At 41.4% G+C, this 72,089-nt stretch overlaps 1 protein-coding gene, 2 long non-coding RNA genes and 1 pseudogene across 4 annotated transcripts; 2 read left to right on the top strand and 2 right to left on the bottom strand.

The window, feature by feature from the left end:
• Positions 1-7,353: 7,353 nt before the first annotated feature.
• On the top strand, positions 7,354-10,618 carry LOC141800545 (uncharacterized). Its single transcript, XM_074683152.1, has 2 exons — positions 7,354-8,730; positions 8,820-10,618. Exons 1-2 carry the CDS (start codon positions 7,354-7,356, stop codon positions 10,524-10,526), a joined length of 3,084 nt encoding a protein of 1,027 aa, XP_074539253.1. The 3' UTR covers positions 10,527-10,618.
• An 11,616-nt stretch (positions 10,619-22,234) lies between these two features.
• LOC141800999 (uncharacterized) lies at positions 22,235-56,500 on the top strand. 2 transcript variants are annotated; one of them, XR_012599363.1, is made up of 5 exons: positions 22,235-22,324; positions 45,920-46,034; positions 50,229-50,330; positions 50,525-50,573; positions 54,801-56,500. It is a non-coding gene; the product is annotated as an uncharacterized LOC141800999 (long non-coding RNA). The 2 variants fall into 2 exon arrangements; XR_012599362.1 differs by having other exon boundaries at positions 50,229-50,573.
• Positions 22,547-23,932, bottom strand: LOC141801283 (uncharacterized). Its single transcript, XR_012599381.1, has 4 exons — positions 23,631-23,932; positions 23,433-23,547; positions 23,276-23,348; positions 22,547-22,807 (listed from the first exon to the last, which is right to left on the bottom strand). It is a non-coding gene; the product is annotated as an uncharacterized LOC141801283 (long non-coding RNA).
• On the bottom strand, positions 31,303-38,114 carry LOC141800218 (nucleolin-like; annotated as a pseudogene).
• Positions 56,501-72,089: the final 15,589 nt, after the last annotated feature.

Genomic DNA, 72,089 nt, shown 5'->3' on the forward strand with positions numbered 1-72,089 from the left:
ACTCACAACAAACACTTTATTACCCGATTTATGATCAGTTTCTGCACAATTCTCTGTACCTGTCCTCAGCTCGCCTTTTCTCTCTCATCAAACTCTGTTGTGTTTGTGAAGTTTCATGTGGAGAAGTCTGAGCAGCTGCAGCGTCCAATCAGAGAGTGATATTCCATATGGGGGCGTGTCAGTCAGTGAAAAGACCTCCACAAAGCCAGCTCTCGTGTTTCCTCGATCATAGCTCCTCCGATCAGTCTCCTCCATCCTCTCTCCTCTCTCCCCCAAGTACAATTACTGCTTTGGGACAGTTTTCAAAATGGTGACTAAGAAAGTATTTCCGGTGCTGCGGAGGAGATGGGATGGAGGGGGCACAAAAAATTAGCGCATTGAGACGCACCCCTTGACACCACGAGAATCAGGGGGAATCGTGATTGGTCTTCTTTCCCACTGACCACCTGGAAATATGACATATATTGTATGATTAAAGGAGCGGTTGTTTCCAACATTTTTATCCAATTGCTGTTGCATTACTTGCAGACTTGCAGAGTAGCCATCCACTTGTAAGCCCCTTTATCTTGTGATGTTTGGTAAAACATGCGCTTTTATTTTGAAATGCCTGACAGCGGTAACTGAAAGTGCAGTATGGATGTTTGAAACTTGGCACAAGTGGGTGTAGGTGAATCTGAGAGTGGCAATAATACAGTTGGCTGGTGGCTTCCAACTCCTGAATCACTGCGTGGGCCTGGATTCATTCATTAGACAAGCAGTCACAACACATCTTAGGATAGTCATCTTGCAGTAGCACACATAACTGACAAAAAGTTCCAGATTGGCCATATTTTCGATGGTGACGAGGAAATAGACGCTAACAGGGACAGACGGTACCAAATTCAGAGGCTATTTTCTCTGCCTACAAGAACTAAAATCAAAAAGTAATACCACAGTTTAAGAGTGCTCTACATAAAATATTTTTTAAGTGCATTAAGTCTTCGGAAATATAAACATTTATCTGGACCTAACTAACTGGTCATGTGTCCTTCCGCCCAGCGCTAGTGCGCTCCGTCCCCCCTCCTCCTTTCAGCTGCAGGGAATGTAAACAAGCTATGTTTCAGGCGCCGGTTTTAGCCTCGTGTAAGTTTGATCAAGTATCATAATTCTTTTGTTTGCACTCTAAGGATTGTGAGGCAGCTTAGGAAATTCAAAATGAGTGACTATGACAGCGACGATGAAGTTTCATTCACTTTGGAACCAAAAGGATATCTGTATGAACCAGAGTAGCTACACAGAAGACGAGCTGCTACAGATGGAGACTGAAAGGAATACAGAGGAGACATCCATGGACACTGGACATCGAGATGCTGAGTGTTACTGCTGCCACGACTGTTGTTGTTGTTGCTGTTACAGGACACTCTAGAATTTAGAAGAGCAGGGAAATCTGTGTGTTGAGTTATACAGACGGCTTGAGAGCCAGCAGTGTCCTCTAACTCAGACAAATCCTGAAGAGTGTCTGTAACCAAGTTCCACTCGTGACAGCAGTAACACACAGCATCCGTGGGCACTGAGTCACAGCTCAGACATTTACACCACTGAGTATTTCCAACTCTATCTTGATGTCCAGTGTCTGCGGATGTTTCCTCTGTATTCCTTTCAGTCAGCATCTGTAGCAGCTCTGTGTAGCTACTCTGGTTCATACAGGTATCCTTTTGGTTTCAAAGTGAATGAAACTTCATCGTCGCTGTCAAGGTCACTCATTTTGAATTTCCTATGCTGCCTCACAATCCTTAGAGTACAAACAAAAGAATTACGATACTTGATCAAACTTACAGGAGGCTAAAACCGGAGCCCGAAGCATAGCTTGTTTACATTCCCTGCAGCTGAAAAGAGGAGGGGGGACGGAGCGCACTAGCGCTGCGCGGAAGGACACATGACCAGTTAGTTAGGTCCAGATAAATGTTTATATTTCCGAAGACTTAATGCACTTAAAAAATATTTCATGTATCGTACTCTTAAACTGTGGTATTACTTTTTGATTTTAGTTCTTGTAGGCAGAGAAAATAGCCTTTGAATTTGGTACCGTCTGTCCCTGTTAGCGTCTATTTCCTCGTCACCATCGATTCAAGTTTTTGTCTTACTGAGGGAGAGGAGACGACTTTCTACTGTAACTAATGTCCTTAGTGGTCACATAGAGCTCATACAACCCCACTTCAAAAAAACGGAACTATCCCTTTAAGGCTTAAGATGCTTTGTGAATAACTTTTATCTTACGGAGGGAAAATTCTAAGAAAAATCTTAGAATCTGAGGAATTCTACGGTTTTTCTAAGAATGACGTCACTAGGAGCTACTTTTAGCCTTAGGATGCTTTGTGAATACGGGCCCTGATCATCTCCTGTCCTACAGAGGGTGATCCCTGTTCCTGCATTATTCTTTGCCCTTGCCATTCCTGAGTGAGGTTGTGTGTGAGTGCACTGACCAGGCTTTGTGCAGCTGCAGCCACTGTCCAGTTGTAGTCCACATTCTGGCTGAAAAAGAAATAAATGACCAGTGACAACTGAAGGCTGAAGCTACAACTGTACATTAAAGGGGCTACAATGTTAACAGCGGCTAATAGCATTTCAGACTTGGCTAGTTCATGGTAACCATACACCTTCTTAATGTTTTGCACATAAAAACGAAATTTGAAATAATTTTCACAGCACCTCTTCAAAGAATAGCACTTCTTACCTGTGTGTCTGAACCAACAGGTTGCCCCAGTAAAAGAGACGCCATTGTTCTCCGCGTAGTAGCTCTGTGCTGCGTTGCTCATTCAATACAAAAGCCCGTTTTCTTTTATGGTATGGGGAATTACTGAAAAAATCTGAAAAATTAGATGGAATTTATAGATAGCTAGTTGCCAAGGGCGGTCTTGAAAAGCTCTTAAAAGCTTACTTTGACCCCAAATCAGGTTAATACACAGTACAGAAAGGGACGAGTCAAATCTCTTTAAGCACCTACGTTTCCTGAAAACAACAGCACCAAGGAAGGCTCTGAGCCATCTTTCATGCTGTCACTCACAATCCCACACCCTTCTCAGTCAAGACCAAGCTCCCCACACCAAAACAGGGCCAAAAGTTTGAATCTGAAGAGAAAAACAATCCGAAAGTGAAAAAAATGATCATTTGAATGCAAAAAAAAAAAAAAAACAGACTGAGGGAGATTTTATAAAAAAGAAAAACACCTCAAATGTTAAAAAAAAAATCAAGAGCAAAAACTGAATTGATTTGTTTAAAAATATTAAAAGAGGCGAATCAAAACTATTTTTGGATTGAAAAATAATTGCTTTTGCTTATTTTCTTGTTTTGGTTTAGTGTGTTATTTATTTTTAAATTCAGGATTGTTTTATTTTTTATTTTGTAAATCAGGATCAAACTAAAAAAAAAAATTGTTTCAACTTTTTTTTAAATGTTTTTTTTTTTTTTTTTAATTCACAAAACTTCTGGCCTTGACTCAGCTCCATACATTTGGTTGTCATCTCTACTTCATGCAAAGCAAATCTGTTGTGCAGTCTGTGAAAACTACAGAAGTGGATTAGGGCCATTGGGTTTGGAGAAAATAATTTTGGGCAGGTCGAGATTATTGCTGCATTCCATTTGTGCTCGGAGCTGGAAGTCAGGAGTGGGGTGTCATCTCCGAGGTTCAGCGTTCCAGTTGCTAAGTCGGAAAAACTTGGCATAACAGCAGTATTTCTGTATGTAAACATCCAATTATACTACGTATACAAAGCTGCTTAATTGCAACAAACACTAGTCAGAAATTCTAAAATAAAAAGAATATAATAGAAGCTTATTAACTTTTTACAACTGAACTCAGAATTTCCTACTGGGAACTCGGGGTTGGTGTGGTGTGGTGCGAAATTCCGACCTCAGGCACTGTTCCTGTTGGGCGTTCCCACCTGGAACTCGAAAATTCTGACTTCCGAATACAAATGGAATGCAGCATTAAGTCGAAATGATGAGAATAAAATTGAAATTTAAGATCAAAGTGGAAATGACTAGAATAAAGCTGAAAAACAAATTCAAGATCAAAGTCAAAATGACGGGAATAAAGTTGAAATGACAAGAATACAGTCAATAAAATAATTTGAGATCAAAGTCGAAAGGACGAGAAAAAAAGTCAAAATAACCTGCTCTGATGTTTACCGGCAGTACGCCGGGTACAGTCAGGTCCTTAACAATCACAGACACGACTGACAGTAGTAACAGCAGCCATACAGGAGCCTAAACGACAATCTTCGGAATCTGTGTTTGTGTGACAGGGTTGGTCTTTTACATTTTTATTGCATGTGGTGTTATATGAAGTGTGTGGGTAGGTAATGACTTTTCTGACTGGCCCTGAAGTATCCCCCCCTAAAACCAGCTCATTGGAGACCGGCGGGCAGGACTTCAGGACAGACACCTAAAAAGAGCAGCAGATAGCAGAGAGGGACGACAGTAGGACCGCAAGCAAAGCACGAGAAGCAACCCTGAAAAGACCCGATTGCTCTAGGAAGAAGAAGCAGCAGCCAGTTGTGGGCCTTTACGGTTTCCTGTGAAGAGAAGGAGGCTGATGTTGGGGAGTCACCGTGGAGTTGCCAATGGGACCGTTGCTGTGAGGCACTGGCATTAGCTTTGAGGAGAAGCAACGTTGGATGCACCCCTCTCTGAGTTGAGTACCCTCACAGGACCTTTTTATATTGAACCTTGGACACGGTTATAATTGGGTAAAGGAACTTTTTAAACACAAAACACCAGTTTTATTCTTTTCTCTTTGTGGGTTTTAAGTGTTTTAAGGGGTTTAAGATCCTTTAGGGAGCTATTCTTTTATGCTAGTTCTTTTTTAAGAATTTAATCTGACACTTCTTTCTAAGCCTGCAACCTATCACAGAGCCATAATGTGTGTGTGTGTTTTTTTGTCAAAGATTTTCATTATATTTTCTGTTATGTGTACAGGAAAGAAAAAGACATTTTAGGTACACAAAGCAGAACAATTTCGGAACAAAAACATTATATTCAATCACACTTATTCACACTACAAGAACTAAGAGACAAGACAACACACTCAATCGACATGGGGTATCAACAAGTGGACAAGTGGTATCGCAGAAATGAAGGGGAAGGGAAAGACAAGAGAAAAAGAAAGAAAAAGAGGAAAGGAGAAACATGCATTTAAGTATGTAATAATATTCAAATAATGAAAATAAATAAATAAATGAGAAAATAAAGAAAGAAAGAAAGAAAATCAGCAAGTCAGTAGTTCATAGGTTTTCAGCCTCAATGACAGGGTATCTATATGAAGTAAAAAGGGTTGCCAGATTTCATGGGAGGTCTTAAGGGAACCTTTCAGGGAGAATCTGATTTTCTCAAGTCTCATGCAATGTAAAATTTCTTGAATACATCTGTTATGTGTAGGTGGGTATAAATGAGTCCATTTAAGAAGAATGAGCCTACTTGCTAGCAAGGTAGAAAAGTCAAAAATACAATGTGAACAGTTTGACCAGCCAGAGGATGGAAGCAGTCCAAAAAGAGCAATAAGAGGGTCGGCGTTCACAGTGCAGCCAAGGACTTTCCCTAACGTATCAAAAATGGTGCCCCAAAAATCAGTCAGTTTAGTGCATGACCAAAACATATGAAGCTTAGCGAAAGTTCAGTCAGGAAGACTGGGGGCACACTCACACACACTTCTGTTCACTCATTCTTTCCCGCTTTGTCTATCAGCTGACTGGGAGGCGCGTCAATTTTTTTCTCTGTCCAATCACATCGTTTCCGCTTCAATCGTTAGCCAATCATTTCATAGCTGTCAAAGTTTAAATGCCATCTCTTCTGCTTGTCAGCTGTCTTTCAGGCTCGCGTCTCGACCCTCCTCCTCCCCAGACACCCCCAGTCTCTATGGCTCAGTCCTCTTTCTTCAGCCCAGCAGTCGTCCGCCCTGCAGCTGCAGATTGCAGTTCGCAGCCTCGCAGTCGCAGCCCAGCAGTTCTCAGCCCAGCAGTCCGCAGCCCGAGTCCGAAGTCCGCAGCCCGCAGTTCTCAATGAATCACAGATCAAGCCTCTTAGGACTATCACCACCACCAGTGTCTAGACTCCATCGGGGGATATCATAATTCTCAATGTCATTGCACCCCCTTTCATTTATTAATTGCTCAATGATTGATGGGGTCTAACCGCCAAACTATCTTTGCATGCATTTGTTCATTAAATTGGTTCATAACTCTTTATGGTGTTTAAGTCTCTCCTGATTGAAATGCATGTGGTCAGCTGGAGACAGTTTACACCTGTTACAGGAGTCGTCTCTATCTGGATAGATTTTGGCTAGTCTCACATTAGTGAAGTGTCTCCTGCGTAAAATCTTACATTGTAGAAGTTGTTGTCTGGCGCATATAGAAGTATGAGCAAGGTTAAGTATGCGGTTCCATTGTTCGTCGGAGATTGTGATACTGAGGTCCTGGTCCCAAATAGCCCACAGGGATCAGTCCTATGTCCTATCCTTTTTTGTTTATATATAAATGATTTACCCACTATTTGTACAGACACTGAATGCCAAATGTACGCTGATGATACACTGTTTTATGTCTCAGCAAAGAACCCCCATCAAGCTTCAGAGATCTTAAGCAGGCAGATGGTTAGTGTTTCAGAATGGTTACAAAGGAACCACCTAACACTTAATTACAAAAAAAACAGTATCAATGTGCTTTTCAATAAGAAAGAAAGTTCTAGATAAATTTCACATCACTGTTGATGCGAAAGAAATAGATGTGGTAAATGACTTTAAATATTTAGTAGTAACTTTAGATTCTCAACTTAAGTTTGATTTACATATAAAGAAGTTATCTAAAACTGTGAAAACCAGTCTGAACTGCTTTAGACTTATTAGGTCATGTCTCTCCTTTAAGGCAGCTCATTTATATCTGCATGTCATGGTCCTTTCACATTTGTCCTATTGCATCACTGCCTGGGGCCAGGCCACAGATTCAACTACAAAACCTTTATTTTCACTTTATGAACAAGCTTTGAAAATCTTAGATCAGAAGCCATAAAAATGGCACCACTGCAAAGTTATTGAGAAATGAAGCTTAGCGGAAGTTCAATCAGAAAGACTATCTTCCTGGCATGCCCCTTATCTGTCTCTGTCTTTAACCGCTTCCTCATAACTCCACCTCTCATCTCCTTTTTCTCCCAATCACAGTCAGTCACCTATTCTCTCTCAGCCAATCCGTCGTAGCTGTCATATTTAAATATGCTCTCTCTCTCTGCAGCCGGTCAGCTGTCATTCAGCGAAAAGGTGACGTGTCAAATCGTATGGCTCTTACTTTCGTATTGTTTCTCTGTGTTTTTGCCGCTTGCTGCATCATGTCCGACACCGACTCCGATACCATGCTGGAGCACCTGAATCCATCTGGCGAACTCTTGCTCGAAGCAGCCCAGTCCTCTTCAGCGCAACGCCGGAGTGTTCGTATCGCTCAAGCCGAGTATGAGTTCTTATACTCCCAGCTAAAAGCTAGCGGCATCTCCCCAGCCCCCGGGCTTCAGCTGTCTCAGCTAAAGGAGCTGGCAAGTTTGGTGTCTATCAGCGGCTCTCCCAACGGTTCCTCAGCCTCAGGCGGAGAAGCTGCCGGACCCTCAGTGTCCTCCCGCGGGCGTAAGCGATCCAGGTCTGCGGCCACCATCCGTCCGAAAAAGAGGATTTCTTCTAGAGCAGCTTCTGCCGCTGCTTCAAACCCAGCCGAGTTTCCCGCCGCCCATTCGGCTCCTCCTGCTGCAGCTGCCGTGGGCACCGCTCCTCGTGCTGCGGCCGCTCCTCCTGCTGCCGATGGCGTCTACACCGCTCCTCCTGTGGGCACTGCTGCTGGCGCTGCTGCCGCCGCTGGCGCTCCTCCTGTGGCCGCTGCTGCTGGCACTGCAGCTGCCGCTGCTGCTGCAGCTGCCGCTCCTCATGCTGCGGCTGTCCAGGATATCATTCTATCTAACATTCAACAACTGGTGAGATCTGTCCAAAACATTGACTCTCGTCTCAGGAGCGTAGAATCTGCTTCAGCTCCCTCGCTCCAGTCTGTTGTTTCTCTGCCGGCCATTAACAACTCAATAGTCTCGCCACCTCAAAGTCTGGCATCCGCTGTTCCCGCTCCCATGATAGGTAGGCCTTACATTCCCACAGCAGCAAACATTTCTCCGAGTCTTAGACAAAAAATCCTGCAAGGTAAATACGTCAACCTGGTTAGCATCATCCTTCCATCTCCAGAGTGTGATCAAAAAATCTCTTCTAACGAGAATGTGTCAGTCATTCTTAAATCATCCGATCCCCGTATGTCCAGAGATCTCTCCATAGGGGAGTTTCTCGTAGCGTTCGGGATATACAGAGATGTCATCTGTGCTGTCTATCCCGAACGTAGAATAGAACTAGATGCTTATCTAGCACTGATCGGCGACCTGAATATCAGATACGGGAAAAATCTCTTCTATCAATACCACAAAGCTTTCGCTAACAAGGCTGCTTTGCACATTTCTCAATCCAATTTGCTACTTAACTGGTCAGTATTAGATTCTGAGATCCTCATCATGCTCATCGGGGGCTCCCAGGCCGTGTCCTGCCACCTATGCGGCAATTTAGGTCACCCTCAGTCCCTGTGCCCTCAGCTGCCTTTCACGCATCAAGCCTCTCGATCGGCAGATCCTTCCTCCTCCAGTGCTCCTTCGGCGCCATCTATGACTGACAAACGCGGTAGAAAGGTGGAGTTTTTCAACAACAAGCCAATATGCAATAACTTCAATGAGAATATTTGTACTTACCCAGACTGCTTTTTTCTCCACGTTTGCAGCGCGTGCAAGGATGCGCACCCCAAATCAGTGTGCCCCCGCCGTCTGATCCCAGCGCGTCTGGCACGCGCTCAGCAATCAAACCGGCGCAACTCAAAAAACTCCTGAAAATCCATCCATCTACTCCATTAAACGTTCAAGCCCTGGCAGCAGAACTGTTAAATCACCCTGACTCTTCTTTCACTAATCACCTGCTCACCGGACTGTCTCAAGGGTTTCGTGTGGGCGTCGTCGCCCTCCCGGACATTAATTTTGTTTCAAAAAATTTGCAGTCCGCCACGAATGAACCAGATATTGTGACTCAGCTGCTAGGGAAAGAGCTCAATAAAGGTTACTTGATCGGCCCCTTTGACTCCCCTCCTTTTCCAGTGTTTCGCACCAGTCCCATAGGTGTGGCCACCAGAAAATACTCTGGCAAGAAAAGGCTCATTTTCGATTTGTCAGCTCCGCGCTCAGGCCCCATTATGAGCGTCAATAGCCTCATTCCTCCCGTTCCTTTTTCTTTGCATTATTCTACCGTGGACAACGCCATCAAATTAATAAAAATAGCCGGTAGGGGAGCCTGGTTATCTAAAGCAGATATCACCGATGCCTTTAAAATCGTCCCCATCCATCCTTCTCAATGGCACCTCTTCGGCGTTAAGTGGGACCAAAAATTTTATTTTGCTGTTAGACTTACTTTCGGCTGTAGGAGTAGTCCTTTCATTTTTAATCTTGTCTCTGAGGCCCTCTGCTGGATTTTGCTAAATAACATCAGACTCCCAGCAGTGCTCCATCTTCTGGATGATTTTCTGCTCATTGATCCCCCTCATGACAACTCCTGTTCCTCCCTGACTAAATTAAAGCAGCTGTTTAACAAGCTCGGCGTGCCTCTCTCTGACGAGAAAACTTTAGGCCCCGCTACATCTTTAGAATTTTTAGGCATCACACTCGATACCTCAGCCATGAAAGCTTCTCTTCCAGAGCAGAAACTCGAACGCATTCGTAGCATCTGTCAGTCCCTCTCATCTTCAGGTTCCTTTTCAAAACAGCAGTTACTGTCTCTTCTGGGTCATCTTAACTTCGCAATGCGCATTATTCCTCAGGGTCGCTCCTTCATTTCTAGGCTGTTAGATTTGGCCTCCTCCGTCCCAAATCTACACGATCAATTAGAGCTAGACGAAGGCTGCCGCTCCGACTTGAAATTTTGGTCGGAGCTGCTAGATCAGTGGAACGGCATTTCGTTCTTCTACGACGACATCGTGCACTCTTCCGACGCCATTCAATTTTTCACGGATGCGGCCCCATCCGTAGGTTTTGGGGGGTTTTATCAAGGCCAGTGGTTCGCTGATCACTGGCCCCCTTCTTTTTCAGAGCTAGATTTTTCTTCTGCTCTCTACGAGATCTATCCCATCGCCGTAGCATGCCACGTCTGGGGTCATCTCTGGCATCGTAAACGGATTGCGGTGCTCTGCGATAATCAAGCCGTAGTGGAGATAATTAACAAAGGTCGTTCTTCCAGCTGCGCAATCATGCCCTTCATGAGGCGAATCACCTGGTTATCAGTTAATCTTAATTTCATTATCACCGCTCGCCACGTGCCTGGTCAATTTAATGCCATTGCTGACTCACTGTCCCGTTTCAAATTTCAGGTTTTCCGGAATCTCTGCCCGGATGCCAATACTCAACCTACACCTGTCCCCTCTCTGAACGAGCTGGCCCTGTATTAGTTAATCCCCTTCTTTCCCCGTTTCTGTTATCCGCAAGATATTACATGAGGAAAGGGCTAGCAGCTTCCACGTTAAAATTGTATGATTTTGCTTGGATCACCTTTGCAACTTTTTGTTTCAACATTAATGTTCCATTAAAACCTGTTCACATCATAAACATCTGCGCTTTTATCACTTACTGCTCCGATGTTCGCCATTTCAAGCCGCAGTACATCCGTGGCTTGCTCGCTGGTATTCAGTTCAATATTAGATGTCATGATCCCTCCTTTCCCAGCCTTTTTTCAAACCCCTCAATTAAGCTTTTGCTCAAGGGCATCTCGAAATGTTTTCCCTCTAAGCCAAACAATAGAAGACCCATTACCCTTTCCATTCTTCATCGAATTTTGTCTGTTCTTCATGAAGGTTTATTTTCCCCGTATGTCGATGCACTTTTAAGCAGCGTGTTTTTACTCGCATTTTACGGATTCTTGAGAATCAGTGAATTTACCACTCCTTCTCTTGCTTTCAACCCCTCAGTAGATATTTCCTTTTCCGATTTAACTTTTTCTCCTGGACACTATAATCTCTTCCTCAAACATTCAAAAGCAAAAGGTGCATGCTCCATAATCATCTCTCAAATCGACTCTCCTTTTTGCCCGTATAAGGCTATGGTTAAATATTTACGCCTCAGATCTGCTGCTGGTCCTTCTCCTCTTTTTCTCACCCCTGATAATAATCCCATGTCGAAAACTTGGTTTAATCTTCATCTCAGAAAAGTGCTCATCTCATGTAAACTCTCGCCCCTTCATTATTCTAGTCACTCATTTCGCATAGGTGCTGCCACTACAGCAGCAGCACAAGGCATCCCGTCTTCTTCACTCCAGCAGATGGGCCGTTGGTCTTCCTCTGCTTATACTTCGTACATTCGTCCTGACTCCACCTCCATTCTGGAGGCTCAAAGATCCCTGAAACCCTGATTCGTAAGTAATTCATTTCTCTGGTGGTGGTGCTGCTTTTAGCTGCAGTTTACTCTGTGGTCATTCTTTCACTCATTTTTAACAAGTTTGATGTTCTGTCGTAAATCTCCGCCATCTACTTTCATCTACTTTTTCTCTGTCGTCATTCCTTTAAAACAAATAAATAAATAATAATAATTATAATAATAATAATATATAAACCTACATTCTTCCATTTTATTCTCCAACTAATATCATCTTCGTTTTCAGCAGCTGTCTCACAGCCTCCTACTGATCATTGCCTCTTCATCAGTAGCGTATCACGGCACCCGGCTTGGTTCCTCTCCATCATCAGTCGTTTCTCAACTTCCTGTTCTGCCCCTGCCTATCATATCTCTATTCATTTATACTATCTAGCTAACTTCACACTGTTCGTTTTCTCTATCAGCAGTTGTCTCGCGCATTCGACTAATCCTCTCCTCTCTACCAGCAGCGTCTCACAGCATTCGGCTGGACTTCCTCTCTCTATCGACAGCTGACTCTCAGCATCCTGCTGTCATCTTCTCTCCATCAGCGCTGTCTCACAGCATTCGCCTGATCATCTCCTCTCTATCAGCAGCTGTCTCACAGCATTCGCCTGATCATCTCCTCTCTATCAGCAGCTGTCTCACAGCATTCGCCTGATCATCTCCTCTCTATCAGCAGCTGTCTCACAGCATTCGCCTGATCATCTCCTCTCTATCAGCAGCTGTCTCACAGCATCCGGCTGATCCTATCTCTATCAGCAGCTGTCTCCCAGCATCCGGCTGATCATCTCTCTATCAGCAGCTGTCTCACAGCATCCGGCTGATCCTATCTCTATCAGCAGCTGTCTCCCAGCATTCTGCTGTTTTCTCCTCTCTATCAGCCGCTGTCTCACAGCATCCGGCTGATCATCTCTCTATCAGCAGCTTCTCATAGCATTCGACTGGTTTCTCCTCTACAACAGCAGTTGTTTCAACACTTCCAGTTTATCCTTATCTCTCATATCTCTATTCGTCTATCTCATCCTGCTAATATATTAAATGTCCTTTTTATCAGCTGCTGTTCACAGCGTCCAACTGTATACCCACTACATTAGTAGCGGTCGCATAACATCCGGCAAACTGTCCTACGTTCATACCTGCATTCGCTCATCTTTCCGGCTAATACTATTCTGTTCTTCTTTGCCATTATCAACTATTTTACAGCATTTGGCTCATATGCCCTCTCCGTCAACTGCTAATCACAGCAACCCAGGCTGATTCGTTTTACCTTTCTACATTGATCGCCTTTCTTTTCTGGTTAATATTTATTTAATTTTGTCTCTACTATCTGCAACTGTTTCTCAGCCTCCAAGTGATATCTCCTCTTCAGCAGCGCTTTCAGCTTTTTGGCTGATTTCTCTTTTCTTCCCTGTTCTCTCGTTTTCTCCTTAGCTGCCTTATCTCAATTTGTTATCAATGTCATTTCTTTCTAAATCAATCCTTGACCAGTCCGTTTTCATTATGAATCACTTCACTTCTCTTCCGCAGTGTTATTCATATTTCATAAATTGTGATTCACTTTGCAAATTTCGATGTCCTTTAATTCCTGTCTCTTTTTCTGTTTAGCGTCAAGTTTCAGGTATGGTATACCTTATCTTGGGGGGAAGTTCACGGGAGCATCAATCATTCCTCATGCTCCTGAAACGATCACTTCCTGCGGGGTCTAAGCGCCAAAGACTTTTTCACTCATCAATTCTTTATCTGTTTCATTAAAATTGGTCACTCATACTATTTGTCTCCTCTTCCTTATTAGTCTTTCCTGATTGAAATGAAGCTTAGCGGAAGTTCAATCAGAAAGACTATCTTCCTGGCATGCCCCTTATCTGTCTCTGTCTTTAACCGCTTCCTCATAACTCCACCTCTCATCTCCTTTTTCTCCCAATCACAGTCAGTCACCTATTCTCTCTCAGCCAATCCGTCGTAGCTGTCATATTTAAATATGCTCTCTCTCTCTGCAGCCGGTCAGCTGTCATTCAGCGAAAAGGTCCTCAAACCCACCTCCATCCCTTCACCACCCCATCAGGTCTCGGTCATCCCTCAAGTCTCAACCAAGCATCTCACTCCTTCACCACCACCAGTGTCTAGGCTCCGGGGGGAAGTTCACGGGAGCATCAATCATTCCTCATGCTCCTGAAACGATCACTTCCTGCGGGGTCTAAGCGCCAAAGACTTTTTCACTCATCAATTCTTTATCTGTTTCATTAAAATTGGTCACTCATACTATTTGTCTCCTCTTCCTTATTAGTCTTTCCTGATTGAAATATAATTTGTTGACCTTTTCTAACTTTAGAAAATGTTCTTTTCTGACAGTTGTTTTCAAGTGCCTAAATGGTCTGGCTCCACAAGTGATGTCCCAGAACTTCACAAAGATAGACAGCTGTAGGACAATTACAAGGAACAGAACACAACAAAACTGTAAAATCCAAAGATGCAGGACAACATTTGGGCAGTCATCGCTCTCAGTGCAAGGCATACACATGTGGAATTCCTTACCGTCTGAAATTAAATCTCAAACAGAACTTAAAAAGTTCAGTGTAGAAGTTGAACAGTGGCTTAAACAGCAGCAGAAATGCGAACACTAATTTCTCACAAGCAACTAACAGTGAACTATTTTAATAATTTTTGATGTTAAATGTAACCTGTGTTTTAGCTCTAATTCACTTCAACTGTGTCTATTTATTTAAGGTATTTATTGACTGAATTCACTGTGTTACTAGATTTGTAAAATTGTATCTGTATAACTCATTGTTCTGTAAATCCTGACCAGGGACAAGGACTGCAAATTAGCTAGACGTCTTATATATGTTCACATTTTCCCATTGTGGCAATGTGGTATGTATCGTCCCTGTCAAATAAACAAATAAAATAAAATAAAAGTTTGATATCAAATCAAAGCTTGGATTTCACCCTGTCACGTGACCAAGTCACTAATTGTTATCCTGAAACATTAGCTAATAATCTAGCATTTCATACAACCCTCTGACTGGCCATCAGGTCAACAAACGCCCAAAAGTTAATGTCATGTTTTGACTGATTTGAAAGGACAACTTTGTCTTTGGGTTATTTGGTTATTTCACAGAATGGAGTCTTTGAATTTTCTTGTGTATGGTTGGAGGGGTTTCTGATTTTGAAAATATTTATAATATCCCAAATAATAGATTACAGATGCAACATGTGCACACATTCCAGAGGTTCTCTTTCCAGCAGGACAGAGACAATAATTTGCCTTCACAGGATCATCTGATGCATTCTTGTCAAATTGAATCCAAACATTGCATTTTATTTGAGATCTGTGACAAGAATGAATCTGCCCCCTTATGAGATCAGCGTCATGCTGGTAAACCCAAATCTCAAAACCCAAATATGAAATAACCAGTCAATCAATCATCTTATGGATTTCTCAGATCCCCTTTCCCTTACTATAGTTCCAGTCTACAAATTAAAATTGTCCAAGCCATTGCTATGCAAAAAGACATGCAGGCCATTAAACAGATTACATGTATATATATATATATATATATATATATATATATATATATATATATATATATATATATATATATATATGTATATATATATATATATATATATATATATATATATATATATAATTACTAGAAACAGAAATTGAAAGAAGTAATGTTTATGCATTGCTGTCATTGTAGATATATACAATCCAATTACAACAATCCAAAAATGCATCGGTTTTTATTTGTATGAATGGCTCATTATTATCTCATCACAAAGGCATATCATAATGTTCAATATTAAAATGTATAACATTTCATGTGAAATGTTTGTTTTGAATCTAGCATCCAAATTCTAAAAGAAATCATACTTAAAGGATGAATTTGGAACAAATCTTTAAAGGTTCCCTGATATACAAAGATATGTATCCTGATTCTACCACAGTAACCCAACCTGTTAATTGAACAACTTTACCGCTCTCAGAATTTGATGATTTTTTTTTCCCACTTTGAGAATTTATATGTGGCCGAATAATTTGTAAGTATTTTAGGTGTACACCAACTGTAAGTTGGTCAGACACATCTCTAAAGAATTGAATTTGTTGGAAGAAATCATGAAAAAGAAACTTTTTTTCCCAGTAAAAATTCAATAACTTCTTTCATTTGTAATACTTATCTTTACATTTGATTTCAAAAGATGCACCAGACTTCAGTGAAGGTGATTTGACCCAATTTGATGATTGATTATTTGTGTTTGAGTAAGTTTTGGGGTAAAGTGTGCACCCTGGCTCACACCTATGGCAATGATCATAAAATAGGTCATAGTACAGGCCCTGGATGACTTTTGGATTTTCTAAAGGTATATTCTTGGGAGTGTCTGGGTGTACTACAAATACCACACAATAAATAAAAAAATTGGGCTGTGGGCAAAATTACATGTATTGTGAAAGAGGTCCTTTAAGATTTTATGATGAAGAAATATGCAAATTTCTGTTTTTAAAACAGACCTAATGTGCAAAGAATTACAACATAAGTCTGTTGGTCCACCCTACAACTATATTTACTTTTTTGCTTATATGACCAAAATATGCAGCTCATCGATGCAGATTTTTCTCGACAACATATCAGTTGTTAATACTGACATAAGCATCCAATATTGATATCATCCAATATAATTGTGTATCCCTAATGCCATTTAACCAAACCTGAGCTTCTTTAGGCATAAAAATATGGCCAATCTGGAACTTTTTGTCAGTTATGTGTGCTACTGCAAGATGACTATCCTAAGATGTGTTGTGACTGCTTGTCTAATGAATGAATCCAGGCCCACGCAGTGATTCAGGAGTTGGAAGCCACCAGCCAACTGTATTATTGCCACTCTCAGATTCACCTACACCCACTTGTGCCAAGTTTCAAACATCCATACTGCACTTTCAGTTACCGCTGTCAGGCATTTCAAAATAAAAGCGCATGTTTTACCAAACATCACAAGATAAAGGGGCTTACAAGTGGATGGCTACTCTGCAAGTCTGCAAGTAATGCAACAGCAATTGGATAAAAATGTTGGAAACAACCGCTCCTTTAATCATACAATATATGTCATATTTCCAGGTGGTCAGTGGGAAAGAAGACCAATCACGATTCCCCCTGATTCTCGTGGTGTCAAGGTGTGCGTCCAGGGCTTGAAGACCTCCGGCAAAGTGCAGGAAATCCGGCGCAGACAAACCTGCCTGATTGTGAAATCCTGCAGGTCGGTCTGGCTGCCCTCCGTTGATTTCACTTGATTGAGTTCCGACTGAACCAGTCAGGAAAGAGAGGCGGGAGCTGCAGAGAGCAGCTCCCGCCTCTCTTTCTTGATTGGTCCGCAAGACGGACCAATCAGAATTTCACAAACAAGCAGCAGCGACCCAAATCCGCTACGTCATACCGTGGCTTGATGCGTATTGGTCTATGATGAGTGTGACTGGCAGAACCATCGTCCAATATGGAACTGTTCATCTTATTTGTCAGATTAATGTGCTTCGTGAAGAGAGTAATTAATGAGGGAGGTGGAGAACAGAGGCAGAGTAGCGACCACCTGTAATGAAGCTGTGATATTGAGAGATGTTTGTGGACAACGAAGAAGCTTTTGAAGGCTTCAGAGAGCAAGTTTACCTCTGAATCGGGATACCTGCTCGAAAACTGCGCCGCCAGCGAGTCTGTAATCACGCAATCGGGCGCGCATGGATGTATTTGTCATCCATGCGAATTTCAGTAAAACCTTCACTCCCACTAGCGACTTCGGTGGGTTGAATTATTTAATTGTACTTTTCTGAAACGGCATCTGAAATACTAAACCCATTGCAGTATGAGACTACGAAACCACAACTCCCACGAGCACTGCCTGCACACAGTGTTTGCTCATTGGTCCATTCGCAAAGTCTTCTACTGACAGACGCCCAGACTTTTTTTTACAGTCTATGCCCCAGACGTGCTGGTCTCCAGCCTTCGTCTTGGACACCAGCTCCTGGTGTTTAGCTCCTGATAACGTGATTTAAAACTTCACTCGCGTCTTATTTGCTCTCTATGGTAAACGGATTCCGGGATTTAAGTCACAATCTAGCGCCAAATATTCCGTAACTTGTTAAAAGTGAGGACATTTATCAGATGGAGCTCATTTAAGCTCACAGTGCACCGTTCTCACCAGTAACACTCACCTAGAGCAGGGAAGGTGAGGATAGGAGAGGAGAGGAGCATAGAGAAGAGAAACTGATCATAGATATGAGAAGCTGTAGGAACAGTATTCAAACCTCCTAATAAACAAACATTTTAAAAGTATTATTTATAGACCAAATCACGTGACAAGGGGAAATGGCTCACTGAGTCGTTTGGCGTCCGCATGTCAGATAATCTTATGACTAATTGCCCTTAAACTTCGATTTTCTTATAGACAAAAAAAGCAGGAATTGGCTTCTCAAACTAAATAGGCTTTTATGTCAAGCAAAGGGCGTACCAGAGAGACAAGACAGACGGTAAAACAACGAGAGTCTGCCTGGCGTCCAACTGAAGGAAGTATGGGAGAAAATGGAGACCCACCTGCTTGGGCAAAAGAACCACAATATCTTAATCTCAGATCATGCTCCTATTTCAGTCACATTCTCTCCTTGCTTTAATTTGTATAAAACAAAACAGTGGAAGTTCAATAACATTCTGCTGTGGGACAAGGAATTTGTTGCTACAATTAATGAAAGAATATCTGACTTTTTTGAAATAAATATAAACTCCGTTGCATCAATACAGACAGTTTGGGAGGCTTTTAAAGTTACGTGTAGAGGTTGGTGTATTGGTTACGCCACAGCAAAACAGAGAGAAAGAAGCCAAAGGAAAAATAAGCTAATGCTTGAATTGAAGAATTTGGAGATGCGACATATGACAGATCCCAATGATCAGAAATTAAAGACAATGGTGTTGATGACTAGGACAGAGTTACAGGCGATTATACATGAAGAAACCTCTAATGCATTATATAGACTTAGGAAAAAATATTTTGAATCTGGCGACAAAGCTGGCAAAATGCTTGCACTTAGATTAAAACAACTAGAGAATAACTCATCTATAACTGCCATACATGATAACAACGGATCCTTATTATATGACCAGAAATAAATAAATCTGGCATTTCAAAATTATTACTCAAAATTGTATGAATCTGAATGTAACTACAATCCTAATTTGATTGATGACTTTCTCAAAACGGCACCACTTCCGCACCTGAAAGAAGATGACCGGGCATATTTGGAGACAGATGTCCAGGAATTGGAGATCAAAGCAGCTATCAGAGCTCTCACTGCTGGTAAAGCACCAGGTCAGGATTTCTTTAAATGTTTCCAGGAAGTCTTATCTCCATTTTTGACATTGCTTTACCGGGACATCATTGACAATCAATCCATGCCTTTTACTATGAATGTAGCTGTAATCTCTCTGCTCCCTAAGGCAGGAAAAGACAATTCAGAAATGGGCAATTTCCGCCCCCTCAGTCTGCTCAATAGCGATTATAAAATCTTTGCTTAAATTCTTGCTATGCGTCTTGAGAAAGTCATCTCCTCATTGATTCATCTTGACCAAGTGGGTTTTATTGCTGGGCGTCATTCTGCTTACAATATGCGCAGACTTTTCCATGTCATGTCAGAGGCTGCATCTCTTCAGCATCCCGCGGTTGCAATCTCTCTTGATGCTGAAAAAGCATTTGACCGAGTAGTGGTCGTACCTGTTTCACATATTGGCTAAGTATGGTTTCGGACCAACATGTATAAAATGGATTGAGGCCCTCTATCATAATCCAGTTGCTTGTGTCAAAACCAATGGATTAATATCTCCAACTTTTCAGCTTTTTAGATCTACTAGACAAGGTTGCCCAGCCTCTCCAGCTATCTTTACTTTAGCACTTCAGCCGCTTGCCTGTGCTATTAGGAAAAATCAGAGTATAATGGGTATTACGCTGTTTGATCATGAATTTAAAACCAATTTTTACGCAGATGACATTTCATTGACATTGTCTAGACCGGCACACTCTGTACCTTATCTTCTGAAAACTATAAGTGACTTTGGCAGCCTATCTGGATACAAGATTAACTGGTCCAAGAGCAAAGTCATACCCTTAAATCATCTCACACGCTCTGAACATCTGAGCTTTACTCCCATTGTATGGAAGTCAGAAGGTATGCAATATCTTGGTATTAACATCGTATCTCCAATTGACAGAGTTTTTCAGTTGAATGGACCAAAACTATTAAAAACTGTGCGGGATGATTTGAATAGATGGACAAACTTACCATTATCATTATGGGGAGGGCGGAGATACTTAAAATGAATGTGCTCCCAAGATTAGCTTTTCTTTTTTCTGCTATCCCCTTAGAATTCCCTCAGACATTGGTTCAAAGAGATGAATAAATTGTTTTCTTTGTTCTTATGGAAAGATAAAAAAACAAGAATTAGCCTAAAAAGATTGTCTGTCCCTAGGAGGGAGGGTGGACTAGGGGTACCAGATGTGTACTCATATTATTTAGCATATAATGGTGTTTACCCGATATCCTGGGCATATAAGAAAGAAGAAGCAGAGGTTGGTAGCTGGAGATGGCTGGAACAGAATAGAATAGAATAGAATAGAATAGAATAGAATAGAATAGAATAGAATAGAAAAATACTTTATTTATCCCCGAGGGGAAATTCAGGAGTCACATCAGCAATCAATAAAACAAAAGTAAGAAAGTGTATTGAAAGTGCAAAAAGGTCCATAAGAAATTAGATGACGACAGCCCGTCCACCACTCTCCAGCCCAGCCAGTCTCCACCTCCACAGGGTCCAGGACTGAGCCTCCCCAGCAGTCTGTTCAGTCTCTGTCTCCTGGATCCTGTCTGCTCACAGCAGGCGAAGCTCCTCCAATGTGGGGCCGGGGTCCGATGTCAGCTCCGTCAGCCACATCCGTGAACAGCAAGATGCCACTGGGCTAGCACAGCTAGCTCGTCCATCCCACCAGAGATAGAGCCCATGTTCCCAGCAACAATGGATGGAAGGACAGGTCCATGTCGTCACCTCCCAGCTCACATCCGAGAACCAGCAGGTCGTCCTCACCTCCTCCTCCTCAGCTCGAGGGAAATCATCAACCCCCACACTAGTTAGCATTGACATGCTACAGGCTGCTAACAGCTAATTTTGCATATAAACAATGCAGCCTTGGTTACATGAAGGATCTCCAGACAAACACAGGAGAAAAGTGGTCAAAATATCACTGAAGCCACAAAAAGTTTGGTGTCCATGACCAACAATGAACCATACAAAGTGATGATCCACTCCAAATACACAGATTACGAAAAGAGACGAAAAAAATTACAAGAAAAGGACAAAAACGAGAGAGCTACTGCAACAGGCAGCTTGCAAAGAGCATGAGCAGCGCCTAGCAACGGAATAGGATTATATCTGAGGATTATATCTGAAAACTGTGATAAATTTTCTCTTGCTTCTTTTTGGTATCACCTTAAATCTGATAAGCGCATAAAAAAACCCATTATCTTATTTTCATGTAGAATTGCTAAAGCAATACATAAACAACTTAAAATCAACGGTTTATCCTTGCCCTCTTGTCCTATATGGAAGAATTCATTATTTATGGCTGGCGGGAAACCGATCAATAATGATATATGGCTGGACAAAAGTGTTTTTGACCTCGGCCACATACTTAGTAGCAATGGAGAGATGTATAATTTTCATGACCTTCAGGTGAAATTTGGATTAAACAATTCAGATATCTTTCAGTATTTGTAACTGAAGTCTATCATGCACAGTCATATAAGTAAAAATAATATGCTAGCTAATAATGAAGCCATTGATGTGAAGCTAAAAGATGTAGTCTCTGGCAGAGGTTTCGTTTCTAAGATCTATGGATTATTATGTTCTACCTTTTTTCAATGTAGTGTATTTATAAAAGCACAGTGGGGGAAGGATTTGGGCCTACATCTAACAGCAGACCAGTGGAAAGCTATCCTGAGTTCGAATTATCTCTCTAAATGTGTAAGGTATAAAATTATACAAATAAAAATTCTGAACAGATCCTACATTACTCCTCACAAACTTAGTAAAATGAACTGTAATATTTTAGATAAGTGTTGGCATGGGTGTGGGATGGCAGGTACTCTTATGCATTTACTGTGGCACTGCTCAGAGACACAGTCATTTTGGTTAAGTGTCAGAGAATTTTTATGCACATTATTTGATATCAATTTCCCACTATGTCCAGCAGTATGTCTACTTGGGAAAAGCATAGAAGGAGTAACCTCAAAAGGACTTCAGTATTTGTTAGATTTAGCCTTTCTTTCAGTTAAACGCATAATACTAATTAATTGGAAGGTGAGGAAACCACGCTGTTTTAATATGGACTGCTGGCTAAGAGATTATTTGGAGTTGATATCCATGGAAAAAGCAGCTTCTGTTCTGCAAGATCTGGGGAGTGATCATGGAAATTTATTGAGTTTGATTATGTCTCTGTGACGCCACTATTGTGTTGTCACAATGGTGATATTTCTGTAACATTTTCCATGCGATGCTAAAAGAGTTTTGATGTGTTGATTATACACAAATTGTTTTGAAGGTTTATCTTTCACATCTGTATTATCTGATCAGACAGTAGATTTCCATCATTCGCCAGTAGGAGGCAGTGTTACCCTGTGCAGTACCTGTGGGACTGTCTTTGCAGCAGTCGCTTTATGGCTTTTCACGTCGGCATACTTCATTCTGTCGAGCACGGCTGATATGAAGAGATGCTAAAGCGGTGCCTGTGACTATTTTCTCCTTAACAGGTATGTGAAGTATGAAAATAAGCCGTTTAATCTGGTGTCTTGTAGATGAATGTGTGAGTAATGAGCCAGAGAATTTTGGATGAATCTGTGAGATGTATGTAAGTGTGGCAAGTGGGAGATGAAAACACTAATTTTTACTGGGAACCAACAACGCCACCTGGGGAATTTCACCCCAGGAAATAATTTAGTTTAATCAGGACACACAGGCTCGAAATTACCACAGGGCAAGAGACAGGTTATAGAAAAATATAACAAATCTTTATTTCAATCATGAATAAAAACATCAGCTGCAGATCATGCTTTTCCTTTCACCTGAAGGTGGCACTAAAGGGCAACAGAGCTGGGGCTTACCGTGGCGGCCCAAACTCAAACTCATGGAGGGAGGAAGAAACCTAAAACACCCGTGACACCACACACACGCAGATCTGTGAGCAAAAAAAAACCCACCACCAGGATTGGGTCGCCACCTTGGGCCCACAGCACCTGTCCACAGAAGAAAAAAACACTTAAAACAGGCCACAATGCTTCGTACAGCTGTCTAAAAAAGGAAACACCCACACACGCACGCACACAACTAAATTATAAGGAAATAAACAGAATAAACAGTATTAACAGAACACAATTATAACGTATTGCACCAAAAGAATATTAAACAAAACAAAAAATACAAAAAAAGACGTTAATCAGAACTAATTAGACCTAAAGCTAAAGAAAATAATAACAATGGGTGGGCTCGAACCAGGAAACAATCAAGACGAAGCCCAATTTACAGAAGAAGGCAGAGCCAAAACAGCAGCGCAGTTCAGGAGCTGTTGCGTGGAGATAATGACTTGAGCCACCACCAGCGCAGCACCACAGAGCCAATGGACAAAGGCTGCAGCAGAAAGCACCACAGTCAGCCAGGAGCGCAAAATAAACAAGGAAGGAATAAGGCGGACATCGCTGACTTACCTATGGGAAACACGACCACTTTCAGAAAGGCCCCCAGCAGGGCAACCTGACCCCACGGAACCGACAGCCCTCACTGAATCGAGAGGGAGATCGTGTCACCATTATGTAATTTTTAGCACCTTAACGAGTAACGAGAGAGAGCCTCGCGGCATGTTACCTGTGCGCTGCAGGGAAGGGAGTTTATGCCTCAATGCCAGCCACGCCAGCAGACAGCCAGCCACACACAAAATTCCAGCCGATAAGCCTGATCCCACACCACCAACAGTCCCACGCTGGACAAGGAAAGAAGCCCACTATGTCATTGACAATACATTTTGCACACTAAAGGAACGGAAAAAAACGGTGCGCACTTTACCTATTGCCAAGACGCACACCTCGCTGGTAAAACACGCCGATGGCACTATCGCCCGACCACACAACCAGCTCATCCACCTCAACACACGCCACGCCACGCCACGCCACGCCACGCCACGCCACGCCACGCCACGCCACGCCACGCCACAAGGAGCCGCGGATCCAGAGGGAGAGAAAGAGGGAGGGCAGCCGAGATCCAGCCCCACTATATAGCCGCGCAGTGCCGCCCATCAATCAGTGCAGGTAAAAAACAGGTGCTGTGCCCACAGTGGGAGGGTGCTCACAGCCCTTCTGCCACATAAGTATAAAACGGATCTTTCAGATATCAGAAGTACCGCGATTATTGGAAAATGGCGCGGCAGTTTACTTTCTCCAAAGTCACTCTCTATAGTTCAGGTTTGGGCTCCAGTACGTTATAGTTAGCATTGTGATTATTGTATAATGTGTAAATACCATGATTTGTATTTTTCTGAGGTTGGAAAAACAAGTGATTGTTAAAAGTATGTTTGTATAAAATGTGAACAGCACTTAACGTTAAAAACAGTTCATGGTTTACAAAAGAGTTAAAAACACTATAAAAATGTCAAAAGAAAGAATATTAAAGCCAGAAGCTCATGTATTAAGAAAAGAAACGCTAAGATGCAGCTACTTTGAGAAGAAAGAGAACTCGAGAATATGATTTCATGATTTAAGTGGAATTTATATGTGAATCTGATTTTATAACAAATTTGATTTGCTTATTTCACTGTGAACATGATATTTTTCACTGACAAGCATGTGTTTTATTTGATCAAACAGAATAAATTCTGTTGAGCACGGCTGATATGAAGAGATGCTAAAGCGGTGTCTGTGACTACTTTCTCCTTAACAGAATCAAATGATCTGTTTACTTGGTGCCAGCCCGGTACCTGTAACATCTCCACTGAGTAAGAAACGATCAGAGGGGGAGATACTATGACACATATTTATAATGAACTGTTGTCAACTGTTGATTTCACTTGCATTCATATATATGTCTATTATCTCTCTTAGTTGAATTGTAAGTGTCAGAAGCCTGTCCCTGGGTCATAATGAGTTATTTAGTATTTGTAATGATCAAATTGTGAAATTATTAATATCACTACAAGTTATGTGCTGCTAGTTGAACTGGTGCTCCTATCAGATCTCGGTGTGTGTAGCTGTCTTCTCCAAACCAAAGATACTCGTTTTTCAGTTTTGTAACATTCACGTGTGAACATGTTGTATATATGTATTCTGCACTCTCTGTCTTTTGCTTGGTACTGATGGGTTGGGACTGGGCCCCTGGCCTGCTTGGCATAGAGCTGGACTGGGGCTTACTGCCTGTCTCATGGTACCGGCTTACCCTAGTTTATGTGGTGTGTATGTTTGTGTGTATAAGTGTGTATATATTTGTGAGACGTGTAATTTTCTGTTGTATTGTACAAGAAAAATAAAAAAATATATATGTATAAAAAAAAACAAAAAAAAAGGTTGGGATAAGGAGTTTGGGCTATCAAAAAGAATTTTGACATCTTCACTTTGACCATCTGAAACATCAGAATTGTTATAAGCCCTTACACGAGCAGCTGCTACTGCCACCTCACTATCCGCTTTAAGCTGCTGCAACTTTATTTTTTCTTCCTCAAGCTTTAATTTTACTTTAGCCTGCCTTTGCTGTATTTCTTTCAGCATCTGAGTTTCCTCCACTTTCCACTCGTTTTCTAGTTTGTCAAGCCTAGCCTGTTGAACGTTTAGCCTTAGTGTGGCATTTGCTTGCTCTAATTTAGCTGCAAGATCTGCTTCCGCATCAGCTCATTTGCTGGAAGCTTTAGAAGTAGCATGGGATAGTTTGCCAACAGAACCCAGTGACTTATTTAACTCTGAGGCTACAGTTTCTGTATTTGTTTTACCAAAAACAGATCCATACCCATCCTTGCTAAGTTGTATCCTTACCCTTTCCTTTTCAAGATATTCTTTGAAAGTATCTACATTTTTCTTTCGCTTTTTCAAAAGGTCACAAATTTCAGAGGACAATGAGCTGCAAGCATCTATTTTCTTTGCATTGAGATCTTGTCTCTTTAGTGCTTAGCTTCCAAGCTTCATAGGATTTATAAAAACCCATTTCATTTTTCATCATTTCCTGCTTGTGCATCTCTTGGCCCTTTTCAGTTTATGTTCTAGAGCGAGTGCTGGACCTTAGAACGCTTGAGGGATTCTGGCCCTCTTCCACAGGTCAGTGGCGTCATTAGGCCTATTTTAGGGGGTCTGAAGCCCCCCTAAAATATCATTTAGCCCCCCTAAATAATGTGAGCCATTTCTATTCAACATACGACTTGCACCCGCTGTGGTTTCCGCGGGAGATGTGAAACCGCAAGAGATGGGACTTTCTCGAACGAATTGAGTCTTTTGAACACCTTTTTCAAATTAACGGTGAGAACCCATTCACTCGGTTATGAGTGAGCTGTTCGTTCTGAAATGTGCAGGCAATGTGTATTCAGTAATGGCCTGCAAACAAAGGGCTGACACAGAACGGCGAATCTGTTCTTTTTGTTCACTGAAAAGCGCTGTTCAAAAGAGTCGACTCGTTAGAGAACATCCCATCTCTCGCGAAAACCATCGCGGTACAAGGACAACGAAAGTTACAAAACAAAGCCTCTTTTTTGTAGTGGAAGGAGATAACACTTTGATAGCTGAAGCCAGTAGCTAAACTAACGAGGTACAAGAAGTCTTTATTTAAGCCATAAATAAAGAATGGACATCAGGAAGTTTTTCCAAAAAGTAAGTATTTATCACTGATGATAGTTAACTATTAACTCCAGCCCCCCGCTAACAGTAGTTTATGATTATTATTATTATATTATTATGATGAATATAATGATAATAATACATTAACAATAGTCACTTCACCATCCCTACTGATCTGTAGGAGTCAGGGCAGAGGAGCACAGAGAATGAGAGGGTAGAAACCTCCACTGGAAAGGTGAGTCTAAAGATAGCGTAATTTGTGATCAATCAATCAAACTTTATTTGTAAAGCCCTTTTTATACACTGTTTGTAGAACAAAATAGCAATAAATTAAATAAAGAACTAGAAAATGGCATACAATAAGAAATAATTTACCTTTTTTCTGACAGAAAAAACAGTATTGGAGGATTGAGGAAACACTATCTTGATTAAAAATGAGGAAAACAAAGGAGCTTAGACTAAGATGATTATAAAGTCATGATAAGAATTAAATAAATAATACTGTGGGCCACAGAAAATAAATAAAATAAAATTTGAATAAGTAATATGGTAAAATGAGATAGCCTAACACTCGATTGGTAATAAAAACAGAGCAGAGCAGGTCATAAAATTAAAAGTGATAGATCTGGCCTGAAAAGGAGAAATAAAACACATTAAGATGGTTTAAATAAATAAATAAGATGATAACAATAAGTTATACTAAATACAATCAGCTAAAAGTCAGACTAAAAAGGTAGGTCTTGAGTTTACTTTTAAAAATATGAACAGTAGGAGCTACCCTCAGGTCTTAAAGGTAGGCTGTTCCACAGACAGGGGCCAAAATAATAAAAGCAGACTTCCCCATATGTTTTAGTTCTAACTTTAGGTACCATTAAAGTCGACTACCTGATGACCTGAGAGCCCTACTTGGCTCAAATGATAAAGGCAAATCTGATAAATATAAAGGAGCAAGGCCATTAAGAGATTTTTAGTCTAATAAGAACCTTAAATTCTATTCTAAATCTTTTCTAGTTACTTATGTGCCAAAATTATATCAGTCTGACTTCAAAATACAAAACTATTATTGTGTTGTCATGGCATTAGCCTCTATGTTGAGCAATTATTAATTCTATTTGTTGTGTTTTGTTTTATCTAATGGCCAGGCAGGGGAACATGCCGAGGGAGAAAGGGATCAACAGGCAAAGTCGAGTCAAGAAGGGGAAAGGGGGCCAGAGATGGATCAGGAGACAGAGGAAGATCATCAAGTTATTACAGAGACAGAAGGAGAGCTAACAGACCAAGAGAGGGAAAATGATAGAGCAGCTGCAGCAACTAAGCTCATTACAGGGTTTGATTTAGGTGACAAAGATACAGGGCCCCGACAGGTAAATCTAGGGAGCTACCCACAAGATAGTTTTGGTGCACAAAAGCGAGCATTTCACCATAGCTGGTTTGAAAAACACAACTGGTTAGAGTATTCTGTCGATCAAAATACGGCCTTCTGCTTCCCATGTAGAGTTTTTGGCAAAAACATCAAACATGATAGTTTGGTCAGTAGTGGTTGCAGGAACTGGAAGAAAGCTTTAATAATCTTTGGCAAGCATGAAATGGCACAAACGCATAAGGACAGTGTTGTTGCATGGAAAAGCTACCAGGCAACTACTAAACAGGGAAGCGTTGCACAGATGATGGCATCTGCAAATGTGAGTGAGATAGTTGAGAGAAGAGAGTATCTCAGGCGAGTTGTTGCAGTCGCTTCTATGTTAGGGAGCCAGAGACTCCCTTTCCGTGGCCATGATGAAGGTAGAGACAGCACTAGCAGAGGGAATTTTCTTGCGTGCATGGAGCTTTTGAAAGAATTTGATCCGTTTCTCCAAAAGCACAACCCCCCATCAAATGCTCATTATACCTCACCAGCATCCCAGAATGAGATAATTGACTGTTGTACCCAGGAAGTTACGAGTGTCATTGTTTCTGAAATGACAAAGTCCAAAATATATGCCATCATGGCAGATGAGGCAAGGGATGACAAGTTAGAGCAGTCAGCTGTTTGTGTCAGGTATGTGTCAGAGGAGGCAGTGAAAGAGCGTTTCCTAGCACTTGAGGAGATAAAATCATTTGATGCCCAGTCAATTGCAAATGAGCTGCAACAGCAGATTCAAAAGAATAGTCTTGGAGAGCTCAAGTGTGTAGCACAAACATATGATGGTGCAGCCGTCACGAGTGGGTCCACTGGAGGTGTACAAGCACATTTCAGACAGTTCCATCCTGAGGCTATCTATGTGCATTGTTATGCTCATGAACTTAACCTGGTCCTATGTCATACTTGCAGGGCCATCCCAGAGGCTGTGGAGCTTTTCAGCTTCTTAGAGTGTGTGTACACTTTCTTCAGCAGCTCTCTTGTGAATCATCACAAGTTCATGGACACTCAGACAAGGCTTGGTTTGACAACAATTGAGCTTGTACAACTTTCAAACATGCGCTGGGCATGCCAGTTGCGATCAATCAGTGCAGTTCTTGAGACAATGTCTGCCATTTTACAGTGCCTTTCTGTCATTGGATCTCCCATAGCTATTGGTCGAAGAGCAAAGCTCTCTAAGTTCTCAACAGTCTATGCACTGCTGATGTTCCAGTCACTTCTGTCTGTAACTGAAGGACTCCACAAGCTCCTTCAGAAAAAGAGTTTAGATCTGGCCGAAGCTTTGATCTACAAACAAGCAGTGTGTGACACACTTAGGGGGGAAAGTACAGATGCATATGCCACAGAGCTGTATGAAAAAACCAAAGCCCACTGCCACACCCACAGCACCCTGAACCAGGTGCCAAGACAAGAAATAAGCAGAGAAAAATGGAGGATTTTGTGCTGGAGGCAACTGCAGGTTCACGCACAGAATTGAACAGCTCAGACACATTAAAGACACAATTACTCTTCCCTTGTGTGGATAGGATGGTTGGTGAGCTTGAGCAAAGGTTTTGCAGTGTAGATGCAGGGCTACTAAAAGGCATCCAAGCATGCAGTCCTAAATCTGAGAACTTCTTCAGTGAATCAGATTTGAATGAACTGGCAAAACACTATAGCATCGAACTGAAAACAGAGGAGGTTGTGGTGGCCAGAAACTTTCTTGCTCGGAAAGCAGAGCCTGGATGTTCACCCAAAGATATGTTGTCTGTGCACAATCTCCTTGATTCAGACATGTTTCCCTCTCTGAAAGCAACCATCCGAGTTGCCCTAACAGTACCCGTAAGCAGCTGCTCATGTGAAAGGTCCTTTAGTGCACTGCGGCGGTTGCACTCCTGGCGACGCCAAACAATGGGTCAGAAAAGACTTCACAGTCTTGCAGTCATGTCCATTGAAAAAGAGGAGCTTCAGCACCTGAGTCACAACAGAGTGATAGACCGATTTGCAACCTATAAAAACAGACGGCATTCTTTGATGCCTCCCCCAGACAAGTGACTCTCAATTGTGGTCATGTGATTAAAAATGATGTACATAGTTTATTTGTGTTTATAAGCTATTAATGCTGTGAACATGCTCTTACTGTTAATCTATGTTGTTGTTTAAAAAAACAGACTGAAAAAGTAATAATAAATAATTTTTGAGTCTTTGTTAGCGATTTGTGAAATTTTGTGGTCATGCGCTACATTGGTTTATTTGCAGCTCCTGGGGCTGAAGCCCCCCCTGTCACCAAATCCTAGTGACGCCCCTGCCACAGGTTCTAACATTTTGTGATTTCATGCACCTTTCAACAAATTGTGCGGTTAGTGGTAGCCTAAGGCAAATTTAATAGTGGTTTTAAGTCAAATCAGGCAATTACCTCTCATACCAGACATCAACACCTTTTTAAAACACAATTTAATACCACAAATGTTTAATACGGCACAATCAATCTTCAAAATTTATAATTTAAAAAGGTTAAAATTATTTAATTTAAAATTTATTTAAATGAGGTAATTTCATCTGCTGCCCTGACCCATATTTAAATCATTTTATAGAGCTCATAATTCAGGAGTTTTCAAATCATGTTGAACTCAGACATGGCATGTAGCAATTCAAAATTAACAACAAAAAAAACCTTTAAAATATACAATTTCAACAACGAGGGGGTAGGTGGGTTTTTTCCATTTATTACAGTGGAGTCCTTCTGAGAAGACTTTATTGACCGCTTTAAGCGTCTCTTACTGTTTAAAGTCCGCTGAAGCTGCTGATGACGACCTCCGAGCTGCCGATGATTCTGATGCAGGCTCTGCTTTGTGCAAGACGACACCCGTTGAGGAGATACATCGGCGAGGAGTGACGCTGTATGTGGTCGGCAGCTGGGTTCACTTCACCAGGCTGCAGCAGCAGGTCCAATTCCGAGGTGGGACTTCAGCGTCGAGTTTCACTGTAGCAGCCCCTCGGCATCAAAAAACAGCGCCGGAGTTCAACTGGTGCTTAAAGTTCATCTTTATTTAGGACACCGTGAAACTACAAAATACAAAATATCAAAAATCAATATTGAGCACAATAAATACAACATCAGTGCAAACATCAACAATACAATTTAGTTCATTTAATAAGTTAAATACAAACATTGAAAGCGCTAGAAAAAAATAGACTTCAATAGAGGTATGTGTTTAGAAAAACATATTCTTTACCTCGAATCGCCTGCCAAAGGGTGCAGAAGAATGCAGACAACAAAAAAAACCCTGCTTGTCATCATTGCTGCTGATAAACACCATAATACAATTAAAAGCATGAACAACAAACCAAAAACAAACAAACAAAAGTTTACATAATAAATGCAGCTACATACCGTTCACATTTGTTTGCACGCGCACACACGAGGGCTCCGGGCAACAAACAAATCTGGCGTGTGATGACACCTCCCTGACCTTTATAGCATTTCCGGAGCACCGAGCATAGGTGCTCCCAAACAGCAGGGGGCAACTTACACTCTGGCCACTTACACTCAGGTTGATTCAGAGTGATTTTTGCAGCCATCAGTCTCACCATCCTCCATGGCTTCTTTTGCTGCCTTGCAGTCGTCCTCACTGTCAAAGTCCACAAAGCCAAAGCCTTTAGATGAACCAGTTTCTCTATCCGTTACTATTCTAGCTGCCGAGGCGCCCTCAAACGCTTCCTTAAGAGTATGATCTGTTGTGTCCTCGGAGAGACCTTTGACAAAGAGGGTTTTTGTTGGACCTGAGTTTCCTCTGCCTCCGTCTCTGCCACCACTGTTCTGGCAGTACTAGTGTCGGAGTGACCTTCCCTCAATCTCAGTGTTGTTGAGGTTCTCCAATGCCTCTTTAGCGTCATCTGTGCTCTCAAACTCTAAGAAAGCAAAACCTTTGGGCCTGCCATCTCTCTGTGGGATCCTGATAGAAACGGCCTTTTCAAATGTTGATTGTAAGACTTCTTCTGAGGCACTGAAGGCCAGGTTATTCACTGCCAGTGTTTTACACGCTGCTCCAACACTTGGAACTGCAGTCTTTGCTCCTTTCTGGCTCTTCTCTCCAACAAAGTCAACCATGATGGACCTCCCCTGCACGTCAGCTCCCTGAGCCTCCTCCAGCATCTTCTCTGCTTCAGCCTCAGATTTAAACTCAATGTAGGCCATTCCTCTGTTTGAACCGTTCTGGCCTTGAGGTAACCTGACATCAACGGCATCTTCAAAGATTTCTTTAAGGTCATCAGCGGTTGCAGAGAAGGGCAGGTTTTTTTTTTTTTTTCAAACGTATTTTTATTGAACTTTTATAGTGCAAAGCGAAAGTGAAAAAAATTAACTACATCTTGCAGTAGTATTTTTACAGTAAACTGATATAAGGACAGATACAGCAGATATACAGTTAAAATCAAAATAAAAACAAAACAAATCAATGCATAACAGACAGACAAAAAATAAATAAATCAAATATAAAATGAATCAAAAAATAATAATAATGATGATAATAACAACAATGATCTGGGAGTCTTTGATGTCTATATCAGATATTAGTTCACCAGTTAGGAAAAGAGAGAGGGCAACAAGACAGTATTGTAACAACACCTCTCCTCAGGCTGAGAATCTCAGTCACTTTCTCCAAGCCATGTCAATAAGTCCCACTCTCATCCTTTGAGATCTTGTGGATCCAAGATAGTCGAGGAAAGGGTCCCAAGTCCGATAAAATAGAAAGGGTTTGTCTTTAAGGGCTGTAGAAAAGGCTTCCTGTGGGATAATGCTTGTCACCGCATTTATCCACTGATTAACCGTAGGAGCATTATCCATAATCCACATTGCTAGAATGCATTTTTGCGCAGAATGTAACAGAATATGCAAAAGATTTCTGTTATGAAAATTCAATGGGTAACTCATCATTTAGTCCCAGAAGTCAAGTCCTAGCACCTAACAGGAGAGGGCGTTTGAAAAATTTTTCAAGTTGATGAACAATTTTGATCCAGTATTGTTGTGTACAAGGGCAACTCCATAGACAATGAAACAGTGAACCAACAGAAGCTTGGCATTTGGTACATAGGTCTGACATATTTGGATTCATTTTGTGTCTGGCTTCAGGTGTGACATACAGTCTGTGTATAATCTTGAATTGTCTCTCCCATGCAGAATTAGATGCCATGATACCCTGGGGCCTTTTGAACGCGGTATTCCAGGCCTCTGGATCTATTACAGTTCCCAAATCAGATTCCCATTTGCCTCTCACCCTGTCAGAACTTTCCACCCTATGGCAGCAAAGAGTGTTGTACAGTGGTTTAGTGGTAAGCTTAACAATTGCATTTTCTATCAATAAGGGCTCTATTGTCGAAGTTGCAAATGAAGAATGTGAGGATTGATTCTCCCTGAACCAAGTTGCCTATAACTTTAATACCACGGTGTCTCCAATCTAGAAAACCCGCCTGAAGGCCAGGGTGAAAATCTGGGTTTTCATGGAGGGGAATTAAAAAGGACAGCTTTCTGTTATTCCCCTCAAGGTTCTTAATTTGTCGCCAGATATTTACCATGTTCTTAAGGATAATGTTGTCTTTTATTAAAGGAGACAAGTTTCCAAAGGAGATATAGAGCAAATTACGCAGGGGAATCTCATCTAAAAGAGCAGATTCACAACTAAGCCAGGTGGAATTAAAGTCCTCTTTGAACCATTCCATGAGGAATTTAAATTGTGCAGTCAGTTGGTAAAGGGTAATTGAGGGTGCTGCTAAGCCACCCTGTTAAGTGGGTAGACAAAGAAAACTATGGTAAATGGTAAATGGACTTGAGCTTATATAGCGCTTTTCTAGTCATGGACCACTCAAAGCTGCTGTACACCACAGGTCACACTTACCCATCCACACCCATTCACTCTCACAGTCACACGCTGATGGATCCAATCTTTACTATGACAGCTATCCATCAGTACATCTAACACAGTCACGCCCTTTCATACCCATTCACACACCACTGACGCAGCAGTGGGAGCAACTTGGGGACACATCGCCATGTGTCGCCCAGAGCTGGGCTTGAACCTGCAACCTTCCGATCACCGACCAAGTGCATTCTCCAACTGCGCCACTGATGCATCGCAACCTTGGTCTTTTTTTTCCCCAAAATAAATTTAATTTTGGAGCTGTTAATCTGTGCAATGATTTTCTTTGATAACATAATAGGAAGCATTTGGAACAGATATAGGAGACACGGAAAGATGTTCATTTTAATTAAGTGAATCAGACCAAGAAGGGAAGGAAATAGGTCTATATGACAGGCAATCATCTGCCAGTTTACCCTTTTTATGCACTAAAGAAATATTTGCTTCCATTAGTGAGGGAGGAAGAGACCCAAATTCAAACGAATAACACAGCATTTCAAATAATGGCTCTGCTAATATGTCATTAAATTTTTCATAGAATTTTGCGCTTAGGCCGTCTGGGCCTGGAGATTTGTTGTTCGGAAGTGACTGAATACAACTCTTGATCTCACTTAAAGTAAGGGGTCTGCACAGGCGCTCCCTCTGTTGCTCCGAAATCCGTGGCAGCTCTATTTTGGAGAAAAATTCTATCATTTCTTGCTCTGATTGGGGGTTAAATTGGGAGGTGTAAATTTGCTGGTAGAACATTTTAAAACTGTTATTGATGTCTTTATTTTTGTAACTAAGTGTTCCATGTGGATCCCTAACGCATGAGATATTCTGACTGAAGGCCTTATTTCGGAGAAGATTTGCCAAATAACGGTTAGGTTTATTGGCAAATTCATACAACCTTTGCCTCGCAAAAAATATGGACTTTTCAGCTTTTTTAGTCAAGAGGGCATCTAAAGCAATCTTTACTGTGTGTAACTCATCTCTGTTTTTTTCAGGGGGGCAGGAAGTATATTTTTTCTCAAGCTCATGAAGCTGAAGCTCTAAATGTCTTTGTTCCATTTTGCTATTTTTTTTAAGCCTGGCTGTATATGAAATAATTAAACCACGTGTGTAGGCCTTTGCAGTATCCCAGATTAAACCCGGAGAGACACCAGGGGTCTTGTTTTCCTTAAAAAATAGTCTAGTTGTTCCTTTAGATACTTTTCAAAATTAGGGTCATGATTTAGAAATGAATTATACCTTCATGGTCTGCTCCTAGACTCCAAATTCAAGTTCCTCAAACCTATAAAGATAGGAGCGTGGTCTGAAATTATAATATCCCCTACACTGCAAAATTCTATATTGCTTATTGAGGTTTTAGGAATAAAAAACATCAATTCTGCTGTTTGTTTTATGTACAGTAGAATAGTACCTGAACTCTTTATCATTGGGATGCAATAGCCGCCAAGCATCAACCAGGCCAATTTCACTGCAAGTATCAAAAACAGCTTTAGCTCTTTTTGTCGGGGGTTTTCGTATTGATGGGGATCTATCCATAACTGATGAAAAGTAACAGTTCAGGTCTCCAGCTAGTATAGTATTATCACATACCCAATCTGCAAATATAGAAAATACATGGGAGACAAAGTCATTTGTTTGAACGGGAGGGAAGTATATATTCAAAAATGAAACCTCCTGACCATAAAGATATCCCTTTAACATAACATACCTACCACATTTATCAGAGACAGTATGTATATCAGTCAACGGCAAATGCTTGTTAATTAAGATAGCGACTCTACTTTTACTAGTGAATGATGAGCTGAACACCTGTCCCACCCAGTCCTGCTTTAGCTTAGAGTGGTCATTGACAGATAGGTGAGTTTCTTGGAGAAAAGCAATATAAATATGTTCCTTTTTTAAGAAGCTCAGTATTTTTTTCCTCGTGATTGGACTATGTATCCCCCTCACATTCCAGCTGCAAATTTTTAATATAGGTTTATCACCAGGCATTTTTCAAAGTTATAGATTATGTTGGTTCCACTTAGATGTAAACTGAACAGCATCCAACACTCCCAGAAACTAAACTTAGACACATAAAATACACCAAAAAAAAAAAAAAAACAGAAAAAAACAGAAAACATTGCTTTGCCTATTTTACAAACAGAACTATATACAACAACTATCAAAAAAAGAAAAAAAATGCAGAATAAAGAAGGGGTCAGACTAGGGCCTAATACACCCTTAAGGGGCATAAGCTAACTTCCCTGAACAATAAGGAAGATGCTGTTCCTGTATAACTCTTTAAAACCTTAACAGGTAATGAATTACTCGTAACATCCTATTACTGCTGGCCCCACAGCTCTATGAACAAAACAGACATAACTTGGTCAATATTATCTGAGTAACTTCAAGAGATCTCTTCTGACTTATGCTTGCATTAATTTTCTAAGGGAAGAGAAAGAATGGAAAAAAGGCATTCTTGCACAGAGGACAAAAAGACGTCCACATATTTCCGTTCAAAATAACTATAAACTGCATGTTACAGCGTGCTTTTTTTTGAACCAGTTAAATTATGAAAAAAAGTCTTCCAGTGGAGAAGGACAAATATAAGTGGGAAGAGAAAGACGGGCTGCTGTCTAAAGCGTAATGTCAACACCGCAGCTTTATGCTCACCTGCTCCTTATAATGGCTCTGAACAGTCCAGCGGATCATCAAAAGATCGTCCCAGATATTTGCGCCGAGTTACCCTCAGTCTCCAGTCGGTAGGGACCCGTTGGTGGGCTCCTCCGGCCGTGAGATTTTTCCCAGGTAAGCTGCAGCTTCTCTGGGGTGCTTAAAGAACTTCTCCTGTCCGCTGTGTCTGATCCTGAGGATGGCACAGCATGGCAAATTCAACTCCACTCTCTCTGAGCTGCTGCTTCACCTGGTTAAACTCCTGTCGCTTCCTCACTACGGCCGCAGAAAAATCCTCAAACAGCATGATCTTGGCTCCCTTGTATTCCAGCGTCTGAGCTCTCCTCGTAGCCTGCATGATGCAAACTTTGTCCTGGAAATTGTGAAACCGGACGATGACAGCACGGGGTCGCTGGCCAGGCGGGGGTCGGCGTGTGAGGGCTCGGTGGCAGCGGTCTAACTTGACCGAGCCTCCTTTGAAGCTAGTTTGAAGTAGCTCTGGCAGCCAGGTTTTGAAGAAGGACAGTGGGTTGGAGCCCTCACTTCCTTCGGGTAGCCCGATGATGCGTATATTACGCCGTCACCCCCTGTTCTCCATATCATCGATCTTGTCCAGTGCAGCTTCCAGCTTACCCTCAACATCAGCGAGTTTGGCAACGTGGCTGGCTACGGGTATCTTCCGAATCGGAAATGCAGCTCTCTGCTTCAGTAACCCGTTTATCCAGCATGACGATTTTTGACGCACACTCTTCTAGTTTCTAAAGAACCGGGTCCACCTTTTTGTTGAGGGAAGCTTTCCACACCTTTAAGCACTTCAGTTGTAATCTTTTTAACTAAGCTGTCTTCTTCCCGGCCGAAGAACGAGGACTGCATGGCTCTCAAGCTAGCTTGACTGGCAGTAGGAGACCTAGCCTCTCCCGATGCAGCAGACCTTGCAGATAACGTGATCTTTTTCCGAGTATTTGGCATGTTTCTTCTTTGATTATTGTCCTAAAAAATACAATTCCACTCCTCCCTAGTGTTATATGTCGTAGATAAATACTATAAAGCAGTTGTGAGCTGCGGGAGCACAAGCGACGAGCTGCTTCTCCGCCATTTGCATCACGTAACCCCAGAAGGGCAAGTTTTTAACAAACAGTGTCCGTGCATCTCTCTCTTTCTTGTTCTCCTGTGAGCTGTCCTTGCTGCGAGCTTTGTCTAACTTTACCTCGTGACCCATGATCTTCTTGCCGTTGAGCTCCAGGGCTTTCTGCAAGTCCTCCTCAGATGCAAAGTCCACATAACCAAACTTCTTGGATCCACCCAGCCAAACATCAATGACTTCAAGGTCGTTCTTGGTGAAGAATTTTCGTAGAGATCCCTTGATCTCTTCAAAATCTTTATTGGAGTTCAAATTTCCAATGTACAAACAGAACCCTTCCCCTTCTGATTTTGCCTTCTTGGCAGGAGACGTGTCCTTTTTGGTCTCTGCCTTCCTCTTTCCAGGAGGAGTCACTGGGGCTTCTTCCTCCTCGTCATCATCATCGTCTTCATCATCATCATCATCGTCATCATCATTCTCCTCTTCAGCTTTGGCAGGGGTTGCCTTGGCTTAGACTTTAGCCGGTGTTGCTTTAACAGGGGTTTTTTTAGGTGGTGGGGCTTCCTCTTCAGACTCCTCCCCAGAATCTCTAGGTGGGGGGGTACTTACCAGAGCTCAGGCCAGTAAGCAGGCCGAGGATGTTGATTTGGCTGACACTCTGTTTGCTTCTGCGGTGACAGGGGAAAAGACACCCTCGACAGGTGCATCAAAGAACTGCATCTCAGAAGAGGAAATGGTAACAGAGCCTGGTATTTCATCAGTTCCTCTCCCCTTAACCTGAGAGGCCCTCATTGCTGCTCAGCAGAATGACCTGTCCCTAGCTAAATGTGTTAGCGCAGCTTCCCAAAGCTCTAGTGAGTGTAAAAAGGGGCAGTCTTTCTTTTATGACAAAGGGTTGTTGATGCGCAGGTGGGTATCTCAGCTAGTCAGTGCTGGAGACAGTTCAGGTGAGGATTGGGCCACGTCGTATCAGATAGTTGTGCCAGTTGATTGTCGGCAACATGTGCTTGAACTTGCACATGAGCACCTGTGGTCTGGACATCTGGGAATAACAAAGATGTACAACCGTGTCCTGAAACATTTCTTCTGGCCTGGACTGAAAGGTGATGTGGTTAACTTCTGTAACAGCTGTAGTGTCTGCCAGGTTGTGGGGAAGCTTAATCAGGTGGTACCTCCAGCCCCTCTGCAGCCTGTTCCTACCTTTGGTGAACCCTTTGAGCATGTAATTGTTGATTGTGTTGGTCCTTTGGCCAGACAAAGTCTGGAAGCCAGTTTCTGCTCACAGTGATGTGTGTTGCTACCCGTTTCCCTGAAGCTATTCCTCTGCGCAAGATTACTGCCCCAGCAGTTAGCAAGGCACTAAGTTTTTCACCACCTTTGGTCTCCCCAAAGTGGTTCAAACAGATCAAGGTAGTAACTTCCTGTCCAAAACCTTTAAGCAGACGTTACAGTCTCTGGGTATCTCTCACTCTGTGTCTAGTGCTTATCATCCACAATCACAAGGTGCGCTTGAGTGCTGGCATCAGACACAGACATGCTCAGCAAGTTCTGCCATGAGACGGGTAAAGACTGGGATGATGGTGTTCCTTTTGTTCTGTTTGCCATTCGGGATGCCAAACAGGAGTCTTTAGGGTTCAGCCCAGCTGAGCTTGTGTTCGGCCACAATGTGCGTGGCCCCTTGAAAGTTTTAAAGGAGAAATTTGTGCAAAGTGTGTCTCCCAAACTTAATGTTTATGATTTTGTCTCCCAGTGCAGAGAGCGCCTGCAGCGTGCTGCCTCGCTGGTGAAAGAAGCTCTCTCTTCCTCTCAGGCTGGTATGAAAAAGAGGTTTGATAAAAAAGCTGTTGAGCAACAGTTCCAGCCTGGTGATAAGCAGTGGCGGCCCGTGATAAAAATTACCGAGGAAGCCAGCTTGGACAACGAATTTAATTCAGTGTTAAGAGCGGACTTTTCCATCGGCTCTACCCTTCGTTAAGGGATAAGTTTGGTTTACACAGCTTTTACATTGTTTATAGAATGAAGCAGAACAAAATACTCACCCAGAAGGTTTTCCTGATCCAAGCAGTGCTTCGGGAGATATTTAGATCCAAAATCGTGCAGCGGACGTCCGTAAAATGGGATCCATCGGGGCATAGACAGCGCCGCTCCTAAAACTGCATTAATGGTCCAAAAACTCATGTTTTTCACCAATATTCCATCATGGTTCGCTCTGAGATAGTCCTCTGTTGCAGTCTGTGTCACTCCAGACAGCGCTGTGCGGCTGTACTGACCTCTGAACTCACGAAGACTTTGTTTACGTTTGCCCCTCAAAGGAGTCAGCGCTTCAGAAAGTACTGCACATGTTCAGTCGGCTCTCCAGAGAGTACTGCGCATGCGCAGTCGGCTCTTGACTCCTTTCTTTCTTTCTTGTGGCTGGAAGCCAGATTCAATGTGGCCTCCCTCACATTTTTTCTAATGAAGCATCAACCAGTAAGCAATGAGCCTTGCTTCAACCTGATTGGCTAATACGGGCTGTTTTTTTTTCTAAGGGAGGCAAAGTGAAGCGGGCCTCCAAGCTGACTGACAGGGCAGAGGGCATGAGACACGTAGTGTAATACACAATATGAGCTTGACAGGAGGGCGCTGTTTGCTTCTCACGCTCAGCCAAAGCAGAAGTGCGCCAATGTAGTGTTTTGACAAGGAAATAACATTATAAAATACATTGTGGTTAAGCGTGTTTATAGGCTATTCTTTTTTCTTTCTTGCAATATTTTTTGGGGAAGCCAGGCTTCCCTTGGCCTCTGTGAAAAACCGCCACTGGTGATAAGGTTCTTGTGTTGTTGCCTACACCTGGTTCTGCTCTCACTGCCCGATTCTCCGGTCCCTATGTCCCTATGGAGAGTAAAGTGTCAGACACAGACTACATCATCCAAACACCTGAGCGTAGGACAAAGACAAAGACTGAAAAAAGTAAATAGTTGAACCAACTTAATTGAATGATTTCAATTGGTAACACCTAAATGAATTAAGCTCATTGAAATTAATTTAATAAGTTTAAATAACACAACAGACTAATTCACATGAACTTAATATTTCAATTTTCTCACTTTCAAAACATGAAATTTTCAGTTTTTCCAACTTAATATTTGCATTATTCAGAAGTAAAATACTGCTACTTTCCAACCTAATATTATTTATTCAAGTTAATTATTTTTGTTGTAACCTTAGCATGGAATTTTAATTTGTTTGAAACTACTAAAATTAGTCGTAAAAGTTGGCTAAAAATATGAAGAAAACCCTCAAAATCATTTGTTTTTATTTTAAAACTTTATTTTTGAAGTGGAAAAACATTAAACTTTATTCCAACACAACTCTTTCCCCATCACGTTATAGTTGAATGGATCACACAGCCCCCACCATCCTGTGCACAGTCTTCACTAGTCAGTTTTCCACACCCACGGGCTGGGCAGCACCACTCCCACTCACCAATGCCGTGCTGTTCAACCGCTGAATGAGGAAATAGATAAATGAGCCTGTCCAGAGAGTCCAGGTTGGCTCAGTGAAGGAGAAGAGTCGTGTGCGTTGAAGCGTTGGGCCAGTCCGCGTCTCATGCTCTGTCAGGAGGTTTATGCAGTCCGCGTCTCATGCTCTGTCGGGAGGTCTATGCGTCGATCAACGGGGCATCCGCCAAAGAGGGATTATGCCTGGGGCATTGATTCGGGGTGGATTATTGAGAGGAGCGCCTCGTTGCTGCTGGGTCCGGAGTCCAACAGGTGGAAGGAGAGACCTCTGACTTACTGACCGACCTTACGAAGGTTCCGTGAGTGATACCTGTGTGTGTGTGTATGTGTGCAGATTAAAGAGTGAAGCGTAAAGACGCTCTCATATTATTTTCTGTTTCGGGCGAGACGGTCCGTGGTAAAACCCGGACTGGATTTCAATTCCAGGGTAATTTTCAGTTGTTCTTTTTTTTTTTTTTTACTGGACTTAACTGTGGGGGTAATTTATGTTGAAGACCGAAATGGACTTTGCATTCGTTCTAAACTGAACTGAACTGAACTTAAACTGAGTTTACCTGGCTCACACCGCTGGTTTTGTTTGTTTTGAGGTTGTTTCATCTTGCATGCTGCATTGAATATAATTTGAAAAATCTACTTTGCTCCATTTGTTTTTCATTTCTGGTTGATGTGCACATAATTTCTGGTTTTTGCTCTATTTTTTTTTTATTTTGTGCGGGTATATAAAGATTTTCTTTATTGAATTGTCAGATGTGACTCTGACTGGCACCCCAGACTAACCCGTTACAAGTTAAATAGATTTAGTTTTCTTTCTTTTATCTCAGACATGAAGATTTTTCTGTACCTTGACATACTTCAGAGTATGTCAAGGTACAGAAAAATCTACATGTCTGAGATATAAGAAAGAAAACTAAATCTACATTACATTACACATGTCTCCTTCTAAAACACATGCACAAAATACATATGCAGCTAACTGTTGGTAGGACTACTTTTGGCAATTAAATGCAAAACAGTGCAACAAAGTATTAAGCAAACATGCCTACCAATCTTAACAGAGTTATAAAAATAAGATATCAGATATACAAATAAAAATAAAAAATCTTGACTTACTCCAAGTATAAGTGGTTGCATTGTTTGAAAATTGAAATTTGAAAACGGGAATATATTTTGACTACATACAGGCAAAACTTAAATCTAATGTTGTAGGAAAAAAAAGGATTTTATTTAAGGCAACATTACCCAGCCCTACCAAAATTACACAGAAACCTCTCTAACCAGTTATACCAAATGATTTAACATATACCTATACATATGGACAGAGCAACTGGGAAAAATGGAATGACAAAATAAAAACATCTTTCAGGTTTTTAAATCACAGTTACACATTGTCAAAACTGTTTGCTGTGTAATGAACATATCAAAAAAAAAAAAAAAAATACACTTTTTGGAGAAACAAGCCTCTAAGAACCCCATCACAAAAAACTGCAACAGAACAATGGCAGTAGGCCATTTGCCCCACAGGAGGACCACACTGTCTCATGTCCTTACTGCAAACTTTGAAGGTGGCTATGCAGTTTGTGGACTTTGGGGGACATCTTGTGCTGATCAAGCTGCATGATCATTTTTTGGAGCACTTCAAAAGTGGAGCAAAGCGGTTTCGGGTAAGCTAGATTGAGTGCATAAATCAAACCTAGAAGCAGGGCACATGCTGAGGCAACCGAAGTGAGTCCATGCAACACTTCCACACCCTCGATGACGATGCCAATGTCTTCAGGTGGCTCCTTCCCCCTCCTTCAAAATGACAAATACTGCCATGGTGAGCTGCTCCAGGTCCCTCTGAACATCATCTGCTCCAGAGTCCTACAGATGAGTACAGGTCACAAAGACAAATCGTCAGTGGCCTCACCTCTTACTTTGATGAAGTTTTTAGATGATGTACCAGTGTATTGTCTTGACTGGGTGTCATCACACACCACAACCAGCAGAGAGAGGTGTACTAAGCTAACCATCTAAATGTTATCAAGAAAAACAAGATTTCCCAAAATTTCAAACAATTTCTTTAAACTTGTATAATAAACAGAGTCAGCCAAATCCCTTTAACTTAAAAAAAATATTCAATCCAATATGTACAGTGTTGTTGAGCATCAAAGCAATATATCCATGGTTTCTGTGTTATGTTTGTTGTAACAGTTGAGAAAATCACTTTTATAGTACATACTACATCTAGGATATTTTGTGTCTTTCTATGATAAGATTGGTTGAAATTTACAAGATATTCTTTGATTAGGTCATCTGAATCTTCTCCCAGGAAGATGATGAGGGCTTTGAGCACACATGCGCTCCGTAGATTAATGTCCACAGTCTAGAACAACAAATGACAGACATCCTTGGTGTTATAGTTTCACTGTTGGACTTATTTACAAAAAAAAAGTCATTTACAAGCCCAGAGATTAAGAATAAAAAAAACAAATGAGTACAGTACAGATTTACCTGATCCAAAGTACCCATGATATCAACAGTCTTCTGGCGTGTCGCTCCTCCTTTGCCATGGATGATATTGACTCGAGTGCTTGTCTAACTGGGCCATGAACTTCTCCTCAAGAGGCACGGCCATGAGCCTCTGGAACTCTGCATTAATCTAAAATCAAAACACAAATAGCAGTACATACTGTATTATGGGAAAAAAATGCAAGCTGTCTCATCAAGTATACAAAATCAGAGCATATAAAGTTGGGGTGTGTGATATGACGACATAAAATCGATTACAACTTGGGGATGATCTCATAAAGCAGGTCTTCATAAAGTAAAACCCAAATGCCCACATGTACATTGCAGTGATCATTTTATCAACTGATTATTTTTGTCATAGTTTCCATCAACAACTTTTTCCCCTGAAAAAAAACTACACTATAGCTGAAAAAAGTGGAACTTGATTAAAACTAAATGAACTGGCTTTTTCATAAAAAGAAATAAAAACTTGACTGAAATGTTTGACAAAGACTTAATTTCATCATGTATGAAATTGGAATATATATATATATATATATATATATATATATATATATATATATATATATATATATATATATTTTTTTTTAACCATTTATTTTCATTGTCATTTTAATTTACAGAAAATAACAACAAAAAGAGAAAATAACAACAATAATTTAAATAATACATTATTATATTAATAACAATAATAATAAATAAACACTTAATTATTATCTATATGGATTTATTTATTATTATTATTATTATTATTATTATTATTATTATTATTATTATTATTATTACACATCACTAACTACACTTGTAAGATAAAGTTAAAATTCTGGGCCTTTAGCGTAATAGATTTTTCTATAATTTTAGACACTTGTCCTCCATTCTACAAAGACTGAGTTGTTCTGTCTGTACCAGTGTGTGTAAGATCACCTGCATTTCACCTTCAATGTTACTGTTGAAATTATAATTTATCTCACTGTAACATAGAAATAAAACATCACATCATGCACTAGGTGTGTAATGGACATTTGAGCCTGGTCTTTACCTCTATATTCTATGCAAGGAATGTAACTTACCATATTTGATCCAAATGAGTTGTCTGGGCCACAATTAACCACTTGTCATGAAAAAAATAAGAAAATAAGAAATCTGTTAATCATTTAAATTCCAGTGTTATCTTTGACTTGTATATACTGCTCATTACCCCACCTGATAACATATCTAGACTGAGACTGCAGTAGCAAACACAAACTGACGCAGGTGCTTCTTGGCACACTGGTACAACAACACTGAGCTGGGAAACCCCTCATGCTGCAAACATTTATCCCCACTACCTCGTTATAATATCCAGCGCTCATACGATGGCAGCCATGCCGCCGAGACACCGCACACCATCCACTGCAGCCCCCACTGACAATCCGTGCATCCGCTGACAGACATGGATCAGGCAGACACACACTCAGGCGGGCGCCTTTAAAAAGCTCTTTAACGCATAACAATAAAGTGCTAACACGCATAACACAAAAAAAAAACGTATCACCACTGCCTCTATGATATTCAGCGTAATTATGAAAGCAGCCCTGCCACAGAGGTACCGCACCGCACATCATCTTCTGTCCCCCCCAGCCGATCCGTGCGTTCTGCACTGTCCTCTCCCCATCCTCTAAACGTTAAACACATTGAATTTAATTCGGCAATAAATTAACATTACCACAATTTGTATATAATAAACCTTACCCCCAACATCCGCGTGAACTTAAAGACCATCCAAAAAGTGTGGCCGCGTGAACTTCGCGCACTGACAAGAATGCAAGTCAATGAGGGCGCCCGACGGAAACCGCGGCCCAGCTTGCGGCAATAACATGCTAATGCTAAGGCCACACCAACATATTAAAATGAAATACAGAGAGTCCCGTCCGATAACTACTAACCTACCTGTCAAGCGCAAACTACAAACTACCAACTAGTCCGATTTTTAACAACTAACTTTGGGTGAGGTTTGTTCTTACTCCAAGCCCACCAGCAAAATTGCTAATGTTAGCAGGACAGAATATAACAGCTCGTTTGTTCATTCAGTTTACTAAAAACTTAACAAAGTTAAAAAAAAATATATATTGGACTATTTTACAACACATCAAAGTGTTTTTTATTTCTTTGACTTACCTTTAAGTAAGATTGAATGTCTTGGTGACCACGCTCTACGTCCAAGCACATGAAATGGCGGTCCAAGTGCACATAGAAATTTCTCAAGAAGGCGGAGACGTCATGACGTCAGACGCACAGCACCATGTGAAACCTAATTGAAGAAGGTTCTCTCAAGTGAAAATAGCAGGTTATATGTGGGCTGAGAGACCAACATGCAATTCAAAGTTGAAATACTCCACAAATGTAGACTGCCTTCACCAAAGCAGAAATTTGAATGAAACTCACTCAGAACTTTACATTATTTCAACTACGACTGAAATACACTTTTTAGAGTGCACGTCTATGCCATGTTAACATGCTCAATCTGTTCCATTGCAGAGCAACTGGCCGGGAGGAGCCTAAAGCTGCTGTCCCTGCAGTGGTCACCCCGTCGTTGGTTGTGTGACAGCTGAGTCTGAAGGGTTGGTGGGCCCAGCTGATGGCAACCGTGGTGGTAGGTTACCAAAGTCAGAGTTATTTGCTAACATACACAGTCACTTGTCATACCTCCCTGTGGGCCAGCAACAGGACACAATTGATTTGATTGGTTCCTACCCCACCCTGTTTGGTGATGTGCCGTCACGCACCAGTGTACTGGAGCATGACATTGAGGTAGGTAATGCAAAGCCCATTAAACAGCATGCTTATCGTTGTTCGGTGGAGAAAAGAGAGAGCATGAGAAAAGAGGTCAATTACCTGGTAGAGAACGGTCTGGCTAAGCCCAGCAGTAGTCCCTGGAGCTCTCCATGTTTGTTTGCACCAAAGTCTGATGGCTCCCCTCGTTTCTGCACTGACTTCAGGGAAGTTAATGCAGTTACTGTGCCCGAATCCTTCCCTTTGCCATGAATGGAAGACTGTATTGACAGTATCGGTCCCTCCAAATTCATCACCAAGCTAGCCTTACTCAAGGCTTACTGGCAGGTTCCCTTAACCCCACGTGCATTCAACATCTCAGCATTTGTTACTCCTGATGCCTTCTTGCAGTATACAGTTATGGCCTTCGGCATGAGAAATGCACCTGCTACCTTTCAGCGCCTCATGCATCTTGTGTTGGGTGATGTGCAGAACTGTAACGTATACTTGGATGATGTTGTGGTGTACTCAAGTAGTTGGGCACGCCATGTTGCTACTCTGGCTGCAGTTTTCCAGCGACTTGGCAACGCATCTTTGACACTAAACCTTGCAAAGTGTGAGTTTGGTAAGGCTAGTGTTACCTACTTGGGGAAGCAGGTTGGGCATGGGCGGGTCCATCCAGTGGATGCCAAAGTGGAGGCTGTGTTGTCGTTTCCGGTTCCTACTTCAAGGCGTGAGCTCCGGTGGTTTCTGGGGATGGTAGGTTATTACTGGTGTTTCTGCAAGAACTTTTCTGTTGTGGTTGCTCCTTTGACTCGGTTGTGTAGTCCGGTGGTTCCTTTTGTGTGGACAGAGGAATGTGATTGTGCATTCAGTGCTGCCAAGTCTCTCCTGTGTAGTGCTCCTGTGTTGGCAGCACCAAACTTCTCGCTGCCTTTCAAGTTGAGGTGGACGCAAGTGCCACTGGAGCGGGTGCAGTGCTCCTGCAGGATGGTGAGGGGGACATGTGCCACCCTGTGTGCTACTTCTCTGTGAAGTTTAAGAAACATCAGCTGAACTACTCTACTATTGAAAAAGAGACCCTGGCTATGCTGTTAGCCCTCCAGCACTTTGAAGTGTGCATTGGTTCCTCTCCAGTCACAGTGTACACAGACCATAACCCTCTTGTGTTCCTGGCACAGATGTACAACCACAACCAGCGGTTGATGCGCTGGGCGCTCCTGGTCCAGGAGTACAACCTTACCATCCAGCACAAGAAAGGAGCTGACAACATTGTGGCTGATGCATTGTCCCGTGGGTGAGACAAAAGAATGCGTGTTGTGTTAAGTTAGTGTGTAGTGTGTTTGTAGGTATGTATTATGGATGTTATTTCTAACAACTAGTTATTACTAGGTTGTTTTTATGGGAGGGGGTGTTACGTGCCCTGTGGTGGTTTGTTCCCCCCCCCTTCTCCTTTGCAGGTTCCTCCTTTGCATGTGGAGCTGCAGCAGGTGTTGCAGCTCAGACTTAGGCGCCTACATGAGAGGGAGCTGAGTGGTGTCTCGCTCTCTCTCTCTCTCTCTCATTCCTCCTCTTTTCCCAGACCAGTGTGGATCGGTGTGGTGTGGTGTGGTGTGAAGCCTGCAGTGAAGCCTGCAGTGCTTGTGCCCATTGTTTGTTGAGGTTTTTACTCCTCTTTTCCTCAGGTTGGTTCAGAGTGATTTTTGGTCCCTTTTGTTTGAATAAACTCTATCATCTGACTTTGGTAATCTGCCTTTAAGTTGTTTCTTTACCCCAGGTTTTTCTTCTTAATTATTTATTGTTACTTACCTTGTACCCTGTAACATCTTTCAGTTCATAACACTCCCTTAACATCAGCCTCCTTCTCCTCACAGGAAACCGTAAAGGCCCACAACTGGCTGCTGCTTCTTCTTCCTGAGCACATAACAGAAAATATAATGAAAATCTTTGACAAAAAAACACACACACACATTATGGCTCTGTGATAGGTTGCAGGTCTAGAAAGAAGTGTCAGATTAAATTCTTAAAAAAGAACCAGCATAAAAGAATAGCTCCCTAAAGGATCTTAAACCCCTTAAAACACTTAAAACCCACAAAGAGAAAAGAATAAAACTGGTGTTTTGTGTTAAAAAAGTTCCTTGACCCAATTGTAACCGTGTCCAAGGTCCAATATAAAAAGGTCCTGTGAGGGTACTCAACTCAGAGAGGGGTGCATCCAACGTTGCTTCTCCTCAAAGCTAATGCCAGTGCCTCACAGCAACGGTCCCCTTGGCAACTCCACGGTGACTCCCCAACATCAGCCTCCTTCTCTTCACAGGAAACCGTAAAGGCCCACAACTGGCTGCTGCTTCTTCTTCCTAGAGCAATCGGGTCTTTTCAGGGTTGCTTCTCGTGCTTTGCTTGCGGTCCTACTGTCGTCCCTCTCTGCTATCTGCTGCTCTTTTTAGGTGTCTGTCCTGAAGTCCTGCCCGCCGGTCTCCAATGAGCTGGTTTTAGGGGGGGATACTTCAGGGCCAGTCAGAAAAGTCATTACCTACCCACACACTTCATATAACACCACATGCAATAAAAATGTAAAAGACCAACCCTGTCACACAAACACAGATTCCGAAGATTGTCGTTTAGGCTCCTGTATGGCTGCTGTTACTACTGTCAGTCGTGTCTGTGATTGTTAAGGACCTGACTGTACCCGGCATACTGCCGGTAAACATCAGAGCAGGTTATTTTGTCTTTTTTTCTCGTCCTTTCGACTTTGATCTCAAATTATTTTTTGACTGTATTCTTGTCATTTCAACTTTATTCTCGTCATTTTGACTTTGATCTTGAATTTGTTTTTCAGCTTTATTCTAGTCATTTCCACTTTGATCTTGAAATTTCAATTTTATTCTCATCATTTCGACTTAATGCTGCATTCCATTTGTATTCGGAAGTCAGAATTTTCGAGTTCCAGGTGGGAACGCCCAACAGGAACAGTGCCTGAGGTCGGAATCTCGCACCACACCACACCAACCCCGAGTTCCCAGTAGGAAATTCTGAGTTCAGTTGTAAAAAGTTAATAAGCTTCTATTATATTCTTTTTATTTTAGAATTTCTGACTAGTGTTTGTTGCAATTAAGCAGCTTTGTATACGTAGTATAATTGGATGTTTACATACAGAAATACTGCTGTTATGCCAAGTTTTTCCGACTTAGCAACTGGAACGCTGAACCTCGGAGATGACACCCCACTCCTGACTTCCAGCTCCGAGCACAAATGGAATGCAGCAATAATCTCGACCTGCCCAAAATTATTTTCTCCAAACCCAATGGCCCTAATCCACTTCTGTAGTTTTCACAGACTGCCCAACAGATTTGCTTTGCATGAAGTAGAGATGATAACCAAATGTATGGAGCTGAGTCAAGGCCAAAAGTTTTGTAAATTAAAAAATAAATAAATAAACATTTAAAAAAAAAAGTTGAAACAAAATTTTTTTTTAGTTTGATCCTGATTTACAAAATAAAAAATAAAACAATCCTGAATTTAAAAATAAATAACACACTAAACCAAAACAAGAAAATAAGCAAAAGCAATTATTTTTCAATCCAAAAATAGTTTTGATTCGCCTCTTTTAATATTTTTAAACAAATCAATTCAGTTTTTACTCTTGATTTTTTTTTTTAACATTTGAGGTGTTTGTTTTTTCAGGTGCAATTTTCTTTTTTATAAAATCTCCCTCAGTCTGTTTTTTTTTTTTTTGCATTCAAATGATCATTTTTTTCACTTTCGGATTGTTTTTCTCTTCAGATTCAAACTTTTGGCCCTGTTTTGGTGTGGGGAGCTTGGTCTTGGCTGAGAAGGGTGTGGGATTGTGAGTGACAGCATGAAAGATGGCTCAGAGCCTTCCTTGGTGCTGTTGTTTTCAGGAAACGTAGGTGCTTAAAGAGATTTGACTCGTCCCTTTCTGTACTGTGTATTAACCTGATTTGGGGTCAAAGTAAGCTTTTAAGAGCTTTTCAAGACCGCCCTTGGCAACTAGCTATCTATAAATTCCATCTAATTTTTCCGATTTTTTCTGTAATTCCCCATACCATAAAAGAAAACAGGCTTTTGTATTGAATGAGCAACGCAGCACAGAGCTACTACGCGGAGAACAATGGCGTCTCTTTTACTGGGGCAACCTGTTGGTTCAGACACACAGGTAAGAAGTGCTATTCTTTGAAGAGGTGCTGTGAAAATTATTTCAAATTTCGTTTTTATGTGCAAAACATTAAGAAGGTGTATGGTTACCATGAAACCTGAAATGCTATTAGCCGCTGTTAACATTGTAGCCCCTTTAATGTACAGTTGTAGCTTCAGCCTTCAGTTGTCACTGGTCATTTATTTCTTTTTCAGCCAGAATGTGGACTACAACTGGACAGTGGCTGCAGCTGCACAAAGCCTGGTCAGTGCACTCACACACAACCTCACTCAGGAATGGCAAGGGCAAAGAATAATGCAGGAACAGGGATCACCCTCTGTAGGACAGGAGATGATCAGGGCCCGTATTCACAAAGCATCCTAAGGCTAAAAGTAGCTCCTAGTGACGTCATTCTTAGAAAAACCGTAGAATTCCTCAGATTCTAAGATTTTTCTTAGAATTTTCGGTAGCACTTTAGATTACAGCCCGCGTCTTACAGTGTAGTTTCCTCAACTGTAGGGGTAACTCTCACACATGTACCTTGACATTTTGCGGTACCTATCGGGTAGTTACGCTCGCGTCTTACAGTGTAAGTCCTGGAGTCTTACAGTGTAGTTTCCTCAACTGTAGGGGTAACTCTCACACATGTACCTTGACATTTTGCGGTACCTATCGGGTAGTTACGCTCTCGTCTTACAGTGTAGTTTCCCGTGTCTTACCATGAACTTGTCAAAACAGTGTAATTTTCCTGGGCATATGCTTTTGCTGTTAATGTGCCACTTCCTCTTAACAATTAGTATGGTGAATAAAGTAGACCAATGATGAACCTAAACACTGTAATGTATTGATGAGTATGTGTTTCACACAATAATGAAAAGACTTGCAGATGTAAAAAAAAAAAAAAAAAACGTTATTTTTTTAAACACACAGAGACCCCACATAGTAATTCACCTTTTAAGTAACCCGGCCATTAAGTTAACACTAGCCACTGCTTACTGTCTAACTGTCCAGTACTTCCACTGCAACAACCCACTACTTTACCTGTAACTACTGGTCAACAACTGGAACCGGGCTGGATTACAAAGTGCACACTTGTTGGCTTTACTTACTGTGTAACTACCCACTACTTTACCTGTAACTACTGGTCAACAACTGGAACCGGGCTGGATTTTAAAGTGCACACTTGTTGGCTTTACTTACTGTGTAACTACCCACTACTTTACCTGTAACTACTGGTCAACAACTGGAACCGGGCTGGATTTTAAAGTGCACACTTGTTGGCTTTACTTACTGTGTAACTACCCACTACTTTACCTGTAACTACTGGTCAACAACTGGAACCGGGCTGGATTTTAAAGTGCACACTTGTTGGCTTTACTTAATGTTTAACTACCCTCTACTAGTGTGCATTTTATAATCTAGTCCAGTTCCAGGTGTTGACCAGTAGTTACAGGTAAAGTGCTGGGTTGTTGCAGTGGAACTGTTGAAGCTACTGACCTCTGTGTTTCTATGATGAATAATGCTTGGACACTTTATCCACACAGATACTCCGGTCAGAGAGTAAAGGCAGATACACAGTTCAGCCTTTTATGTATCCTTTAAGAAACAGCATTACAGCAATGGCCGGATGCATGGAGAATGAATGAACGAAGAGGATGAATAATGTGTGTGACATCAACGTCCAACAGCCACTTATCAGTAGTGCATCTCAACAGGGTTGGCAGTGTATGGTATCTGAAACAATAAATAACAGAAGGTGAATCAAAGACAGTGTCTACCAGACGTTAATGATGCGCCCACTAGCTATTTAGCATTAGCAGTGCAACGTAAGGGAAATAAGAACCAAAATTCCTGCCACATAATCAAACAAACTAAATGTTTATTCCCCTCTCAACACTCCTTAAAGATAACTTGTAAGCTATTAAAGTACTTACTTCCTCAAGAATGCATCACTGATAACTTATAAGATGTTTTGAAGATGCTTTTAAACAATCGCGGAGTCTCCGTTCGGACTATACAACTTTTAGGACCCCAGGCTGCCCGCATAAAGGCATGAACGCAAATACGCAAAATCCTAAGGACCCCGGTCTGCCCTCCAAGTTGCCTGAATAAAATTATATACAAAATGCTTACAACACATCAACGAAGAACAGAGGCAATTTATAACAGAAAATACTGGATAGTTAGCCAGTAAGCAAAGACAAGTGTGATCTTAATGGATCAGTAACTTAAAAGGAGAATTACAATGTGGGGTCTCTGTGTGTATAAAAAAATAAAGATATTTTATACGTCTGAATACCATTATTATGTGAAACCCATACTCATCAATACATTACAGCTTTTAACTTTATCATTGGTCTACATAATCTTTATCCATGCTGATGAGGAAGTGATACATCAAGGTTTGCATAGTTAGAGCATATGTCCAGGAAAATTACACTGTTTTGATAAGTTCATGGTAAGACACGGGAAACTACACTGTAAGACTCCGGGACTTACACTGTAAGACAAGAGCGTAACTACCCGATAGGTACCGCAAAATGTCAAGGTACATGTGTGAGAGTTACCCCTACAGTTGAGGAAACTACACTGTAAGAGACGGGAAACTACACTGTAAGACTCGGGGAAACTACACTGTAAGACGCGGGCTATAATCTAAAGTGCTACCGAATTTTCCCTCCGTAAGATAAAAGTTATTCACAAAGCATCTTAAGCCTTAAAGGGATAGTTCCGTTTTTTTGAAGTGGGGTTGTATGAGCTCTATGTGACCACTAAGGACATTAGTTACAGTAGAAAGTTGTCTCCTCTCCCTCAGTAAGACAAAAACTTGAATCGATGGTGACGAGGAAATAGACGCTAACAGGGACAGACGGTACCAAATTCAAAGGCTATTTTCTCTGCCTACAAGAACTAAAATCAAAAAGTAATACCACAGTTTAAGAGTACGATACATAAAATATTTTTTAAGTGCATTAAGTCTTCGGAAATATAAACATTTATCTGGACCTAACTAACTGGTCATGTGTCCTTCCGCGCAGCGCTAGTGCGCTCCGTCCCCCCTCCTCTTTTCAGCTGCAGGGAATGTAAACAAGCTATGCTTCGGGCTCCGGTTTTAGCCTCGTGTAAGTTTGATCAAGTATCGTAATTCTTTTGTTTGTACTCTAAGGATTGTGAGGCAGCGTAGGAAATTCAAAATGAGTGACCTTGACAGCGACGATGAAGTTTCATTCACTTTGAAACCAAAAGGATACCTGTATGAACCAGAGTAGCTACACAGAGCTGCTACAGATGCTGACTGAAAGGAATACAGAGGAAACATCCGCAGACACTGGACATCAAGATAGAGTTGGAAATACTCAGTGGTGTAAATGTCTGAGCTGTGACTCAGTGCCCACGGATGTTGTGTGTTACTGCTGTCACGAGTGGAACTTGGTTACAGACACTCTTCAGGATTTGTCTGAGTTAGAGGACACTGCTGGCTCTCAAGCCGTCTGTATAACTCAACACACAGATTTCCCTGCTCTTCTAAATTCTAGAGTGTCCTGTAACAGCAACAACAACAACAGTCGTGGCAGCAGTAACACTCAGCATCTCGATGTCCAGTGTCCATGGATGTCTCCTCTGTATTCCTTTCAGTCTCCATCTGTAGCAGCTCGTCTTCTGTGTAGCTACTCTGGTTCATACAGATATCCTTTTGGTTCCAAAGTGAATGAAACTTCTTCGTCGCTGTCATAGTCACTCATTTTGAATTTCCTAAGCTGCCTCACAATCCTTAGAGTGCAAACAAAAGAATTATGATACTTGATCAAACTTACACGAGGCTAAAACCGGCGCCCGAAGCATAGCTTGTTTACATTCCCTGCAGCTGAAAGGAGGAGGGGGGACGGAGCGCACTAGTGCTGCGTGGAAGGACACATGACCAGTTAGTTAGGTCCGGATAAATGTTTATATTTCCGAAGACTTAATGCACTTAAAAAATATTTTATGTAGCGCACTCTTAAACTGTGGTATTACTTTTTGATTTTAGTTCTTGTAGGCAGAGAAAATAGCCTCTGAATTTGGTACCGTCTGTCCCTGTTAGCGTCTATTTCCTCATCACCATCGAAAATATGGCCAATCTGGAACTTTTTGTCAGTTATGTGTGCTACTGCAAGATGACTATCCTAAGATGTGTTGTGACTGCTTGTCTAATGAATGAATCCAGGCCCACGCAGTGATTCAGGAGTTGGAAGCCACCAGCCAACTGTATTATTGCCACTCTCAGATTCACCTACACCCACTTGTGCCAAGTTTCAAACATCCATACTGCACTTTCAGTTACCGCTGTCAGGCATTTCAAAATAAAAGCGCATGTTTTATCAAACATCACAAGATAAAGGGGCTTACAAGTGGATGGCTACTCTGCAAGTCTGCAAGTAATGCAACAGCAATTGGATAAAAATGTTGGAAACAACCGCTCCTTTAATCATACAATATATGTCATATTTCCAGGTGGTCAGTGGGAAAGAAGACCAATCACGATTCCCCCTGATTCTCGTGGTGTCAAGGGGTGCGTCTCAATGCGCTAATTTTTTGTGCCCCCTCCATCCCATCTCCTCCGCAGCACCGGAAATACTTTCTTAGTCACCATTTTGAAAACTGTCCCAAAGCAGTAATTGTACTTGGGGGAGAGAGGAGAGAGGATGGAGGAGACTGATCGGAGGAGCTATGATCGAGGAAACACGAGAGCTGGCTTTGTGGAGGTCTTTTCACTGACTGACACGCCCCCATATGGAATATCACTCTCTGATTGGACGCTGCAGCTGCTCAGACTTCTCCACATGAAACTTCACAAACACAACAGAGTTTGATGAGAGAGAAAAGGCGAGCTGAGGACAGGTACAGAGAATTGTGCAGAAACTGATCATAAATCGGGTAATAAAGTGTTTGTTGTGAGTTTAGAGCACAAAACACTGAACACAACCATCATCAAATCAATGTAATGGAGGATTTTTACTGAAATCTAATAAATAATATCTTTCTGAAACACAATAAACTAGGTCAAATTAATAAGTTTCAGAGTTTACGATGTAGATAAAGGCTAAATTATTCATAAATAATCTAACAATTACGCATTTTACCGGTAAAGTGATTCTCGAGCTTCTTAACTGCACACAGAATAAACAGAGTGCAGGTTTTTTTTTTCGTGGCAACGTGTTTCTTAAACTGGTTCAAGGAACAGACAAAGCTCTGTTACTGTTTATGTTTTATCAGAGTTGTTACAGCGCACATGTGCAGACACACAAACAGCTGTTAGAGCTTGTTAGAGCTGACTGACAGATGATCCAGAGGTGATCAGCTGATGCCGTCATCAATGAAACACGTTGCTTCATGTGACGCTCTCCACTTGCAAATGACGCAAGTGGAGGAAGGGAGGATGGAACTTTATCACTTTGAGACGCACCCAGGGCCTCCAGCTCTGCTTAGTAGCAGCCTCTCCCTTCCCCCCTCCTTCCCTCTTATCCTTTTCCCAGGTGAGCATGAGTGAGGTGTGTGGAGTGCAGGCAGGGGCAGGCGATTGGTAATCACCTGACTGGTTCACCAGCAGTCACCTTCCTCGACCATAAAACCAGGCTGCAGCCGCTACTGTGAGCTGGATCTTTACATACCACAGTCAGTAGTAGGCTTAAACTCAGTCTTTTCTTTCATAAAGCTCTGGATTTTAACACCCTGTTTCCTGTACCTCAGATCCTGGACCCACTCTGCCTGACTCACCTGTATTTTCTTGATTCTCCAACTCTGAAGCCTCCCCTGGCTCGCTGCACACCTCCTCAGCCTGCCTTCCTTAAAGCTCTCCCCTCTCTTCTGCTGTCTACCAAGGTTTCCCCTCTCTCTCTGGGTCAGCTAACTCTCTAGTGCGAGCTCTGTAGTGTGGTTGGGTCTGTTTAGTTTTTTAGTCCCTTTAAGTTGTGTCCTTTGTCATGCAGGTTGTGTGTTTCCTAGCTCAGCCTCATTTAGTCTGAGATGGTGTTTTCTGTTTATCTTGAGTTAATTTCAGCATAACCTTAGTTTTGTAGCCTCCTGTGTAGCTCCTTGTTTTGCCTGACTTCTTTAGTTAGTATTCTTCTCCAGCCAGTGTTTGTTTAGCGTGTGTTCTTTTTTTCTCTCTACTATTTATTGTGTCTTTTACCTTCCCGCTGTTTTAAATTATTCTTGTTAACCATTGTGTTTTTATCCATTGTGTTTTTATTGATCTTGATTTTAAGCTTTTACAGCACTTTGGCCAACTGGGCTTGTTTTAAAACCTGCTATATAAATAAAGTTTGACTTGACTTGACTTGACTTTGGTTGTTTAATAAACTCTTTACTGCAAATTTTCTGGTCTGCTGTGTCTCTCTGTTGTCCTGCATTTGAGTCTCTGATCCACTCTGTGACAAGTGGATGTACTGGGACCTAATCTAAAGTGTTACAGTGTCAGGGAAGAACACTCTTTATTGTGCGTTCAACATGAGTTTGACCTTACTCCACTACCACCAGATGCAATTGAATTTCAAAGCATGCCAATAGCGGAATGCCCATTGTGCAAAGTAAGTCTTCCTTTGCAGATTTTGGCTCTTCGTGTTCAGGAGTGCATGGAGTCTCAATCTGCAGCAGAAGATAATGTGGTAAATGTAGCTCTGGTATACATGATTTTGCTTTGTGAATGTGACACTAATTTTATATTCTAACTGTCCGTCAGTTTTGTTGTAACACAGATATTTGTGGGTCACATTATAGACATGTCAAAGTGAGGTCCAGATGGTTCCTGCAGATGACAGCCCCTCCTCTGCAGCATGACACAGAGACATTAATTGAAGAGTTACAGTACTTAAAGTTAATTACTCTATGACCTTTTGAGATGCCTGCGTTGTGGAGGATGAGGGGCAGTATTTAACCCTTAGGATCCCAAGCAAGAAACGAAAATTGATTTTTTTCTGATTTTAAAAAATTCTAGTAATAAGTTAGGAGTATACACAACACACTTTTAGGTTTCCTCAGGCATAAAGAACACAGGAAAAAGTGGTGTGGCTCTACCCTTACAGAATCTACAAATTCTGAGACCTAAGATAAGTTGATTGGAATTTTTAGGCCGTTTTTGCTTCTGTCAAATTTTTACTCACTGCGGACTCATTTTTCCCTGCAATAATAATTTATACACTTGTATGAGGTCAGAAGACCCAGGGCTGAGGCCAGATGTAACTCAACAACCTCTCATTAATATAGCATAACCAGAATGCAAGAAACTGTTCAATAAAGAAAAGCGGACATTGAAGTTTTCAGAATGTTTACTTTAAATCAATGAAAACTGTGAATACTTGTGTACGGAACACTTCATTCAAGTCTTGGATCAAAGAAAAAACAAGTTGTTTAATATCTACAAGCTCTGAACACACAAACTGTTGCTGATTGGTGCAGAGCAGCCCCAAGCTGAAACATGACCTTTAAGCTACTGAATGAGAGTTTGAAAAAAAAAAAAAAGGCCATCCTATGTTAAACTTTTATCCGTTAAAAAAGAAATACACTTACTGAGGGATTTCTATTCTTGAGAAGTATGTTATGCTGCAAACTTTGTTTCTCTTCTCTTCCTGTCTTTTCCTGTCCTGCTGTTACAAATTAGAAGAATTATAAAAACATGCTAATTATTTTGTTTGAGCACCACAGTCAATGCTTTTTTTAGTTTAGTTTAGTTTAGTTTAGTTTAGTTTAGTTTAGTTTAGTTTAGTTTAGTTTAGTTTTGTTTTTATGTTGAAATGGTGACTGGAATTGAAGGTTGATTCTTTGAGGGACCTCGACGTCACAAAAGCCCACAATATTCTCTGACTGATTTTGATTGTGGTCTCTCCAGGTGTGTTTATATTTTCATTCTGATCATTTTTGTAAGGTATTCTAACTTAAGTGATACAACTGTGCAATTATTTTGTGAATAGGACCGTAGGAGAGATTTTAGCTGCAAGTTTGGCTCAAGGTGCCCCAACCGCAGCCTTTTTCAGCCCTTGGACCTACAGTTACCTCGGTAGTGGCTGTATAAATCCAATAATTCTCAACAGTGATGCAGTAGCAGATGACCAGTTTGGAGGGTAAATTGACCAGGTATAACCCTGATGTGCTAGAAATGATGAGCTATAAGAGGATATAGAGCAAACTGTGTCAGAAAATACTGTTAATTTTTTTTTTTTTTTTTTGCCATGGTCATTTTATTTTCAGGTTGAGCTTTGAACTGCCTGATCTAGCTGATGAAATCCTTAACTGTGGATATACTGGAGTCTATCCCCAACAGGGAGTCCATTGTTGGGTATGTAATTTTTTCTGCATGCACAAAATGTACATACAAATTAGAGGGTGCCATTAACTGTCAAATGGACATTGTCAAGTTTGCAGTCTTTACCATGGTTGTGGCCCAGACTGAAAGACCATTTACAGGCTCGGCAAACCTTTGCAGGAGTTTGGAGTTTATTAGCTGATTTGGGTGTGACATCATAACTTTACAATAATCAACTTTTTCCACAATATTCTAACCTTTGTGACACTGAATTTGGGGTTTTCATTATCTGTGAGCCATAATAATCAACTTTTTAAAAAAATAAATGCTTCAAAAATGTCACTCTATGTGCCATAAATAGATTGACAATTCAGAAATGAGTGACCAAACAATCTAACTTTTTCATGATCTTCTCTTTTTTCAAAATATACCTGGAGCAATGCTACTCAGAACTACAACACACAGTACAAGGTGCTCCTGGAAATTGTACTTACTTAGTACCAGTGCCAAGTTCAGTGTATCTGTGGGATTCTGGAGAAGTCCCACTGTCCACAGTTGTTGTTCTGTTCTTAGGGAGTGATTATCCCAACCCACCCTGGAGACATCAAGGTCCCTTTGCAGATGCGGAAAGAACACATGCTGGACACAGAAGAGGTGGATGCCATCAGAGGGATCTAGAAGACCTTCATCTTCAATGCTGTGAAGAATAGAATAGAATAGAATAGAATAGAATAGAATAGAATAGAATAGAATAGAATAGAAAATACTTTATTTATCCCCGAGGGGAAATTCAGGAGTCACCGCAGCATTTAAGAAAACAAAAGTAAGAAAGAGTATAGAAAGTGCAAAAAAAGTCCATAAGAAATTAGATGACGACATCCCGTCCACCACTCGTCCACCACTCTCCAGCCCAGCCAGTCTCCACCTACACAGGGTCCAGGACTGAGCCTCCCCAGAAGTCTGTTCAGTCTCTGTCTCCTGGATCCTGTCTGCTCACAGCAGGCGAAGCTCCTCCAATGTGGGGCCAGTGTCCGATGTCAGCTCCGTCAGCCACGTCCGTGAACAGCACGATGCCACTGGGTTAGCACAGCTAGCTCGTCCATCACCCGGGGCTAGATCCCACGTTCCCAACAACAATGGATGGAAGGACAGGTCCACGTCGTCACCTCCCAGCTCACATCCGAGAACCAGCACGTCGTCCTCACCTCCTCCTCCTCAGCTCGAGGGAAATCATCAAGCCCTACACTAGTTAGCATTGACATGCTACAGGCTGCTAACAGCTAATTTTGCATGTAAACAATGCAGCCATGGTTAGATGTAGGATCTCCAGACAAACACAGGAGAAAAGTAGTAAAAAATATCGCCGAAGCCACAAAAAGTTTGGTGTCCGTGACCGACAATGAACCATACAAAGTGATGATCCACTCCAAATACAAAGATGACGAAAAAGAGACGAAAAAAATTACAAGAAACGGACAAAGACGAGAGAGCTGCTGCAACAGGCAGCTACTTGGGTAGCGCCTAGCAATGGAATGAGAGAGTCTCATAGTGCACATTTGTTAGAGCCATCCTTGCGTCTCGCCACAGACGTTCTATTCTATTAGAGAAAAAGCACAATTTTCTTCAAATTCTCACAGTGCATTTGTTTTTTTGTTTTGTTTTTTACCATAGATGATTTTTTTTTTACTCAAAATTATATATAAATGCATAAATACCATTGATTGTGCACACTCTTTCCTGGCAGGAAACTGCCCCTGCCACACCCCCTGAAAGTGAACATGCACCGTGCTATGTCAGCGTTTTCAACTCCTTGGTCTCACTGATCAGACTTTGTGCAGCGCTAACAGCTCAGTAAAAGCATGGGTGATAATCTCCGGCATCTCAACCTGGCTGGACAATGTTCTAAAAAGTTGCATCTCCTGGTTGACAACAAACTGGAAATAGTCCATGACGAGGGGCAGTTTTTGTGTGACTTGAGAAAGTTTGATTAGAAGCCTCTGAATAAATTCCCGTTTTTAGTTCCTCCTAGTGACACGAAACGAAACATGCGCACTGCAGTTTATCTGTAATCTATCCCGGTAGTTTACCTTCATTTAAACTTGCAAACACTTGCCACAAGGGATGAATGGAGCAATAAAATGTTTTGAAGGTCTGTGAAACATGTGATGATTGGCACATGGAGGGAGCTGACATATTCACAATTCCTCCAGTATTTATTCAGTGTAAGAGGACAGTACAACACATGAATTGTCTTCTAAAATTTCCCTTGTACCTCTGTTCCTTCAGCAGTGCTATACGGCACAACTGTGACATCTAGTGGACGAAATAAACAACTACATGCAGCTAGATGGCTGAACGGCGCTGCACTGAAACCTGTGACCATCAGAATATGTGAGCGCAGGGGGCGATGGCGGGCATTGACTGTGTACTTTGTCCAAAAAAGAGGAGGAGAAGAAGTTGAGTTACGTAAATGTCGTTCTCAAAGATTCATCTGGGGTAAACGTTTGCAAACATTTGTTTTCCTCTCACATTGATCCGGGGCCTGTACTACAAAGCTGGATTAAGTCATCCAGGATAACTCTGCGACAACTCGCTGATCTTCACCGGATCTCCGTTATCCAGATCTGCTGTGCTATGAAACTCGTTATCAACTCGATAAGTGAATCTGGCTGGGATCTGTGCGTGCACACATGAAATGGGCGTGGTTAGCAGCCCTGGAGCATTTTCAATGGACAATGGAAAAGAGAGCAGCCTACTTTACGGTGGAGGAGCAGGAAATAATCCTGCAAAAATACGAGGAGTACCGCAACATAATCCAGGCCAGGAGCAACACAACTGCGGCCGCGAGAAGCCGGAGGGATTGCTGGCAAAAAATCTCTGACAGTGCGGTCTTTCATGCCCGCCCGAGAGAACCGATTGGTCAGCGGGCAGTCTGTCACACCCTGTGAGCTCTTATCGTGGAACTTAACCTGCTCTGGACCAGGTTTGGCATTCAGCACGAGTTACCGGGGAAACGTGTCTGGATAAAAAGAGATCCACATTCGTAGCACGGTAAACCAGAAACTTATCCAGGAAGTTATCTCACTAAGAGCTAATCCAGCTTCGTAGTACAGGCCCCTGGACTCAAGTATTCCTATTATGGATCATCATACAGTCAGGAACACACAGAGCTAGGCGCCGCCCTGTTGGCTATGGCTGCCTTTTGCAGCAGCTCTCTCTTTTTTGTCTATTTCTTGTAATGTTTTTTTCGTCTCTTTTTTGTAATTTTTGTATTTGGAGTGTATCATTTCTTTGTATGGATCATTTGTTGGTCATGGACACCAAACTTTTTGTGGCTTCAGTGATATTTCCACTATTTTTGCTCCTGTGTTTGTCTGGAGAGCCGACATGTAACCATGGCCACATTGTTTACATGTGAACTCAGCTGTTAGCAGTCTGTAGCATGTCAATGCTAACTGGTGTAAGGCCTGATGTCTTCCCACAAGGTGAGGAGAAGGAGGTGAGGACGACATGCAGGTTCTCAGGTGTGAGCTAAGAAGTGACGACATGGACCTGTCCTTTGTGATGGTTCTGGATACATACTTCCATATTTAGTGAGGTTTTGAGAGCGTTGGAAGTTAGTAGACGTAGCCAAAAGTGCACAGCCACACAGGTCTTGGGTCTTCACAGTGCTCTTGTTTATTAACAAAAAGGCAGACATAACCTTACCAAGCCCGGTTATATGGCTATTATTTCATCATGCAAACAAAATAGCGAGTACAAATCCATACATCACTTGTGAGTCCAGTAGTAGAATAGGAGTATGGGCGCTCGGAGTCAGGGATGCTTCCATAACGAGAGAGCCACTCAGACTGAAAACAAAGATGACAACCGCGCCCTCTGGTGGCGTTGTACAGTCTTTCTCAAAGGTACATCACACAACCTCAACTGTTACACCTTCCATCTTTTGTTATTGGGAACGTAAGATCTATCTCCAATAAGATGGACGAGCTAGCTGTGCTAACCCAGCAACAGAGGGAAAACCAGAGGGCAGAGTAGCATCATGCTATTCACAAACATGGCTAACAAAGCTAACATCAGACACCAACGCCATGTTGGAAGAGCTTCATCTGCTGTGAGCAGACAGGATACAGGAGACAGAGATGGAGCATGACTGAAGAAGCTCAGTCCTGGACCCTGTGGAGGTGGAGGCTGGTTGAACTGGAAAATGATGGACAAGCTGTCATCATCTATTTTCTTAAGGACCTTTTTGCACTTTCTTACTTTTGTTTTCTTGATTGCTGCTGTGACTTCAATTTCGTTGTACTTGTTACAATGACAATAAAGTTCTATTCTATTCTTTTCTGTTCTATTCTCTCCCACCCAATCAACACAATCCCCCCAACTTGTATACAGGTAAAGCACAGATGAACATGACAAAACTTACACACAATAAACAAAGATAAATACGGGGAATGAACTGATACAGACAACAGAGCCTCTCCTTCTCTTTTAGCGAACCCCCCTTCAGTCTAGGATGCATCTGCCAGAATACCTTACACATCCTCGGTCCCACATAATCAAGAAAGGGAGTCCATATATGATGAAATGTTCCAATTTTCCTTTTTGGTGCGATATGTCAAATAATCTATGGGAAGCAGTGCAAATGTAACTTTGTGCCATTCTGAGAGGGTTGGTGGCTTTTCTGAAATCCATTTAAGTTACAAACTTTCTTGCAGCATAGGTCAACATTCCACAGTTTTTCATTATAGGTGTTCTTGATTTTAACCCCAACAGAAGGTATACAAGGGTCCTTTCTCCAATCCTTGTTAAAAAGCACACTTTGAAACAATTTTCCCAAAAAATTCCTGTATATACACATAAGACTACATAGTATGTATAAAGCTACTGATCTCTGTGTTACACTTGGTACACTTCTAGACTTCTGAAGGTCCATTCTTTTTCTAAGATGAGGCGATATCTTTATTCCTGTTTGAAATGCTTTTTTCTTCCCTTACATTTATCTGAATCACCCCTTTAGCTAAGCATGAGTTGTAGATCTGCACTATATTGGGGCCATATTTTTGGTTCCATGATATCAGTTTCCCTTTGCAACCAAATAATACAACAGGGCCCAAGTGAGTATGAGGCCCGAGGCAAATTTCATTTACACTGAAGCACAGACTTCTGTAAATGAATGCTGTGTCATTCACACATGGTTATCGTTCACCAACACTTAATCTCTCACATCCACTATAAAGTACACTATATCTCTTCAACATAATGCGAAGCACTCATAATTTTTTTGTCTTTGTTAGAGATGTGGTCTTGTATTAATTTACACCTTAGGATTAAATACTCTGCATGCAGTCACTGCTGTTTACTGAACAAGTATCATTGAATAGCTTTTGGTTTGCAAACTGAAAATTTCAACACACACTCACTGCGCTCAGGAGCTCCATAAGAGACAGAATGCTCTAACTGAAGTGTGTGATAGAGTAGGGATGGAACGGTTCACAAAATCCACGGTTCAGTTCTTATCACGGTTTTGTAGTCACGGTTATCGGTTGAGTTCGGTGTAAATTGTTGTTGTTTTTTTAAACACCCCAGATTACTATATACCCAAATAATCCACTATTAACAGATTATTTTTAATCAATTATATCATGTATAGTCATGAAATACCTGAAAGAATGAGACTGTTTACCATTTCAAACATCATTAAAGCTGAGTGAAACATTGCCAGTTTCAACATGCCAACTCCTCAGTAAGGAAAGTCACTACTGACTGTCCACAAAGTCACTAAAAGTCACCAAATGACGCTGCTGTCTAATCTGCAGAATAATTCATGTGCATGTAATTGTCATGGACTTTGTAGGGCAGAGAAATAACAACGGAAGAGAGAAAGCAGGTAAAACACAACATCATAATCAACTACAAAATTACTACAACTACAAATGAACTGTCTTCCGTCCATTTTTTAAAATTATATCTAAATATCAACCCTCTTCCTTAATCTGGGCTGGGGACGACAGAAGTGACCATAATGAGACACACACTTGCGTGATTCATGGGAAACCAGGAGGAGACTGCTGTGAGTGAGGAGTAGAGGTGGGCGGATCAATACAAATATTGATAATATCGATACCAAGGTTAGTATTGATACCAGTGTAAAAAGAGCAATACTGTAGTTGAATTTTTTTCTCCTGCATTGCACTGACTGCTGCAGTTTTATAAAAGTGGAGACCTGACTATGTCTGTGTCACAGCGCCGAACTCCCACCCCCACCCCCACACTCTCCTGATTTTTGATGATGACAGTCACGTGGCTCAGCCACACCAGAAAAACAAATAAGCAGACTCCAAAAAAAGGGGGGTTTGTTCCAATTTTTTTTATAACATTTATTCTGGTATGGTTTTTTCATTATACTTTACTCTTTTAAAAAATGAGTGCAATAATGGGGGAACATTTTACTTATTTACTTGTTTTTTGTATTGTAGTCTTTAACTGTACCCTAAAGAAGATATTGTTTTGATTTTACCTGTTAGTGATAATTTTTTACACTTTATTTCCTTAAAAAAAATACCATGTTTTGGGTAAAATTTGTTTTGGTACCGTTGTATTGTTTCTGAACATATAATTTATAATGACACTAAATTAATTTGTTGTCACCTTCAAACTTTGCCGAAATTCTGTTCTAGGTTTTAACAACGTAATCAAAAGAAAAAAAATCACAAAAACACCTTAAAGTCTGCAGCTCGATGAAACATCAACCCTTAATATTACAAAGTATCGGTATCTGTATCTGTGTCTGTATCTGTATCTGTATCTGCCATACTGGCCCTGTATTTACTTGGTATCGGATCAATACCAAAAGTCCCAGTATCGCCCACCTCTAGTGAGGAGGACTGTCTGTCTGTGTTTTGGATAGGGGAGGGACTCACACACGCTGACCATTAAGACTCAAATCCACGTTATTTTCATTGTTTGTATTAACTAAGTTTCCTTTTGGGGAAAATCTATTCTATTCTATTCTATTCTATTCTATTCTATTCTTACAATTGTTTAAAGTATGAATACTGAAGATGAAATTGTTTTTGCAGTGATTTCACTTGTAGTCACATGCTGCCATCTTGTGGTCACAATGTAGCCCTACAGGTTTGTCGTCTATTCACGTTTTAGTTCCAAGTACCATAAAGGCAGTAAAACTTGCTGATACTGTATGATGAAGTAAATAAAAATAATGTGAGTGAGAATATTGCAAGTTTCTCACTAAAAAGCAACAACCGCTCATGTTTTTAGAAGCCATAGCTGTGTTTCTACTCTGCAGAGTAAAATAGCACGTCGTTACAACTCATTCAAAAAGTATTACCTAAAGCTATGTGACATGAGCTTAAAAGCAATTATGTGTTAAATACTGATCACAATGAAGAGCACTTTAAAGTTTTATGCATAAAAGGCTTTGCAGAGCAAAAAACACCATGACATGATTCAATTTATGATTTCAGATGCTGAAGATATCTTTATCACTTCTGTCAGCTTTTTGTAGGTAACTCAAGCGTTTGATGTTTGATTTTAAAAGCTTTTTGTAGCATTTAGAGAGCACAAATGTGGCGCTGATCACAACACAGAGCATATCGAAAGAAGCCTTTGCAGAGCAAAAAAGGAAAAGGAAATAGAAAACTATTTAACATCGTGCTTCAAGTTCTCATAAACACATTTTGGACTGCTTCCTAAATCATTTTGATGTAACTCGTGTGAGTTTTACGTCAAATATGAAAAGCTAAAAAGGAGAGAGAAATAAAAATATTGATGTGCAGTGACCACAAAAGCGCAACAACACCTTGCTTTATGACAAAACAGCAACGAAAAGGCTCAGGAGACGGGAAATGTGATTTACTCATTTCATTATTAGTGTCACAAAAGGTTAATGATTGCACAGTCCTGCATCATAGAGTCGTGGTCAAGCACCCAAAACGCTTTGCTTTAGCAAAAAACCCATTTAATGACATATTATTTGAAAACAAACTTTAAACCCTAGGTACACTCATTCGCGATTGTTTTCCCTTGAATTTGAAAGTTTTTCACGTTGGGGGGTAACATATCACAGCCTTTTTTTTCCGTTGCTAGGCGCTACCCAAGTAGCTGCCTGTTGCAGCAGCTCTCTCGTCTTTGTCCGTTTCTTGGAATTTTTTTCGTCTCTTTTTCGTAATCTTTGTATTTGGAGTGGATCATCACTTTGTATGGTTCATTGTCGGTCACGGACACCAAACTTTTTGTGGCTTCGGTGATATTTTTGACTACTTTTCTCCTGTGTTTGTCTGGAGATCCTACATGTAACCATGGCTGCATTGTTTACATGCAAACTCAGCTGTTAGCAGCCTGTAGCATGCCAATGCTAACTAGTGAAGGGCTTGATGATTTTCCTCGAGCTGAGGAGGAGGAGGTGAGGACGACGTGCTGGTTCTCGGGTGTGAGCTGGGAGATGACGACGTGGACCTGTCCTTCCATCCATCGTTGTTGGGAATGTGGGATCCAGCTCCGGGGGATGGACGAGCTAGCCGTGCTAACCCAGCGGCATCGTGCTGTTCACGGACGTGGCTAACGGAGCTGACATCGGACACCGGCGACACATCGGAGGAGCTTCGCCTGCTGTGAGCAGGCAGGATCTAGGAGACAGAGACTGAACGGACTGCTGGGGAGGCTCAGTCCTGGACCCTGTGGAGGTGGAGACTGGCTGGGCTGGAGAGTGGTGGACGAGTGGTGGACGGGATGTCGTCATCTAATTTCTTATGGACCTTTTTGCACTTTCTATATTCTTTCTTACTTTTGTTTTCTTAAATGCTGCGGTGACTCCTGAATTTCCCCTCGGGGATAAATAAAGTATTTTCTATTCTATTCTATTCTATTCTTTGAAGGAAAAAGCTAAAGAGGACAGGGAATGCAGAAAGATGCAACGATCTTAGAAAGCACAACAATACCACGCTGGATGCCAACAGCATCGAAATGTTTCAGGACACGAAATTACATGGATTTGTACTCTAAGTTGCTCATTTCCGTAATAGTTTTACAAAAGTATAGTGATTCCACAGTCTTTCTTGTACCTGCATCAAAGCGTCATGGCAAATGATCCAAAACGCTTTGCAGAGCGAGAAACATAAAAAAGGCACAACAACATGCTGTATGACAAAATGACACATTATTCAAAATCATACTTTCAGCTCTTAAGCCACTCATTTACGATTGTTTTCCCTTGAATTTGAAAGTTTCTCACGTTTTGGGGTCTAAACAGGGCCGTAACCAGGGTTTCAAAATTGGCAAGGTCCAGACCTTGACTCCCAACTCACACCCACACACACACACACACACACCGAACACACACACAAACTCGTGTTTAAAATCAGTTTTGACCAGTAGTAGCTAAAAGTTCCTTATAGACTGCATATAATCATACAGTGTGAAATGATGGAGGTTTACTTTGGGTTGTTAGCGTACCAGTAATGGACATTTGAGCAAGTGAATGAAACTTCATCGTCGCTGTCATGGTCACTCATTTTGAATTTCCTACGCTGCCTCACAATCCTTAGAGTACAAACAAAAGAATTACGATACTTGATCAAACTTACACGAGGCTAAAACCGGAGCCCGAAGCATAGCTTGTTTACATTCCCTGCAGCTGAAAAGAGGAGGGGGGACGGAGCGCACTAGCGCTGCGCAGAAGGACACATGACCAGTTAGTTAGGTCCAGATAAATGTTTATATTTCCGAAGACTTAATGCACTTAAAAAATATTTCATGTATCGTACTCTTAAACTGTGGTATTACTTTTTGATTTTAGTTCTTGTAGGCAGAGAAAATAGCCTTTGAATTTGGTACCGTCTGTCCCTGTTAGCGTCTATTTCCTCGTCACCATCGATTCAAGTTTTTGTCTTACTGAGGGAGAGGAGACAACTTTCTACTGTAACTAATGTCCTTAGTGGTCACATAGAGTTCATACAACCCCACTTCAAAAAAACGGAACTATCCCTTTAAGGCTTAAGATGCTTTGTGAATAACTTTTATCTTACGGAGGGAAAATTCTAAGAAAAATCTTAGAATCTGAGGAATTCTACGGTTTTTCTAAGAATGACGTCACTAGGAGCTACTTTTAGCCTTAGGATGCTTTGTGAATACGGGCCCTGATCATCTCCTGTCCTACAGAGGGTGATCCCTGTTCCTGCATTATTCTTTGCCCTTGCCATTCCTGAGTGAGGTTGTGTGTGAGTGCACTGACCAGGCTTTGTGCAGCTGCAGCCACTGTCCAGTTGTAGTCCACATTCTGGCTGAAAAAGAAATAAATGACCAGTGACAACTGAAGGCTGAAGCTACAACTGTACATTAAAGGGGCTACAATGTTAACAGCGGCTAATAGCATTTCAGGTTTCATGGTAACCATACACCTTCTTAATGTTTTGCACATAAAAACGAAATTTGAAATAATTTTCACAGCACCTCTTCAAAGAATAGCACTTCTTACCTGTGTGTCTGAACCAACAGGTTGCCCCAGTAAAAGAGACGCCATTGTTCTCCGCGTAGTAGCTCTGTGCTGCGTTGCTCATTCAATACAAAAGCCCGTTTTCTTTTATGGTATGGGGAATTACAGAAAAAATCTGAAAAATTAGATGGAATTTATAGATAGCTAGTTGCCAAGGGCGGTCTTGAAAAGCTCTTAAAAGCTTACTTTGACCCCAAATCAGGTTAATACACAGTACAGAAAGGGACGAGTCAAATCTCTTTAAGCACCTACGTTTCCTGAAAACAACAGCACCAAGGAAGGCTCTGAGCCATCTTTCATGCTGTCACTCACAATCCCACACCCTTCTCAGCCAAGACCAAGCTCCCCACACCAAAACAGGGCCAAAAGTTTGAATCTGAAGAGAAAAACAATCCGAAAGTGAAAAAAATGATCATTTGAATGCAAAAAAAAAAAAAACAGACTGAGGGAGATTTTATAAAAAAGAAAATTGCACCTGAAAAAACAAACACCTCAAATGTTAAAAAAAAAAATCAAGAGTAAAAACTGAATTGATTTGTTTAAAAATATTAAAAGAGGCGAATCAAAACTATTTTTGGATTGAAAAATAATTGCTTTTGCTTATTTTCTTGTTTTGGTTTAGTGTGTTATTTATTTTTAAATTCAGGATTGTTTTATTTTTTATTTTGTAAATCAGGATCAAACTAAAAAAAAATTTTGTTTCAACTTTTTTTTTTAAATGTTTATTTATTTATTTTTTAATTTACAAAACTTTTGGCCTTGACTCAGCTCCATACATTTGGTTATCATCTCTACTTCATGCAAAGCAAATCTGTTGGGCAGTCTGTGAAAACTACAGAAGTGGATTAGGGCCATTGGGTTTGGAGAAAATAATTTTGGGCAGGTCGAGATTATTGCTGCATTCCATTTGTGCTCGGAGCTGGAAGTCAGGAGTGGGGTGTCATCTCCGAGGTTCAGCGTTCCAGTTGCTAAGTCGGAAAAACTTGGCATAACAGCAGTATTTCTGTATGTAAACATCCAATTATACTACGTATACAAAGCTGCTTAATTGCAACAAACACTAGTCAGAAATTCTAAAATAAAAAGAATATAATAGAAGCTTATTAACTTTTTACAACTGAACTCAGAATTTCCTACTGGGAACTCGGGGTTGGTGTGGTGTGGTGCGAGATTCCGACCTCAGGCACTGTTCCTGTTGGGCGTTCCCACCTGGAACTCGAAAATTCTGACTTCCGAATACAAATGGAATGCAGCATTAAGTCGAAATGATGAGAATAAAATTGAAATTTCAAGATCAAAGTGGAAATGACTAGAATAAAGCTGAAAAACAAATTCAAGATCAAAGTCAAAATGACGAGAATAAAGTTGAAATGACAAGAATACAGTCAAAAAATAATTTGAGATCAAAGTCGAAAGGATGAGAAAAAAAGTCAAAATAACCTGCTCTGATGTTTACCGGCAGTATGCCGGGTACAGTCAGGTCCTTAACAATCACAGACACGACTGACAGTAGTAACAGCAGCCATACAGGAGCCTAAACGACAATCTTCGGAATCTGTGTTTGTGTGACAGGGTTGGTCTTTTACATTTTTATTGCATGTGGTGTTATATGAAGTGTGTGGGTAGGTAATGACTTTTCTGACTGGCCCTGAAGTATCCCCCCCTAAAACCAGCTCATTGGAGACCGGCGGGCAGGACTTCAGGACAGACACCTAAAAAGAGCAGCAGATAGCAGAGAGGGACGACAGTAGGACCGCAAGCAAAGCACGAGAAGCAACCCTGAAAAGACCCGATTGCTCTAGGAAGAAGAAGCAGCAGCCAGTTGTGGGCCTTTACGGTTTCCTGTGAAGAGAAGGAGGCTGATGTTGGGGAGTCACCGTGGAGTTGCCAATGGGACCGTTGCTGTGAGGCACTGGCATTAGCTTTGAGGAGAAGCAACGTTGGATGCACCCCTCTCTGAGTTGAGTACCCTCACAGGACCTTTTTATATTGAACCTTGGACACGGTTATAATTGGGTCAAGGAACTTTTTTAACACAAAACTACAGTTTTATTCTTTTCTCTTTGTGGGTTTTAAGTGTTTTAAGGGGTTTAAGATCCTTTAGGGAGCTATTCTTTTATGCTAGTTCTTTTTTAAGAATTTAATCTGACACTTCTTTCTAAGCCTGCAACCTATCACAGAGCCAAAATGTGTGTGTGTGTTTTTTTGTCAAAGATTTTCATTATATTTTCTGTTATGTGTACAGGAAAGAAAAAGACATTTTAGGTACACAAAGCAGAACAATTTCGGAACAAAAACATCATATTCAATCACACTTATTCACACTACAAGAACTAAGAGACAAGACAACACACTCAATCGACATGGGGTATCAACAAGTGGACAAGTGGTATCGCAGAAATGAAGGGGAAGGGAAAGACAAGAGAAAAAGAAAGAAAAAGAGGAAAGGAGAAATATGCATTTAAGTATGTAATAATATTCAAATAATGAAAATAAATAAATAAATGAGAAAATAAAGAAAGAAAGAAAGAAAATCAGCAAGTCAGTAGTTCATAGGTTTTCAGCCTCAATGACAGGGTATCTATATGAAGTAAAAAGGGTTGCCAGATTTCATGGGAGGTCTTAAGGGAACCTTTCAGGGAGAATCTGATTTTCTCAAGTCTCATGCAATGTAAAATTTCTTGAATACATCTGTTATGTGTAGGTGGGGATAAATGAGTCCATTTAAGAAGAATGAGCCTACTTGCTAGCAAGGTAGAAAAGTCAAAAATACAATGTGAACAGTTTGACCAGCCAGAGGATGGAAGCAGTCCAAAAAGAGCAATAAGAGGGTCGGCGTTCACAGTGCAGCCAAGGACTTTCCCTAACGTATCAAAAATGGTGCCCCAAAAATCAGTCAGTTTAGTGCATGACCAAAACATATGCATGTGGTCAGCTGGAGACAGTTTACACCTGTTACAGGAGTTGTCTCTATCTGGATAGATTTTGG

This window comes from Halichoeres trimaculatus, unplaced genomic scaffold (assembly GCF_033239565.1).
Source record: "Halichoeres trimaculatus isolate MK-OKI-2021-1 unplaced genomic scaffold, fHalTri1.1 fHalTri1_scaffold_12, whole genome shotgun sequence".
NCBI classification, from domain to species: Eukaryota; Metazoa; Chordata; class Actinopteri; order Labriformes; family Labridae; genus Halichoeres; species Halichoeres trimaculatus.

Coding starts and splice junctions, on each gene's coding strand:
- LOC141800545 (XM_074683152.1), top strand. CDS start 7,354: ATGTCCGACACCGACTCCGATACCATGCTGGAGCACCTGAATCCATCT. Junction 8,731..8,819: donor CTGACAAACGCGGTAGAAAG/GTGGAGTTTTTC, acceptor CCACGTTTGCAG/CGCGTGCAAGGATGCGCACC.